Source organism: Azolla caroliniana, unplaced genomic scaffold (genome assembly GCF_043228905.1).
Source record: "Azolla caroliniana isolate FFs.n. ecotype wild unplaced genomic scaffold, voAzoCaro1.0.p SCAF_14, whole genome shotgun sequence".
Lineage (NCBI taxonomy): Eukaryota > Viridiplantae > Streptophyta > Polypodiopsida > Salviniales > Salviniaceae > Azolla > Azolla caroliniana.
In genome coordinates, this window is record NW_028230449.1 from 15,234,467 (window position 1) to 15,306,555 (window position 72,089).

General features: G+C 39.5%; 5 protein-coding genes across 7 annotated transcripts; 2 read left to right on the forward strand and 3 right to left on the reverse strand.

Moving 5' to 3' along the window:
- The first annotated feature begins 10,784 nt into the window (after window positions 1–10,784).
- Window positions 10,785–15,265, forward strand: LOC147855565 (uncharacterized). 3 transcript variants are annotated; one of them, XM_087330203.1, is made up of 5 exons: window positions 10,785–12,935; window positions 13,070–13,383; window positions 13,514–13,551; window positions 13,904–13,997; window positions 14,099–14,235. In XM_087330203.1, exons 1-4 carry the CDS (start codon window positions 11,320–11,322, stop codon window positions 13,994–13,996), a joined length of 2,061 nt encoding a protein of 686 aa, XP_087186329.1. In that variant the 5' UTR covers window positions 10,785–11,319; the 3' UTR covers window position 13,997; window positions 14,099–14,235. The 3 variants fall into 3 exon arrangements, with proteins under 3 accessions (XP_087186329.1, XP_087186330.1, XP_087186328.1); XM_087330202.1 differs by lacking the exon at window positions 13,904–13,997 and adding an exon at window positions 14,864–15,265 and having other exon boundaries at window positions 10,788–12,935; window positions 14,099–14,763; XM_087330204.1 differs by lacking the exon at window positions 13,904–13,997 and having other exon boundaries at window positions 13,514–13,583; window positions 14,099–14,241.
- A 1,297-nt stretch (window positions 15,266–16,562) lies between these two features.
- Window positions 16,563–20,156, reverse strand: LOC147855566 (uncharacterized). Its single transcript, XM_087330424.1, has 4 exons — window positions 19,979–20,156; window positions 18,824–19,196; window positions 18,234–18,350; window positions 16,563–18,098 (listed from the first exon to the last, which is right to left on the reverse strand). Exons 2-4 carry the CDS (start codon window positions 19,166–19,168, stop codon window positions 16,905–16,907), a joined length of 1,656 nt encoding a protein of 551 aa, XP_087186550.1. The 5' UTR covers window positions 19,169–19,196; window positions 19,979–20,156; the 3' UTR covers window positions 16,563–16,904.
- Window positions 20,157–24,680: 4,524 nt separating this feature from the next.
- On the forward strand, window positions 24,681–26,656 carry LOC147855567 (uncharacterized). The gene is made up of 3 exons (XM_087330783.1): window positions 24,681–24,812; window positions 25,465–25,553; window positions 26,240–26,656. The coding sequence occupies exons 1-3, from the start codon at window positions 24,777–24,779 to the stop codon at window positions 26,385–26,387; spliced, it is 273 nt and encodes a 90-aa protein (XP_087186909.1). The 5' UTR covers window positions 24,681–24,776; the 3' UTR covers window positions 26,388–26,656.
- A 1,002-nt stretch (window positions 26,657–27,658) lies between these two features.
- Window positions 27,659–30,315, reverse strand: LOC147855568 (pentatricopeptide repeat-containing protein At5g27110-like). Its single transcript, XM_087330801.1, has one exon. It carries the CDS (start codon window positions 29,849–29,851, stop codon window positions 27,878–27,880), a length of 1,974 nt encoding a protein of 657 aa, XP_087186927.1. The 5' UTR covers window positions 29,852–30,315; the 3' UTR covers window positions 27,659–27,877.
- A 1,542-nt stretch (window positions 30,316–31,857) lies between these two features.
- On the reverse strand, window positions 31,858–36,180 carry LOC147855569 (U-box domain-containing protein 13-like). Its single transcript, XM_087330260.1, has 4 exons — window positions 35,851–36,180; window positions 33,928–34,044; window positions 33,402–33,836; window positions 31,858–33,325 (listed from the first exon to the last, which is right to left on the reverse strand). Exons 1-4 carry the CDS (start codon window positions 36,151–36,153, stop codon window positions 32,246–32,248), a joined length of 1,935 nt encoding a protein of 644 aa, XP_087186386.1. The 5' UTR covers window positions 36,154–36,180; the 3' UTR covers window positions 31,858–32,245.
- Window positions 36,181–72,089: the final 35,909 nt, after the last annotated feature.

Below are 72,089 nucleotides of genomic sequence, written 5' to 3' on the forward strand. Positions count from 1 at the left end.
ACTTCTCACTACGGAGAGCGCTCCCCATTTGAGTATTCATTGTCGATGAATCTTTCTTTCTTCTTTTCCTTCTCTCTCGAACACGAGCTATGTAATCACACTACGATAGTGATGAGCCGGTTGAACGTCGGCGTACAACACAACACGCGCAGATGGGCTAGATCAAGCTACCAAACTACTCTGATACCATGTAAAGAATCGGATATGATTCTTGTGCAGCAGAAGAGATGTGTGTTATGTGTATGTGTGAGAGGAACGAGAGAAGAGAATAGAAAATACAAGATGGATTAGATAGAATGGAAAATATAATACTCAAGTAGAAGGTGTATATTCAAAAGGAGAATATTAGATACAAAAATGTAGCATTACAAGGAGTCACAACCGACCCTCTATGAAGTAGGAGGAGAGTGCTTTATATAAGGTCGCCCTCTCTCTTCATTAACTCACTACAATGTCCACTCTCTCTCTAGAACCTTGAGGAATGTGAAGACTCATTAGTAATGGGGAATATGGAACTCATTAGTTATGTGTCATATAATATGATTCTATGACACATAGTTAATGTGTAGAGAGTGGTGTGACTCTTGACCTTTGAGTGATCATAGATTCTCAAAGGGTGTGTTCACACGTTGCATTAGTTTGAGCTTGATTCTCAACAGATACATTATACATAATCACATGCCATACATACAACACAAGCAACACAATACAATATTCCATACATACAATGCATATATACAATAAATTATGCAATTAATACAGTATGATACAATACAATGCAATGCAATACATGTAGCTTGACATCAGGTCAACATTCTTGTAATAACTGTTCATAACTAATGAAAGGATATATTCCGGGAAAAACATATACATATAATACATATTTAAGGACATGTATAAAACATACACACCCATATAGGGAGAGAGGGAGGGAGGGAGGGAGACCTTTTGGACGCAAACGCCGAGACAGAGACTCACTCAGGCACACACAGACGGAGCAATGTCATCGCGATGTGTGCTTAAAAATATGAGGAGGATCTATGGAGGAAGAAACAGTGATTCCTTCTTCATGTCCGTTGCTAGGAGTATAGGAAACTTCCTGGAATGATTCGCATCCTACCCGGCCAAACAAAGCTCACTGTCTCGGTTACAAGAAAAAATAGGGTTATGTCGTCTACTGCGTTCGTGTAGGACAGGACATAAGAGGGATGTCTCCAAAGGTATTGTTTAAGGAAAACCGAAGAACCAAGGTGTTACACAATTGAAATTCCAAAGTAGTTTGCACTCTGTTGTGGAGGAGAGAGTGTCGAGTACCTGATTGGCTAAGTATAAAGAAATAGGAGAAAATACTACAATAATTATGTTACATGCATAGGGCAGGATTTGAACCCTATACCTCCATGTTAACGATTTTAAGCCTTACCATTGTACTAGCATATTATGAGTTTTAATGTTATACTAAACTTTATCCCATGTAAATATTCTAGATAAGCATGATAGAAAAAGTTATTCATGCATACACACTCGAGTTAAATGAAAAGATGTGATAGAAAGCTAATCATGCACATGTAGTGTGCATGAAAACTAAAGTTAGAAAATGCATGATGTTTGCATGTGGTAAACTTAGACTCTTCCATCACTATATAAGGAAAAGAGAAAGATGTATATTGTTGTTGATTTTTATAAGGGTTGATTAATATATTATATTCGTGGGATTCACGAATTTGCCATCTATTTCTCTCTTGCAATCTAAATTCATATTCTTTCCTAAACATTAATTAATACACTATACTCGTGGGATTCACGAGTTTCATATCTTTCTTTCTTATAATCTATTCATATTCATAACTAAACTCGTCTCAAACTCTTTCTCCTCCTTCTTTCTTTCATAAGGGTTGATCCAAGCTTAAGGGATCCAAATGCAATAGGTCATGTCTTCACCTAAGAGACGAAAGGGAAGCTACAAGTTGGGAGGGAGGATTTCCTCCTCCCTGAAGAGGAGCGAATGTTCCGTGGAATGCTTGAAAGACATGGGAAGGCTTTCGCATTTTTCCCTCAAGAGATCGGATGTGCCGACCCAAAGATTATAGAGCCTATGGTGATATTTACGGTGCCTCATGTACCTTGGAACCTCAAGCCGATACTAGTTCCGAGAGCACACCTACCGAAGCTAATCGAGCTCTTAAAGAAGAAGGTGAATATGGGGATTCTGGAACCATCTAATGCTCCTTATTCTAATAGGTGGTTCACGGTGCCGAAGAAGAATGGATCATTGCGATTCATCCAAGATCTTCAACCTGTCAACAAGGTGACAATTCGAAATGCTTGAATCAGTCCGAGTGTGGATAAATTTGCCGAAACGTTTGCGGGCCGGTCCATCTACTCCATTGGCGATCTCTACTCTGGATACAATCAATTCCAATTGGCGATTGACAGTCGTGATATTACAACCATGAGGACTCCAATCGGGCTTGTGCGGATGTGTATCTTACCTCAAGGTGCAACGAACTCGGTGGCTCATATGGTGAATGCCATGAACAAGGTCTTGAAGGATTGCATCCCAAGCATCACGATGCCATTCTTGGATGATATTCCGATAAAAGGATGTTCAGATGAGGAGAAGGATGAATCGAAAGATAAGGAAGGGTGTAGAAAGTTCGTCGCGGATCACATGAAAGATTGCGAGAAGGTGCTCCAAAGGCTCGAAGATGCGAATTTGACATTTTCGGGAGAAAAATCCGCATTCAAGCAACCGGAGATCTTGGTGGTAGGTCACTTGTGTGGAGCATATGGCCAGAAGCCTTCGCCATCCAAGGTGAACGCGATCCAAGACATGAAAGAAGAATGCGTAACCCAAACGGAGGTTCGAAGATTCCTTGGAGCATGCACATTTTATTATATCTGGATTCCACATTACGCTCATGTCGCCGAGCCATTATATGGATTGCTAAAGAAAAGAATGAAGTTTGAATGGCGAGACGAGCATACAAACGCGATGCGAAGATTGAAGAAACTACTTCTTGAAGCTCCAGCACTAAGGAAGGCTGACTATATCGAAGGAAAGCCGATTTATGTGACTATAGATACAAGCCCAACCGGAATCGGGTGGGTCATCAACCAAGAAGGAGAAGATAATGCACGTTATGCCATCTAGTTCGGAGCAAAGGTTCTTAGCGAACGACAACAAAGTTACGCCCAAGTCAAGCGAGAACTTTGGGGTATTGTGTCTGTAGTGAAGATGGACAAAGACTACCTAATCGGGTTGGAAGTGATAATTGAGACAAATTGTCTCCCAATCCTCGGGATGATCTCAGGATGTGCGACACCAGATCTAGCTATGCTAAGGTGGATCGTCTATATCAAGTCTTTAAACCCAGAGATCCGCCACATTGCAGGAAAGAAGAACGGCATGGCTAACATGTTGTCGAGGGCAACATTTGAGAATGAAAGTGAAATGGTTTTGGAAGATGAAGACGTCACCCTCGACTTCTTCAAGATGGCCCGACTATCGGCGGAAGACAAGGACACGCTAACCCTCCACGCCTTCAACGAGGAAGAGTACGAAGGAGAGTGGTTACTAATCGGCAGATCCTTAAGAACAATGACGGTGGATGCTTCGTTGACAAAAGAGGAGCCTCTACGAATCCGAAAGAAAGCTTACCAATACTTCCTGAAGGGAGGATTCCTTTGGCGACACCCAAAAAGAAGGACAGGAATGCCACATCGGGTGGTGATGAAGAAAGAAGAGCGAGTGACGTTGATGACCGAATTCCACGAGAGTCCTTGGGCGGGTCATAGAGGAACATGGGCGACGTTCAAAAAGTTGAAGGAAAAGTACTAGTGGCCAAGCCTGTACAAAGATGTACTCCATTTCGTGTCCACATGCGAAATTTGTCAAGTACATTCGAACATACGTCATCGTGATGAGTTACAGCCGACATACCCGCTTACCATACACTTCAAATGGATGGTGGATCTGGTCTTAATGCCAATGGGAGTGGGACAAATGAAGTAAGAAGATCGAAGAAGGAGATTGGGTATTGGTCTACGATAACAACCTTGACAATCAACATAGGACAACAAGGAAGTTCGCAAGAAGATGGTTCGAACCATATGTGGTGACAAGTGCCAACGACAATGCCACATACCACCTTGCGGAGCTAGACAGATCAAGGTTGCTTGTGCCCATTGCGGGAAAAAGAGTAAAGATTTTCAAGAAAAGACAAGATGAGGATCCTGACCTCGACCACCTCGACGATGAAGATAGTAGGACTGAACCTACAAACTTGAGTTATGTGAACGAGGACATGGAGGAATCTAATTGATCACCGTAGCCGAAATCTCACACTCTCTCCTCTTGGCATGTACCGGAGGACGTGCGGTTTGGTGGGGGTGAATGTCAAGAAGATTTTCGGCAATAATGTGTAAATTGTGAGGAACATACAAAATCGAGTGTGGTTCTTCTCACAAGATATGAAACAATAATAGTGAAGATATTACTCTAAATAAGTTTAATATCTTGGTACGAAAAGATGGAGATCTTCAAGAGCTTTCAAATGCACTTTACTACACAAGAAACAGATAACTAAGTGTCAAGTTATGTGGGTATAAAGATTGCGAAGAAGAAGAGAAAAACAAAATTGTGAGATATCCCACATAGACAGGACAAATAAGGATCCCATAGTATATAGGCAGACCAATATCTCTTTACAAATACATATATATATGTGTTTGGAGCATAGAAAGGTTTAGTTGTATTACTTGACAAATGGATGCAGCCAAATTCATTGGTTTTGGACGAATTCGGATCTGTCCGTCGGTCCGGTGATTGGACGGCGACGAAACCAGTGATCGGACGGTGACGGAACTAGAACCGGAACCGGATGAGGATCGGACATCTATAGAACCGGATGGCGATTGGACATCTATAGAATTGGTGTCGTAGTGTATTCCACACACTACGTGAAAACCATAAAATAATATATCCGAATTTAGATACATATAAATAAATAAATAATATATCAAAAGAATTTATCGCGTGCATAGGGTAGGATTCGAACCATGCACCTCCACGTAGATAAACCCCAACTTTACCATTGTAATAACTTATCTTTAGTGTTATAAATATAGATTTAATACGTATAAGACCTTTATTTACACATACCTTTATTAAAAGGTAAAAATCATGTATTCTTTAGAGTGTGAATATTTTATTTACACGTGACATTAAAAGTGACTCATGCACATCTAGCGTGCACGAGCCCTATATTTAGGAAATGACAAAACATCACATGCACATTTAGTGTGCATGGGCACTTTAGGTGAAAAAGCATGAAGCCATGCTTAGCCTCTTCCATCTTTATATAAGGAGGAGAAAAATATGTATATGGTTGTTGATTAATATACAAGGTTGGATCAATCTAATATATTCGTGGGATTCACGAATTTTGCCATCTAATTGCTCTTATAATCTAAATATTGTTTTAATTACACTAAACTCGTGGGATTCACGAGATTGCTATCTTATTTCTCTTTCCACTATTCATATCTAGCCTTAAGTTGTATTCCTCTTCCTCCTAGTCAAAAACCTCGGCGGTTCCCACCCGACTCACACAAAAATCCGGAGCCGAAGGGCACGACACCGGATCGGGATGCAGACTAGACGGAACCGGCTCGGGTTGCGGACTAGAAGGAACCAGATGGCATGCATACTAGACGAATGTGGATTGGATGGCATGCGGACCGGGCCAGATCAAACGAATGGGACCGGACCGGACCGGTAGATTTATCGCGACGCACGATGTCTTGAAGTTTTCCGGTGTGAAACGAACAAAAACGTCTAGTTCTTTGGAGGTCAAGTGAAGGTGTAATATGCACTTAAACATTTGTAAAAACAAGACTAAAAAGCCTAGTAAAAAGAAAATTTTGTATACAAAGGGGTACAAATAAGAATGTGAACCTTGAACCTCCAAGTTAAAAGTCAATTGGCTTACCACTAAGTCAAGTCATATCTTCAAAAGTTTTACTTTGGTCATTTTACATCTATAAATTCTCATACATGAGAGCTTCGATGATGACATGGCAAGCATGCATTATGTGCATGTCTTGCACCCTCATATGCACCATATGCATGGGAGCATCTATAAAAGAGTGGAGGAATCAAGCAAGAGAAACTAATGAAAATTTTGGGAAAAATAAGAAACTTGTTATCCTATTGTTGATGTATCTTGTCTCTCAAATCTAAAGTTAAGCGTTTAATCTTTATCTCAATCTCTCTCTTTCTCCATATCAATCTCTCTCAATCTATCTTAAATACTTTCTCGCTAAAGCTAGTACAAACTTCAAATCCTTCTGGTCTAGAACCCCGGCGGTTCCACCTCACGATCCGCACATAGTGACGTATTTTCATGACAACATGAATGGTAAGTACTTCCCTTTGGGGGTAGCCAGTGTGGTTAAGCACCCTTTATATTATTTTCTTTAGTCTCTTACTACATTTTCATCATTAGCGAGAAAATAGTAGATGATTGTTAGCCAAAAGGATGTATTGAATCTAAGATTAATTTTGTTGAGAATTTTAGTTCGACTATGTGATTTACAAGAGAATCAATTTGTCAGAACTAAACTTGTATGATAATTGAAAATCGTCTATGTTACGAGAATTGATCAATCCCCCTCACTTTTATCCACAATCAATGATTGTATAGTTTCATAGAGACTCAAAATTTTGCCTTTGTTGGTGATGCAGACAATTTATGTTCACTTGATTTTGAACCATGAAGTGTCATGATCATCTACCTTATTCTCCTATACATTTTTTAATATGTGGGCCATATTGTTGGCTTTGTGGTGTCTGTTTTGTTGGATGAAGGACATTTGAGGGTTATGTCATAAAGTGATCTCTCTCCTTATCACGTATCTAGCTACATATTGCTTACACACATAATATAATGCCCTCGTTCCTTTTAATAACACAAGATAGTCCATACAACATCATGGTTGTAAACCCTCTTTGTACAATCATGATATATATATATATGACATCATGGTTGTAACTAGCAATTGGCAACGATTCGGTTTGAACCAAACCAAACCACGAAATCGTAGCTTAACAGTTAAAATAGTTGGGTTTGGTTCAAGTTTTTGTAAACGGTTTGGTTCAGTTTGGGGGTTTAACGGTTGGATTTGAGCCTTCATCGGTTTTCGGTTTAAACAATTTGATAATTTTCTTAAATTTTGTTTTGAACATTTTAAGCCTAATTTTGATATTTTAAGAAAAATCTTTAATTTTGAAAATTTGGAAATCTTGGAATTTTTTAAATTAAAATGTGAAATTTTGAATTTTGACCTAACTTGAAAACCAAAATTGAACCATGAAATTGCGGTTTTAAAGGTTGGAAAGTCTCTAAAACTGTTTGGTTTGAGATTGAATTTTTTGTAACGGTTCAGTTAAAACGATTTTGTGGTTCAGTTCGGTTTGGTTCAAATTAAGTTTCAAATTTTTTTAATGGTTTGAGTTTGATACTCTCGAATCGAACGGTTGCCGATTGCTAGTTGTAACTTTCTTGTGATGATACGCTAAGGTCTTCATTGTGTTCTTCGACCACAAACATACGAAAAATTTAATGAAAGGAAGCTTCCTTGATTTTTATTAATTTTTGCCTTGCTCTTTCCACATCCACAAAATATATGGCATGACACTAAAGCAAAGCACTATGCTTTCTTGTTCTGCGGCCATGTGATATCTATCCTAGAACATCATGTTTGTAGCTTTTGACCCCATACATATGTTTCCTTTATTGGTTGAAAAATAAGCATTTCATCCACCCCAAACCACAACACTGCAATCATCCTGTGTGGTAGAGCATAGGGCCTATGTGACTCATGGTTGTAATTTCTTGTCACATAGACTAGGCTTTGCCCTTTTATAATTCACGAGACATAATATGATGTATTCCATGGTTGCTTATTTCACATTCCCAAGAGAGTTAATATCGTTCAATAATTCCTCCCTTGCCCCCCCTCATTCTATTTATATAATTGAGAGAGAAGCCAAGTTTGATCTTACGGTGGGCTCGGCCCCCTCCCATAGATAATATTTGGATTCCAATCTCCTTAGAACATATTAATAATCTATCTTTATCTAGTTAACATCTTAACATTAATGCCATATAATTTAGACAATCCAATCTTGACCCTTTTGATCCGCTCGACCTATCTCTCTCTCTCTCTCTCTCTCTCTCTCTCTCTCTCTCTCTCTCTCTCTCTCTCTCTCTCTCTCTCTCTCTCTCTCTCTCGTTGTATGAGATCCAATCGTTTTACCTTTTTTTCCAACGTGTCATGTTCCCATGGGAGTTGGGACCTTCATGCCATTGAACGAACTTATGTGGGTACTCATTGCGAGCTTTCGAATGACTTTGTGTCGTGCAGAGCAGTCACAAAAGCGTCACAAAAGCTTATTCGTGTGGCTTGTTCTTTTCTTGTCCACGATATATTACACACACACACACATGTAAGCACATATTGTTCGTGGTTGTAATGTGTCGTGTGAGGGAGGTGCAATGTGGTGTGACCTTTCTCTCTCTCTTTTTTGGTCTCGTAGGCCATATTTGATTGTTGGAGGCTAATAATTAAATCTATCTATCTATCAATCTATTTATCTGTATCTCTTCATGTTGATGGTTGGTGTGCATCCATTAGAAGGAATGGTTCAATAACAAGAGCATTATCTCCTCACGGGGCCTAATGGGTCAAAATTTGAATCTCAATAACATAACATAAAATAACATGTTACATAACATAAACATAGCATAAACATAACATAACATAACATAACATAACATAACATAACATAACATAACATAACATAACATAACATAACATAACATAACATAACATAACATAACATAACATAACATAACATAACATAACATAACATAACATAACATAACATAACATAACATAACATAACATAACATAACATAACATAACATAACATAACATAACATACGATCATACGAATAACCAACCAACCAACCATACATATAAAGTGCATTCTAAATCCAAATTAGTATTATATTAGTTATATACAAATAAAGTGAGGTGTAAAAAAACAAAACAGAAGATATAAATTAGTATGTCCGAAATTATTTGGGCCCAAAATAAAGTCGAGAAAAAGGAAATAGAAAAGAAAAGCAATTATATAAATAAAAAGAAAAACAATTCAAATCGAGAAAAAAGAAAATATAAAAGAAAAAGAATTATGGTAGCAAGATAAATAAGAGGCAAAAAAAAATCGGAAGAAAATAGGCCGGGAGAGAGATAATAATAAATTATAACAATATGTTAATCCGTAGAAAATGATTATTTTATTTTATTTGGATGTGAAAATCCTAAATAACAGTTAGAAATAATAATAATAAGTCTAATAACGAATTGTCCGAAAATAGTTATTTTGTTTCTTTGACATACGGAAAAATCCTAATAATAGAATAATGGAAATAATAATAATAATGGAAAAAACTCGAGAAACGAACACGAATTTCGGAAAAAATGATTATGTTTTTTTCGCCCGGAAATCCCAATTTCCGGGAAAATGGGTACATTATTTTTGTGCGAAAATCGTTATAATAAGAAAAATGGAACAATTTTTTTGGCAAAATCATTATTTTCTGCGCGCAAAAATCCTAATGGAAATAAAAATAATAAAACAAATTTGCAAATAAATGGTTTCTATCTTTCCTTTTTTTATATTTATTTTGCTGAATATTAATTAATTAATTACATAGTCGAATCATTTTTGTTTTCTAATTTCTTTTATTTTCTCGCCCTAATAATGAGAATAAATGCAAATAAAAATAATAAGACAAAATTTGGAAAACAATGCTTTTATTTTTATTTTTAGTTTTATTTGGGTGCGAAAAAGCTGAATGTTAATTAATTAATTAGTGGAATCATTTTTGTTTCTTGTAAGTTGTATCTAATTAATTAATTATTTTTTTGGGGAGTACTTTTTTATTTTTCCATGTCTCCTTCTTTCACTTTTTTTTCTCTGTCTTTTCTTGTTTCTTTCATCCGTCTGCTTCTCTGTGTATTTCTGTCTGCGAATCGCTTGTTTTTTAGGGTTTCCGCTCAACCAAAGAAGCACTCGCTCAGCCAAGAAGAAGGAAACGAAAAAGGATTGAGGAAGAAGAACGTCGATTCTTTCATCCGTCTGCGTCTCTGTGTATTTCTGTCTGCAAATCGCTTGTTTTTTAGGGTTTCCGCTCAACCAAAGAAGCACTTGCTCAGCGAAGAAGAACCAAACGAAGGAGGAAGGAGGATTGAGGAAGAAGAACGTCGAGTCTTTCATCCGTCTGCTTCTCTGTGTATTTCTGTCTGCAAATCGCTCGTTTTTAGGGTTTCCGCTCAACCAAAGAAACACTTGCTCAACGAAGAAGAACCAAACGAAGGAGGAAGGAGGAAGAAGAACGTCGAGGCTGCGCCGGATCCTGTCCGTGCATCTCTCTCAGCTTTGCCTATTGTTAGGGTTTGGGGAAACAATAGAAACACTAGTACTGCAAAGAAATCTCTCAGCTTTGCCTATTATTAGGGTTTAGGGAAACAACAGAAACACTAGTACTGCAAAGAAGAAGAAAGTCGAAGCTGCTGCTCCTGTCTGTGTTATGCATATCACCGTTTATCAGTGTCTGGGAAAACGAAAGAGACATTAGTGCAGAGAAGGAAGGTTATTATAATTTTTGTTTTTGGAAAAAGAAAAACGTACACGCAGAAGGAGAGAGAAGGTTTTTCAGAAAAGAATCTCTTACACAGCGAAGAAGATTTAAGGATTTGGATTTCGTAGAAACATTTCAATTTTCTTTCTGTATACTTCGAATCTGCAGAGATATATGGAGAAGAAGAAGACAGAAGGCAGAAGCTTCCGAATGTCTTCGTTTCTTCCTTGCAATTAGAAGACGTAAAGGAAGCTATGGTATATTATTCACCTTCTTCGTCCTGTTTGGATGAGAGTTTTCATCTATGAAGAAAATGTCAGGAAAAGGAAGTCCAGAATCAGCTAAAGCTTCAAAAGCTTTTTAGCTCTTTTGTTCCAAATGATTCTTTGTTCTTGTATCCTTTTCTTCTCCCTCTTCAAGATGCTGCTCCGAAACAATGCAAACTCTGGAAAAAAAGAACACAAATATGAGAAAATGACGGGAAAAGGAGTTTCAGACTCTGTTAAAGATTCCCGATTCCTTGTATATTAGTTTCTTCCTAAATATACCATTGGATTGATAATGGAGAGAACATGAGAGGACCGCTCCCTCTGAAGAAAAGAGGATGACAGAAAAACAAGATTCAGACACTGTTAGAACTTCTTCTGCTTCCATGGATGGCCATCGCCTCTCTGCAGGTCCTCATGTAAGTGCCAAACCTTCTAAAGTCCCTCCGCATAGAAAAGTTCTTCAATCTTCATGGATACAAAGGTTAAAGCCATTTGCTACCTCTGACCAGAAAGAAGATGTATCTATAATCTCTCCAGGTCATGTATGGACTCATTTTAGCAAGGATTTCAGTAGTTCTAACAAGCGTCCAGGCAGATCCTTAATCCATCATAGAAGCTCTACACTCTTCCTTCCAGATGAATCTCGAGTTCAGACAAAACCTGTAAGGGATGAAGAAATTCACTCTTCTGGAGATCATTCTAGAAGTCATATTTTTCCATTTTCTCTTTCAGATGAACTCTTGGACAAATCTTTACGCCATGGAAGCTCAAATTCATCTTGGCCTTCAGATGGACGTCTGTCTGAGAGTACAAAGCCGTTGAGAAATGAAGAAGCTGGCTCTCTTAGAGAAACTCTTGGTGATTGTATTATTCCATTTGTTCCTTCAGAAGAAACACTCTCTCGTCGAGGTAGTTCCAGAAATCGTGTAATGCCATTTGTTCCTTCAGAAGGGAATACATCCCAAAGTAGTGATATTAGCTTGAGGACATGGAACATTTTCTCAGGTCGCCGAAATACTTATAACAAGAGGCCCTCTAGCTTCACAGAAGATATTGTTCCTAGCTCTCAGAATAGAGAAGACCAAAGTGTAGAAAAGCTCAAGGAACCATGTGAAAGATCAGATGCAAGGATTTGCGTAACTGAAGTTTCTTCCTCTCTTCCTTCTCCCCAGCAAGTTACACATGATATGAACAAGAGCTCATGGGCTGTTGAAGGACGAAACTTTGGGTTCCTAAAACCACCTCTACACCCAAAAAGCTTTAGCAAGAGTGTGATGACTCTGAAGAGTGTCTCTATACAGTTTGGGGAGAATGTCTTACTTTCTGCCACAGCACGGGAAGAGGTTCATGCTGGTAATGTAGTTCAAGACAATGAAGAGAAACAACAGTTTTTTCTGGATGAGCCTACTCCACATGCTGAAAATGTACCACCTCCAGAATCAGCATCTTGGAAACATTTGAAAACATCGATCCCACAACCTCAGGAATTCCTTTTCCGGAAGCCACAGCACCTGGAAGGTCGCTCAAAAAATTCCTTCCTAGAGAATACCTCTAGACCATTATCTATTGTTGCTAATGTGGTGAACAATAAGCCAAACAAAATTGCTCATGAGAAGGAAAAACGTGGGTCAAAAGCGAACTTTGGATTTCTTCTGTTTCCTCAGAAGTTGACCTCAAGAAACTATGGTTGCTCAGATGATAACAATACTCCCAGGGATACAGAAAATAGCAATGCTGTCAAAATTGATGCTTCTAATCAATTACAAAATGATCCAGAAACATATACTGTAAATGATAGCAATGTTGCTGGATCTGCAAACCAAAATTCAGGTGGACCAGTTAATGGGAGTAACAGCAATCTAATTCAGCCAAATATGAATCTTTACAGTTATGAAGTAGTAGCTGCCTCGACACCATCCATAGACAAACCTTCTTTGGAAGATCAATCAAGGTTTTAATCTCTAATTTCTGTTTCATCATTCGTACTAGGGTTGTTTTCTTCTTGTAGTTACCTTGCTGTTTAATTTTTGAATCTTATAGTAGGCTAATATTATTGCTGCTTTCCCTTAATATGTAAAATTATAGGTCTTCCTTCCCAAAAGTCAAGGCTGATGACTATTGGAGTGACTGGATGGAAATTTGGGAGAAATCAGCAACACCTGTTAAGCATGACAAGACGATCTCACCAACAGAAAGTTTGTGGCAGGATTATATTCTACAAGAGTATCACAAATCACCTGATAATATCAATACAGAACAGAAGCTGAAAGAATTCTCAACTTCAATTGAGCACACGCATGGAAAGGAATCAAGTAGTTTTCTCCGACAAAGACACATAATGCCCATAAAAGAGTGCAGGATTCCCTGTTCTCCAGAAAAAAGAGGTCATTTATACGAAGGTATTGGTTCAGCTTTCTACATTTATTAGTCCCAGATCATGCTGTCCCTGTAGAATGATTAAGATTTTATCATAAAGTGTTGTATGAATGACAAACAATGCTTAGTATTTGTTTTTTTATGATTTTCCAGGAGCAAGTGGAAGCGGGGCAGTTAAGAATAGGGACCTTGTAAGATTTGCCAGTTGGCGTTTGCTTTTCTTGTACAGTGCTTTCTTCTTCTTTCTGTAAAACATCAAGCCATGCTATGATTTGAATGCACAATATAATCGTGATTCTTATTGCTGTAACATAGTTTGTCTGGTAAAAACCAAGTGTGAAGGAAATAATTACAAAAGGCACTCTTTCACAGTGAAGTCATTAATTTCTAGCTTTAGTTTCATCGTCGCAGATGATTACATTTGTTATTGACTTAGTTATTAGGGTCTCCATACATCAGTTACACATTTTTTTATTTCTCTTATTTTGATTGCAATAGAAAGTACTGGTGGGGGCATGATGTCTTTTGTTTTGTGTCTTATAGTTGCGATTTGTGAGTTTCGAAAGAGATTTATATATGATGAATCTGCCCAAAACTCATAATATACTGCCACTAGGGGTCGACCTGCTTATTTAATGTATGGTTCGATATGCATGTTGAAGTATTTTAAATTAAAATGAGTTCATGGTGTATGCCAGTTTCATGTTCTAAGATTATCAGGGTTGACCATCTTTGCAGAACTTGATGCAAAGATTTCAATTTGATGATACATCTAATATCCAGCAATTATGCACCATCAAGGAATCATCAAGGCATTCTGGTGGACAAGCATGGATTCAACGATGGTGCTCTTCCACGAGCATACATGAAGCATCAGACAAGATCACATCATTCATTCCCAAAGATAATAGAAACGTACGCTCAAATTGGTGCAGCTCAGTTGAGGAATCGGGCCATAAAACAAAGCAAAATATGAACACTTCTTGTACCAAGTTAAAAGGTTTTGCAAGTATAAATAAACACATAGAAATTCCACCATCACATTCTAGCTCAACTTCAAGAAGCCAAGCTCCTCGGGTGCTAGTTCCAGCTTACACAAGCCACATTTCAGATTTAGGTAATTTTGTGAGATCTCAAGCTGGTCAAGCTATGGCCATGGTTGGCAATACTGGTCGCAAGGCATCCTTGATGCAAAGTAGTGGTTCTTTGTGTGTTTGGACCTGTGATAGTACTACTCCCGAGATGATTGAGAATGATAATGATTTTCCTGAAGACAAGTTTCACTTGGATATGGAAGATTTTTGATGCCCTCGAGTAAAAACATTACATTTTCTGGTGAGGTACCCAAAGCTTAGTTTGGCACAGCTCTTTAATAGGCAAGACATTTTGCCAAGACTAAGCAGGTATCTCTGGCTTAATATTCGTGGCTCTGGATTTGGATAATTTTTATGAAGACATTGGTAAATAAGCATGTTATAATTTTTCTTTCTTTTTCTGCTACAGGAAGGCAAACAGTTGGAATCATATCTTCAGGAAAGAGGATGTGTGAAAATTGATTCTCTTATGGAGAAGGGTCTTTACAAAACGAAAGTGAAGAACAGATTCAATAAAGTGGGGTTTGTAAAGATCAGAAAAACGTAGGTTTATGATGATGTATATTAAGAAAGTTATTAGAAATTCAATTGGATTGAGTGTATATATTCAATTAGCAGGATAAAGTTTCCTGTTAAAAGTCTACACTGATAGACATTTCTCACGACCTAAAAGTCTACTGTGAATGACATCTGTCATGTCTGTATGGGAGTCTATACTGATTGACATTTCTCATGACTGAAATTGGACTTTTTGGATCTGGAGCCTTGGCTCTTACAATTATAAATAACAACCAAGCATTGATGGAGGTAATTGGTTTTAAACATTTGACACGATAATCGGAAGACAAATCAAGTTCTCTGTTGACCGTATTCATGTGAAATTGTTTTCTGTCATGTAAATACTTGTGAGAGAGATGTCATGTAAAAGGCAACCTTGTACGCCATATAAAATGGATGATTCCATAAAAGGAGTTACTTTGAAGTGATCAGTGATTCAACTATTTATGCTTTAAACCAATGAGAATGTATACATAGGAATCAATGGTATCTGTCACTTTGCTTGAAGGTTTATTTCTTTTGGCTCACTTTGGATGAACTTATAAAAATATGACAGGCCCCATCATCTGTGACTTCGGCACATTTTGTGTTATTTTTATTTGCTTGAAGGTTTCTTTCTTTTGGCTGACTTTGGATCATTTGAAATGATGACCCCATCATCCGCATATAATGAGTTGTCTTGTACACCCTGCAAATAGAAATTGCTGTTGGCATGTGAAATGATATTTGATGGCTTTCTCCCCTCCCCAGTGTAGAGTAGACAAGTCCATGTACCTAATTGCAACCATCTATAAATAGTAACTGTAGATGGGTATAGGAAAGGACAATTTATCTACAGTAAAATACCAAATGCTATGCCAAAATGTTATCGTTTTCAAGATGGTTACTATTAAAAAAACTATATATCTGGGTTACAAGGATTGAATCGTGGAGCCACATAAATGCCACCAAAGCATAGTACTACCTAACTTAATCCTATAAATATGCTTCATTGCTGTCTATGATATAAATGATAGACATGAGCAAATTTTGAATAACCCCAAAATAGTGGAGATACTTTTCCATCAGCAATGTAAAAAGCTCCCTCTTCAAAGTGCTTAACAAGATAGGATTGGTCCCATCGCACTCATGATAGGCCTTCACATGAAATGCAATTGAACTTTTATCTTTCTATTTAAAAACCGACAATTGAATAAAAAGTCCTTCAGATATAATATGTGAAATATAGCAAATTACTCATAGAAGACAGTATTGTATGTCACCATATGAGCATAGGTACAGGGCTTTTCCATTTACAAGGTTTGGCCAAAGCAAAGGCATATAATTCAGATGTCCGTTATATGTTTAACTCTACATCATTTTCAGGTTCACAAACCAGCCTCATGCTAATCAAATAAGTAAACAGAAGTTGACGATACTCTAGTCAGAAATAGCATTATAAAATATAGTAAGTCAAAAGTGTAAATACAAATGGATTGCTAAGAAAAATCAAAACAAGTTTCTACCAAAGCTGGACCATCTGAACGTGAAATGTAGAAGGATGTCATCAGTGAAAGAAAAAGGTTGACATTTACATTTCGTGAATGGATGCCTCGAGACAAAAAAAAGTGAATGATGATGTTTTTCAGAATTTTGTTCACAAAACATCACCATCAAATGATAGGAAAGGACAATGTTCACTAAAAACCATTCTCAGGTGCCCAAATGTTAGCATTGGATACCCACCTCATAGAACATGGTTCTAGTTTCTCAACCAATTTTCATAGCATATACCTTTGAGAAGAGCCATGATGCATGAAGTAAACATCAAATTTGAGATCTTTTAAATTAACTGATCCTCTAAAGAAGATATTGATCTCTTGGCATTCCAATTTACTCCTCCATGTAGAACCTTACCATCGCACACCCATATATCGTCTGGATTGTGGCAACAATTCATCCTGATAAGATGAAGCATAGGTTGGAGCAATTCCACCATGAACAAGACTTGCATTACTTATTGGAAGACTATAATCATCAGCATAAATCTCATCAAGACCACGTCTTCCACTTCGAGTATCAATTCGATCTCTACCATTGTATGCTGAAGCAAGCTCAGGGAGTCTTCTATCCTCCCTTACTTGTGAGATTTGCAATCTCTGCCTGTAGATAGAATCCATTTCTTGTGCTGATGATCCTACTATATGGTCTCGTGAAAATGCAGGGTATAACTCATCTCTAGTTCTATAATCAACAGAGTCTATTTTTGGCACTTCTAGAAGGAATCGTGGACCTGAAGCAAGTTCAGAAATTGTAGCACTCAATCGACCATGCCGGGAAACATCTAGTTGCGGTCTATCTTGCCCAGTCAAGTAAAGATCTGATTCATAACTAGGCATTCGGTTTCTTCCCAGTGAGAGGAGCTCCTCTGTTCTCCTGTCGATCATCATACCACTACTAGGGATATTATAAGGATCATCACACTTTGAACGTGAACCATCAGAAGGATGAGCAAGCTCATACTTCGTACTGTGTGAAGGATAGCGCTGAATTTGCTCATCAGCAACATAAAGACCACTTGAGGCATAAATAGAGTCATACTTTGTTCTGGTAGGACGATAACGATGGGCTACCTCATCAGCTCTATATATATCATTTGATTCATATCGGGATTCGTACTTGTCTCTACTATAATCAGCTGTGCTATAACGTTTATCACTCCCTTCCATGAATCTTGACTCTGAGTATGTTGCTGGGACATCAATATGATCTCTCATAGAGGCTCCTGAACCTGTATATATTGATGGAGAATCAAGACGATCTCGCATGGATACTCCTGAGTTGACATATTTTGATGGAGCGTCATGATAGTCTCTTATAGACACTCCTGAACCTGTATATTTTGATCTGTTATCATGATGAATACTCATAGATATTGCTGAATTTTCATATTTTGATGAGGGATTGTGATGTTCTATCATAGCCACTCTTGAACCTTCATATTTTGGTGGAGCATCAAGAGGATCTCTGATAGATATCCTTGAACGTGGTGGACTTCCTAGAGGTCCCCTTGGTAAAGGTCTAAATAGCCTCACAAGGCGGTTAACCTGGTTTAGAAGAAGCAAAAACGTATTGCTCAGAAATCCATTAGGTCAAAATTTTCTGATTTCCATCTTATATATGGATAGTACTAACAATATAAGATCTGAAGATATGCTTAATTTCACCATTCTCATTCACACCTGCTCAGCATTTAATTCCATCTTGAATTTCCTCTTGTCTAGGTAGTTTTCTTTGATGGCAGCATTAAAGACATCTTCAGGTAAAGGTAGACAATCTTTTTGTATAGCAAATCGCACCTGTACATTGTTCATCCATCATATTATATATCATTCCACCAACATGCAATGGCCCAGCAATCTCTAATGGAATTTCTACCTCGCTCAATTTCGGCAAAAATAGACTTAATGCATTGCATACGGCCCAAATTATAGAGTATAATTATCTATGTTGTGTGTTTACAGAAATTTTGATCTATATTGGTCAATCCATAATATTATATAGCATAGCAGTACTTATCCTAAATGTTCTACAAATGACATTCATAACTCGCTGATTTCCAGCCAGCTATGGTTTAAAATTTGCACATAACCTATTTTGTATAACTTCATTTGTTCTACATCCTGTCGATAACCACAATAGCGTGCTACATTGTATTGATTACAACAATAGTGTTCTACAATAGTCAGCTATCACAGTATATAGCATAGCAATAGTGATCATAAGGATGAACATGAGGAAAAACACGGCAAACATCTAGAAAAAATGGTACCTGCCATGGAAAAGCCCCTCCAAAAGCATCCCGCTGCCATTGATACGCACCTCGAGAAGCTGCAGTATATATACCATAGAGCAACCTTAGATCACTATCAAAGAGAAACAGTCTCATCCCTTTCTTGACTTGTTCTACACGGTTTTTCTTCCCTTCTGGAAGACCAAATATTCTATATTTGAAACAATCCATTTTAGTTGAGCTACTACACATGAAAATAAGGCCTGCATAGCTTGGTGTTGAACTTGAATCAATTGTCTTCGAATTCCCCCCCTTAGAATTGGGATCTTTTCTGCTCTGATCTTCCCTTCTTGGTCTGTTTCCTATGTTTCCTTTCCTTACCATGGTGATAGAGTACTTACAAAATTGCTATCTGAAGATCAGGAACGAAAAAATGTGAGTTTCTTGATACTAAACTGAAATCCATACAAATGTTGCAGAAAGATGAAATAATACAGATCCGAAACATGTGAGAAAAACAAAAGCTTGAAAACATCAAACTTTTGAGAACGAGGCTACTCGATTAGAAAATTCAGCAGAATTTCAAAACAGTGTAACTTGTTATTCAAGTTGCAAAAAACTAGCTAATCAGACGAGAAAACTCAACAGGATTTCCAAATGCTGAATTGTCATTTTAGGATTGCAAAGAAATTCAAAAGAGGAAGGAAAACACGAGAAAAAATCAGCGAAGATTGGGAAAGAACAGAAAATTAACAAAAGTTCAAAAAATCCTGCTATGACTTCTCGAACTGAGAAGAAGCTGGTGCCACAAATCAGGAAAAAAAAAAACAAATGTAAAGAAAAGAAAACTTCGAAAATATTTCTAAACCCCAGACTTGGCGTCACAAAATTGAGGGCGAACTATAAAAATGCAATCGAAACAGAGAAAAGCAGAGAGATAGGCGTGAGAGAAAAGACAAATCCTTGCATCAGAGAGGGAGAGAGAGAAGAACACAGACAGAGAGAGTCAAGAGGTGCAATATTCATAACAGATCAAAATCCCCTTCGCAGGTAAGAAACAAGAACTTCAACAAGATTTTCGCAAACCCTAACTTGACTTCTCAAATTGAGATCATCACAGACAAAAGCATACATACATATATATATACATATATATATATATATATACAGAAAGACAGAGACAGAGACAGATACCTTGAGAGGAAGAGAGGAAGGAAGAGTTTTAAACTGGCATGGTAGATACAAACAAAAATATGAAACCCTAGCAGAGGCAGACGAAGATGGAGGAGGAGGAGATGAAAGAAGTTCGTTCCAAGATGAGATCTTTTTTTATTCTCCTCTGTTTCTCTCTCTCTCTCTCTCTCTCTGTTTCTCTGTGTGTGTCTTCTGTGAATCACCTCGAGTTTTCACGAAATTACAAAACTACCCCTTCTTCTGTGAATCACCTCGAGCTTTCACGAAATTACAAAACTACCCCTTCTTCTGTGAATCACCTCAAGGTTTCACGAAATTACAAAACTACCCCTTCTTCTGTGAATCACCTCGAATTTTCACGAAATTACAAAACTACCCCTCCTCTCTCTCTCGCTCAAATTAATTTCTTGTTGTTGGGTGCCCCCCCCCCAGAGAGTGGTAAGGTATAAGCTCATGGATTTTGACATAACTCGAGAACCCGAAAACTCGGTTTTAACGGTTTAAAGGTTTGAAAATCTCTAAAAAAAAACTCTTTGGTTTGAGCTTGATTTTATTTTATTTTTTGTAACAGTTCAGTTTACGCGATTTTGGTTAAAGCAGTTTTGTAGTTCGGTTCGGTTCGGTTTGGTTCAGTTTAAGTTTGAATTTTTTTTGAACGGTTTAAGAGTTTGACACTCTCAATCGGAACGGAACCAAATCAAATTGTTGTCGATTGTTAAGAAGGATGCAGGTGATATAGAAGAAGTCGATGGTAGGACACATAGGAATTGCATCCCGGAGACCCATCCCGACTTTAGAATGATTCAAGATGGGTGTTCTTCCTAATATATATAGCTAACTACCTTGATCCCTAGGTCAAACCAACATGGGATGAAGAACCATAGGATGAGGATAAAGGAAATGGGGAGTGTAAGAATGTAAATTAACTTCAAGCAAATTAAAAGGGAAAATAACATAAGAAAGGGTGTTAGACCACCCCTTCCTACAGGAAGGCAAGAGACAGATCCAAGTCTCTTGTCAATGTTCCATACCACCAAATCCCAAAATTGGATCGTACCTTCAGTTTGAAGAAAACGAAAGAACGCGCATATGAAGCTATAGCTTTGCCACCCTATCCATGTCTCTATAAAATAATAATAAAGATGGTCCCCTTCATGAAGGTACTAAGGGAGAATATAAAGAGAGAAGTCTAGATGCCAATAAAGAGTTCACTGAAACAAAGGATCTCGAGGAAATATGGGTTGGGCCCCTCAACGAGTGTCACAAATACTCAAAGTTTAAGCCTCGATTTTCTTTTCAAGTAGGTAATTCATGAGAAGAAATCAAGGGCCCCAACATAAGGATACAATATGAGAAGGGACCAAACTCAATCAAATGTTATGATGGGCTTTGTCATGGACTTAGGCAAGAGTCGACATGTGACTCGTAAAGAAGTAAAGCTCAATGTGAAATTAAGGCACGTGGAGGGCAGGAAAAAATATGAACTGAAAACAAATGAAATACTCAAGCATTTTTTAAAATGACCCCATCGATTGAAAAGGTGTGGGAGGCATCTACATAATATTTGATAATTTACACTTAGGAAAGGTGGTGAACAAAACCACGTGAAACACTCTAGCCATGAAAGATAGGTGAAAAGTATTTGGTGGATTTGGTTGTCTACATGGGTAGTGGTAAAGAAGGGTTTTGGTGAACTTGGAAGGTTAAAGAGAAATTATATTTGGATATGAATGAAGGGGAAGTGGACGTTGTAGAGAAGAAGGCATGTGTCACAATAATAACGTCACTCATGCCATCTTTGACACATGCTAGTACATGTGCTAGTTTGGTGGAGGTGGATGTGATGTAGCATACTAACATATGCAAAGAGCGAAAAGTGTTAAAATGTCAAGTTTTAAATAGGTCAAGATTTTGGTCGAAGTTAAACCCAAAAGAAAATATGACAAGATGAAAATTAAGGTAGCATCACTACATTTCTCAAATGATGACAATTATCTATTGGAAAATATGGTAAAGGGTTTGAAACTCGCTAGATGCAAAGAGTCAAAATAGATTTTCCATATTGCATAGGCAATAACAATCAATTGAGCATTAAATATGATCATGTTGATGAGCATTTTTGTTTGCATCAGATGCCCATGCGGGGATAGAGGCCCATGTGCCTATGCTCAAATGCAGAACCACTATTTTTATCCGGCAACAAAAACTATATAACGAGCGGTTTGCTAGTTTTTTGGATTGAGTGGCCACACTAATGCATGATCAACAAATGGCATGCTTGCATGAATGCCAAGTAGCGATCATACGTAAACATGGGGTGACAAGCATGTTGTATCCAACCATACTATATAACAAGTGCACTAGTCATTTATAGACCATTCTAGTTCAACACCAATCTTTAGTGTATTTTTGTAATCTTTTTCTTCTTTTCAATATACTTACACTCTTAATACCCTCCTCTTTCTTTATTCTCTTCTTCAGTTTGATCTTGTACTCAGATAATGTCCCTAGGATAATGTTTTTCCTTAATGGAATTCTAGATTCATACGATCATTGGATAGTGTTGGATAAAGATCAATGAGTTTTCAAATATATTATTGAGATTGTACTTTAATACATGTGCACCTCAATGATCATTCAATAGGAAACCCTGAATATCAATAATGAATCTAGTCAAAAGACTTAGCACATTCTCTTTTCATTTCTGTGCTATAAGGAAAGAGGCATACAAAGGATAATTGAAGTCAACTTTAGCAAAAAACAATAACCTCTATATTTCAAGAGAAAAAGAGGCATACAAAAAAGACAATTGTGAAGAAAAGATGCATATAGAGGATAGTTGTTAGCTTGAGGAGAAAACAAGAGTCGTCGTATTTCAAGAGCAAAAAGACAAAAGTTCTAACATGAAAGGTCGGGTCGTTCCCTTGATATAATTAAGTTTCAAAACTCAACATTGAAGTAACTCTATGTTTATTTTCCCAAACAATTGGTTAAATAGAATGATCTTCAATGCATTACTTTGTTCAATGTTGTCGCCATGTTATTGGGGTTTCACTTTTGAGTGTTGAAGCTTTATGGATTGGGTTTCTAGTACGATTTGAGCATAGGAAATGGATTTGTATTTGATGACCTCCATGCAATACCACAACAAGTGCGTAGGATAAAATTAAAACCTTTTTTGGTAGTTTCTACGACTAATTAGCTCTATGTGCACTTCTGATGGGACAAGTTGCTTGTTATGTCACTTGGTCTTACAAGTGTGCGGTACTAAAAAGCTCATGAGAACAACGTGCATAGTTGATTAGTCTCCTCTATTCAGCTGCTACCCTTCGTCTCAACATTGAAGACAATGTGAGCTAAGTCATATCGAAGCAACGGTGGAGATGGCAGACAAAGCGATGGGCTCCAACATGTATCGATGCGTGTGTTTTTCCCCTGCCCATTTGGAGTAGAATATGGGTTTCATAGTTTGTCACAACGTATGCAATATAACGTGTGAAACACGAGTTGCTGGATCTTGACGAAAATGGGTCTCAACCACAACCGAGATTCACGCACAAGTTGAAAATCAGAATATCGTGCACACACGCAGAGACAAAACGACACGATATGTTAATGTGGAACACCCACAACTGGGAAAAACCACGAGAGTTCGCCACACTCCGAACAATTCACTATATGAAGAGGAAATACAATGAGACTCGTAGGCAACAACCTCGAGTTCGTTTTCTTTGTCTGCAGGAGGTTACAACTGAGATGCTTCTCTCTCTCTCTCTCTCTCTCTCTCTCTCTCTCTCTCTCTCTCTCTCTCTCTCTCTCTCTCTATTCGTTACGACAACTGCAATAGTAATGCGACACACATATATTGTTTTGTCCTTGTTATATTTATACTAATATAAATTTAGGGATATTTACAAATATAGCTTCTAGCAGGTGCATTAGAGCATATTTACAGATATGTCCCTTTTCGGATTCATCTTTGGATCCAGCTAGATGCCATCCAAATCTGGTCCGGCTTCGGATCCGTCGAATCTGTCCCTCATTGATCTTCATCCGGTTCTCTCCTTTGGATCAATCTGATTTGACTTGTGCTCTCCTCCCAGAGGGACCTTGTTTCCCAACAGATCTCAACCTCCCTCCTCCCCTTCCTCCTCGGAGCCACAATACATCAACATTCACATAAGAGGATTTCATTGACACATCATGATGTAACGAATGTTGCAAAGGCGAACCCCAATCTTACGGAAACGTTTTCCCCACCCTTCAATGAGCAAAACCACCATATATTATGCATGCACACACACACACACACACACACACACACCTTGACAAAAGGAGCTCTCTGCTTTTGGACATGTCATTGGGATCTTCGTACTCGGGTTAATGCCATATATGTATGTTCAAGGAACCCTTAACTAGAAAGAAGGTATGAAGGAGTGTGCGGCGTGGCCGGCTTTCCTGCCCGAGATGTGAATTGCGGTGTCAAGTCCGGTTCGGGTCGATGGTTGGTGTTTTGTCCGCCTACCAACCAATCACCTCCCTCATCCCCCACCAAACCAAACCATGCCGAGCGGAACCGAACCGAACCGAACCGAACCGACCGTCCCCGATTATGTCCTCCTCCTCCGGCACTAATATATACATATTTCTTGAGACACACAGAGAGAGCCAACAAAAACAGGAGAAACTTCCTACCTCTCTCTCTGTGTTCCTCTCCTCCCTCGACGAATCTCCTTCCCTTCTCTCTCGGGGAGCCTGATACGCGCCACAACCACAGCCCCTACCTCTCCGTGCCACCATGTCTCCCTCCGGCAGCAGATGGATCCGACCCGAGGTATGTGCTCTTTTCTCCTACGGTTTCTGCTTCCTTCTTGCTTGTTTAGCTAGGGTTTCCGTTTCCGAGTTCTGCCTCCTCATTTCTCCCTATCTTGTGCCTGTTCCCGTTCCCGTTTCTGCTCCGGTTTTTCTCTTCCTTCTCTTTCCGATCTTCTCTTTGCTTCTCATGTGGAGGAGTAACATCCTTCTTTTCTTGTTTAAGCTCCGTTCTCCTGTCGATCTTGGGAGTTTTGTTTTACCAGGGCAAACACAACAGAAGAAGCATAGTAAATTTGTTTTGTAATGAAATACAATAGCAAAAAAAATAGGAAAGTTTACCTGTCTGGCTGATTTGTATAAAGATACAGCTATTTTGCTGATTGTGCTATATGTTACCATGTTTAGTAAAGATCACGGTTCGTTTGTCTCAATGTTTCGTGATGTCCTCTTATCTGCATGGATGGACATATCTCTTATAAAGTATGTCCTTTGAAACTCTCTACGTCGTATTTATCTCACGAACCGAATGATAGAAAAAGCTAGCAGTTAGCTAGTTAACCAATAAGGAGTTTCTTACTAGAGATCAAAACAATGATAATTAGTTGCCTGGGCCAGGCACATCTAGTATTCTGTGTAAACATACCTACTATTCACCTCTTATTGTTTTGTAGGCATATCCTCTCTTTGTAGCCATAGGTGCAGCGATTGGCTTGTGTGGATTTGCAATGGCTCGGAATCTCATGGCTAATCCTGATGTCAGGTATGCGTCTGTAGTGATTCAGAAAAAACATACAGAGATGATTTTTTCAATCTAAAGGTTCAAGTAATACTTGTATAGTGTCTCTTTATGACTCCACAAATTGTATAAATCCCATCTTCGTGATGATCAAGCTCTAACTTCTCTTTAATATGCCAAGAGATGATTGTATCTGTATGAACGTATAACATTGTATGCATTTAGGCGTCTTTGAGGATTCTAGAATCCCTATACATAGTGTTTCAAATACATTAAGAGGTGATCACATCTGCCAAAGTTTAATAAGATATGCATTTATGTTTCTGAAGTGCTGTATAAAGTGTTTATTCTTTAATCCTTATCCTTAACAAGGATTAGACTTTCAAACTGCAACGAGAAGTAAACTCTTACCTTGTAACGTTGAATTCTTATCATTATGTTTACACAGGATTAAATTCTCATTGCAGTGTTTAAACCTTATTGTTATGTTTAGCTAGGACTGCAGTAGTCTTATCATTATGTTTACATAGGATTAAATTCTCATTGCAGTGTTTAAACCTTATTGTTATGTTTATCTAGGACTGCAATAGTCTTATCATTATGTGTATCTAGGATTAATCTCTACAAAGTGTTCAAATGGTATACATATTTATATACAAGAATTAAGCTTTTACAAACTTCTAAAAAGTCTGATCTGTTGTTTCACCTAGGATTAATAAGACAGACCGCGGTGCTGGTTACTTGGAGAACTTTAAGGAAGGAGAGCTTTATCATCAACACTCCTTGAGAAAGTATGTAACAGGACGTCCTCCTCAGATCTTTGCTGGACTTAACAAGGACTTCAGCTCTGCCAAGTGATAACATGATCCATTCAGAAAATATTTATGATTCAAAATTGGCAACTATTATCTCCTGGTCATTTAACGATTTTCCTAAACTTCAAATAATCGGAGTAGGGATTTATTCCAATTGAATAAAAAAAGGTTGTTCACCTTTGAAAGACTGTATGATTAGTGTTCTGAATTTCGATGGCTATTCAACATATTTGAAAACACTATATGATTACTGATCTTAATTGAAAAACACTATATGATTAGTGAACTTAATTTCAACGGCTATTACACATCCTTGAAAAACTTTATGATCATGATCAGTTGCTCTAGCTCTGTGAGCCTTTCATGTCTTTGGTGTTGTGGTTAGATAAATGCATAGTTTTTGTTTCTTAATGTTAAAAACAGCTATGTTCTGTTTGTAATTTGCAACAAAGTATTGATGAGTTTTTGATTATTCATAAATAAGATGGAATAGCAAGTTTGTAATTTTATACTATTTATTTTTTTGCATGGAAGAAGAGATGGGTGTAGGATGTAGGATCAGAGATCCGTATGTATGACATTAAGATTCTGAGACATATTGCGTATGTTCAAACAGTGTTACATGGGATGAAACTTGCATATGTGTGTGTGATCCCAATAATACACGGAAGGTATAGTTTTTTTAGGTAAGCATATTCACAATATTTTTAGGCGAGTTTATTCAGAATATTCTCCTTTAGAGGTAAGAAATTGTTGATAAAATATCAATTCTTGAGAAGTGTTGCGTGCCTCCATCTATTGGTGAAAACTTGGAACTGCCCAAGTTCTTCTGTCCTCGAGTGGCTTTTTGACCAAATGCAATAATTTTCAATATCAACCATTACCACATGCAAACCAGGAAGCCAAGAACCACTGTGATGGAAGAGATTTGTGCACCTTTCATCAAGTATTCAGGCCATTGATTCTAGCTTAATGTGCTATCAAAACAAGAGCTTTGTTTTTGGATGCTTTTGCCTACTGGTAAATGGAAATCTTTTTGTTGGATTAAGTGTATCCACACATTTAGGGCTGTGGCACAATCAGTTGGTACCATTGCTACTTCAATCTGAGAATAAATTCTTGCAGTTTTTAACACAGATTTATCTGCTAATTGAATTCAACTTGACATAGTCTCTAGTAAATTTGCTCCCAACTCTTTCAAATTGTTCCCAAGTAGGGACTTTTAATCAATTGGAGTAACAATATTACGTAAAAATCCATAACTGCTGTTTTTATAAGGGCTGTAAGTGCAGCAATGAAAATCCAAACCACATCAAAGAATCACTTATATCACTTGGTCACTTAAAATAATTTTCAGTATCCTCATGTAAGCCTAGTTTCCCTAGCCTAACATCTCATCATTTTGACATGCACCTAAGTAGAGAGTTTTCATCCATTGGAGTAACCAAACAATGTGTAGGATTCATAAATGCTGTTTTTATAAGGGTTGCATGTGCAGCAATCAAAATCCAAACCACATCAAAGAATCATCACTTATATCATTTGGCAACTTAAAGAATTTTCGGTATCCTCATGGAAGCCAGAACCAGTGTAGATATTGGCCATACAAGCATAAGCTGCAGTGTTATTAGTATCTAATTGGATTGCTTGAACAAAAGCCAGTTTCCCTAGCCTAACATCCCACCATTTCTGGCATGCACCTAACAAAGCACCCATTATTGGTGGATAATGATCCGATGATGGTAGTTTCTTGATAATTACAACTGCTTTCTCCAGCTGCCCCGATCGACCATAAAGATCAACCATACAAGTGTGGTGTTCTAAGCTTTGCATAACACCATAGCTCATGCTCATATTAACATACACCATCTCACCTTCATCAACTAGACCTGAATGACTGCATGCATTAAGCACACAAACAAGAGAGAATGCATTAGGGGAGAATCCCTCTTCTTGCATCTCTTGGAAACAGTTTAGTGCTTGCTCACCTAGGCCTTGGTCAGCATACCCCGATATTAATGAAGACCAGGAGACTACATCTCGAACACAAAGCTCATCATGAACTTGTTGCGCTTTTGAGATCATGCCACATCTAGCGTACATATCCACCAATGCGGTGCCAAGGATTCCATCTTTCTCTAGCAATCCCTTTCTAATGATCTCATTGTGAATTATTCCACCCTTGTGAATATCTCCCATAGAGCCACATGCCTTCAAGATACATGTGAAAGTTATAGCATTAGGAGTGATGCCCGCCTTAACGATTTGCTGAAAACAATGGAGTGCTTCCTCATCCTGCCCTTGTTGAGTGTAACCTGAGATCAATGCATTCCATGACACTATATTCTGACTAGGAAGGTCAAGAAGAACTCTATGTGCTTTCTCTGAAGCACCACATTTGGCATACATATCCACCAATGAATTTCCGACCTCAATATCTTTCTCAAGTAATCCTTTACTCACAACCTCATCGTGAATAACCATTCCTTTCTCGAATGCACGAGTGCTTCCACATGCCTTCAAGATGCAAGTGAATGTGATGGCATTCGGAGAGAGACCCTCCCTTTTCATTTGTTCAAAGCTCTTCAGTGCTTCCTCACATTGCCCTTGTTGAGCATAACCACATATTAATGCATTCCATGATATGACATTCCGAACAAGAAGCTTTTCAAAGACTTCCCGAGCTCTTGCAAGAGCGCCACATTTCACGTACATGTCCACAATAGCTGTACCGAGAACGACATCTTTCTCGAGCATAAAACCATTTCGGATGATCTCATCATGGATTTGCTTTCCCTTCTCCAATTCTCCTAATGTCCCGCAAGCTTTCACGATGCTGATAAATGTGACATTATCTGGAGAAATATGCTCCTTCTGCATTTTCTCAAAGCATTTCAATGCACTCTCACCCTGCCCTTGTTGGGCATATCTTGATATCAATGTATTCCACGAGATCACATCTCGGATGATAAGGTCTTCAAGGACTTTCTCTGCTTTCTCAAGCTTACCACATCTAGCGTACATATCCACCAAAATGGTTCCGAGGACAACATCTTTCTGAAGAAGACCCATGTCAAGAACTTCTCGATGAATCTCTTCACCTTTCTTTATTGATCCAATCATGCTACATGCTTTCAAAATGCTACCAAATGTGAATGCATCAGGAGAAATACCTTCATCTTGCATCATTTCAAAGCATTTCAATGCATCTTTTCCGTAGCCATGTTGAGTATAAGCAGAAATCAATGCATTCCAAGCTTTCACATTCCGAACAGGAAGCTCTTCAAGCACTTTCTTTGCTTGATCAAGAGCACCACATCTAGCATACATAGCTATTAAAGTGCTCCCAAGGATTGGGTTTCTTCTGAGAAGGCCCAACTTGAGAAGATTTCCATGGATTATAGTGCCTTTAGGAAGGTCTTTATGGATGGTACAGGCCTTGAGTGACGCCACAACAGCACTGTAGTCTGTGTTCGTGTTTGCCATGGCTAATGTTTTGCTTGCCATTCCAATCCTTGTCTTTGTTCATGTCTAATGTAGTCTTTATCCATCACAATTCTTCTTGGTGCAATGTCTAATCTCTAAACTCTTCCTGGCACAGAACTTAAGTGACGCCAAAATAGCACTGCAGCCTGTATGAGTATGTGGCATGGAAAATGTTTTGCTTGCCAATCCTATCATTCTCTGTGTTCATGTTCTAATGGGGTTATCGTCACTATTCTACTTGGAGTAATGCTAATAACCTGTAAACAATTTCTCAAACACAAAAACAATAACCCTAGACCTTTAAACTCTTTCGGAATCGTCGAACCTAAACCCTAAATGGCAACAACTTTGTGGAACGATGAAACTAAAAAATCAAAATTATGATCCTTAAACACCAAAGCCTTTCTGAAACACAGAACCTCAACCCTAAATCCATTTAAAACAGAGAACCCCAAACTGGAAACCTGAAACCGCCAGATCCTAAACCCAAACCCAACCCTATATACTTCCTGCACACAGAACCCAAACCCTAAACCCTATACATTTTCTGTTCTTCAAATCAAGATGACAGGTAAAAATTAAATGCCAGGCGGATTTCTAATTTTCCCGGGACAGTTAAAGAATATATCCGGCAACCCAACAGAAGTTACGATGATTATTGAGAGTGAATGTTTTCTTGATAGTAGAAATCGAGGACTTGGGCATCGACAAAGAGGCAATTGAATGGTACGAAATGTTGTGTGTAATTAGTTAACAATTCGATTGGAAAATACGAACAAAGAAGTAGTATGATTCATTCTATTCGATTGGAATGGGGGTCCAGGGACAAGCATAATTGCAATATGTCCCCTCTTAAGTCTAACAATTCGATTGGAAAATACGAACAAAGAAGTAGTATGATTCATTCTATTCGGATTGGGATGGGGGTCCGGGGACAAGCATAATTGCAATATGTCCCCTCTTAAGTCTACATTCCTACGGCTTCATGTTTGGCGCTTTCGTAGGGTACATCCAACACGCAAAAGATAGCAGGAAGAACAAACCAAAAGTCCATTAGGAAAAGAGGGAGGAGAGAGCATGACACTCATTTGAGTCATCATATTCCTCTTCTTATTACTATGGCAAAAACCTACAATAAAGCTCAGAAAAAACTTGCATAAAATAGAATAGAGTTATTGCAATAGAGTACTAAATGCTAGTAAAAAAAGAAAGAAAGACAGATATATGGATATTTATATGCCAAGCATTCATTACTACGGAAAAGAGCCCATTGGAAATCAGCTTGAAAACGAGTAAAAACAACGACTTTCCCCCATGGCAAATCATGACCTATGTACACCATAGGATTCAAATAACTAACTACTCCATATGACAAGTGGCTACTGAAAATAATTCAGACCATAAACTACTCAATATAAATGACATGTGTATAACGAGTACCTACCGAGGATGTCATAAAGATTTGCCACTATGACACGCACTTTATTAAGATCAATATTTGCAAGGGCGTTGACATCTATTATAAACGATGACTAGATGGATGGGCCCATCAATCTTCTATTAAATTTCCATGAATTTGCTATACTTCATCATAATTGCCTATAACCTCATCCATCAAAAGGAAGCTAGGTCAATCACTAAACAGAAAGATGTCACCAACACTGGCTGCGAGCAACTTGCATAGTTGATTTATTACAAGTCATATCCACTTGCCTTATATTCACTTCTCTAGCGCCCACTTGCATATGGATTCGACACTGTCACACAACTCTAAATCAATCCTTCATGAGTCAGACATTGTCTTTTTGGTGCTTCTTACAACCTGGATTCCACTACTCTTCGAACAACTCACAGATTTTGTCAGTAAACCCCTTCTAGCTATAGCTATTGCCATTGCTATTGCCCACTATGTTTGCCTTTGTCCTCACTATTGACCAGATTCATCAGATTTAAAAATCTCCAGTTATACTTGAAAATAAAAAAACCATCTTTATCTCCAAACAAGAAAGAGAGAGTCAAGTCCAAAGTAGCAAAATAAATCCTTTCTCAATAAAGCATAACACCCACCACACACCCTATTTATGCATTTAAAAAATGCCATTTGCTCAGACCTTAGTTGGCCTCGAGCCTCAGACTGCTACCATGCATCTTGACATGAGTAGCAAATAATGTTAAAATGTGTTACTATACAAATCATGTGCTTCCATCAATTGGTTCCTTTTGAAGCATTCTTTGAATGCAAGATCATAACACTACATAAATATTATAAGAATGTGACTATAGACTCTTAATGAAATACCCGCCACATTGCTTCAGCTTTCTGAAGAAGGTAATTTGTTGCCTTCTAGAGAGAGCTCCTGGTAACGAATGAGCTCAGATCTCTCCACAAGAAAAGACAATAATATTGTGTCTATCTTATTGCGCACTAGTATTTGCTTCTTGCTTGTTGAACTGCTCAAGAAGGCTAGTTGCCTTTCGACGAGCTCTTGCTGTACCAGAGTGAGAAAGCTCCATGATGGGTTCCTCTACACCAAGTTCTAATGCTGTTATCAAATGGGTTGGATTGGTATGGCTCAATGCTAGAAGAACTGCTGCCGCATTCTCTTTATTCCGAGGTGAACTACTCTTTATTAAATCCACCAACGCTGGTACCGCACGAGCATTCCCAATGGCTACTCTGCCTTCCTGATGGGTTGCTAGGATTGCAAGGATAGCTAATGCTTCATCCACCATTCCTGCATTAGAATCCACTAACAATGCCATTAATGGTTCAACAACCCCGGCTCTTATAGCTCTTGGTTTGTTCCCTTGGTAAATAGATAAATTAAACAACGCAGTGGCAGCATCTTTTCTTCCTCTTGGATTTCCATCTCGAAGCAAGTCCACTAGAGCAGGTATAGCACCAGAGACGGCCCCTATGGTTACCTTGTTTTCGTCTACCACAGAGAGACTAAAGAGAGTTGCAGCCGCATTTTCCCTTGCTTCCATACTTCCATGTCTCAAAACCTCAACAATTGGAACAATGGCACCACTTTGCACAATAGCCCCTTTGTTAGCTTCATGAATGGATAAATTCAGAAGAGCTGTGACTGCATGCTCTTGTGTTCGGGAATCTTCGGTAGAAAGGAGAATCACTAGATGTGGGATAGCACCAGCTTCAGCAATACACACTCTATTCTCATTATTCTGTTTAGCAAGCGATCTTAATTCTCCTGCTGCTGCCCTCTGCAAATCTATCTGTCCACTACACAGATGTTGAATTAAGACATATATAGCATTCCTTTCTTTTGAAGATACCTCAGCCCGATTATGGTTCCCAGACCCGCTAAAACAAGACCTTTTGGGAACTTCAATCCCATTTGCTTCACACCATTGTGCAATGAGACTACGAAGCACGTAGTTTGGTGTTAAGGCTGTATGTGCAAGGACTTGTCTCGTCTTCGGACAAGTCTTATGGCCTTCCAACCATCTTTGAATGCTTGCCTTCTCATATGTCTGCGGGAAAATATGGATTGTCAGAAATGGAGACGCAAGATCAAACAATGCAAGATAAAAGACCCGGATGACAAACCTGTCCAGTAGCAACAATGACTGGATCTTTCATCAGTTCTAGAGTGATAGGACATCGGAAATCGTTTGGCACAACAGGTGAACCAGGTTTTTCAGGGCAAGCTAAAGCAAGTGCCTCCAGATCCAGAGCTTCTGCTTCTGTATTTGGCAGTTCAACAAGCATTCTCAACTTTTTTAGTAAGACAGACATTTGCTCTAGGTTGTCATCCACTTCGGAACCTCTCTCTTTGATCATACGTTGTAATGCTCGAGCTTCAGCTTTAAGCTCAGGAAGTGTTTTTAGCTGAAGTTTTTCAGCAACCCTTTGCAATGCAGCTGCATCAGAAATCTTCTCATCCCTTTTAGACAGCACTAGCATCACATCCATTAGGAGTTCTACATCTTGACTATCTGCCCTTGCTTTCGCTCGTTTGATTTGAGTATGCACAAGTTCAATCTACAAACAAACGAAATAACGTGAGACATTTCTTTAGAGCCACGCATGGCTGTCAGATCTTTTATGGATCTTTAGAATGAAATCAAGTTACCTGCTCTCTAACTTCGTCAGAGACTGTCAGAACATCCCAAGGCATAATATTGAAGGCTTTGTCCATATCTTCAGCAACAGCATGGAATTTGCTCACAATAGCTTCATTCTCCAGTACCTAATCATAACAAAAGGTGTCACAAGGAGTAGAATTAAGTCATGGAAAGTGTTTTAAGAGCAGTCCATATTTTTCTTGAAGCAAGAAAGGTGTTCTTCTGGTTCTAATAATTACTATATTAATTTGGGGAAAATTAGAACGGTTAATCTGAGAGTGCTGTTGAAGTAATGAAGTAATGTTGAAGTAATGTTGAAGTGCGGTTAATCTGAGAGCGCTGAATATGTTGAAGTAATGTAAGCATGTCTGTGTTTAGACTCTGAAGACTGGGTCAAAGGGAGACCAGCGCTCAGTTTCCAGAAGAGCAACATGGCCATCAACCATTAGGCATCCAACATCAAACTAAAAAATATGCTAAACATGCTTTTGTCAGTAGAATTTTTATTTCCTATCACCCTAGGGTGTTTTCATAGGGAGGTCATCAACACCCTATAATGACATACATATGTCTAAATTTTACACTTCAAAACAGGTGACCATGGTGTATATATTAGTAGTGTTGTTCAAATATGGAGCATATCTGGGGCTTTATCTTCAAATGTTTGCAAAAATCCTGGTTCACTGCTACCACACGGTACGGAGAATGGTGCAACTCTCTGTAGCACTGTTTTATAAACTGCAATCCTTGTGCATATTTCTCAGGATTATTGCATTGATTTCAAGAGCATGATGCATCTCAGGCCAAATTCCGAAACATTACAAGTAACCACAGTGCATATATCCCTTCAAATCCATGAGAATGGTAAAAAAAACTCGAGGTTAGTGGTCGGAAAATATTGAAAGGACACAGTGAATATATCTCAGGAATTAGTCTTCATCAACATGTGTACCATGACCTAGCATATGAAACAATAATGAGCTGATATACATGTGCCAAGATGCTTGGGGTTTCAGTTAACTTATTGAGGGCATGGTGCTTCCATGGCAGACCTGGCGATATTGATCCTAGAGGGCAGGCTGTGATGATTAATAACTGACGAACAGTCCCTCTGAGATTTGCAACTATGTCCTTGTTTCTAATTCCTTGCGATCTGTAACATCCTAAGCTTTAATATTCAAACAATGGGATATGATGATGCCAACATGGCATATCTCAAGCTTAGGGTCTTCTGAGATCGGTAGCTCAATGGTATTTCATCACTGATGTGATTGTACAAAATTTACCTATCATGTATGAGAGTATGCTGTAGGATGGCATTTCTTGGCATCACAATTCAGAAATATGTTTGCAGCTATGGCTTATAACAGAGTTAATGATCATATCTTGGAGACAGTACAGACTATAAGCCAATGACAGAATCCCTTCGACATAAGCACAATCTCTTATTTCAATATAAAACCTGAAATATGCGAGCATTTCCATGGTATCTCCCTGAGAGATGCACCATATGTAGGGTTTCTGTTTAGATATTGTAAGAAGGGAAGGTATCTAGAGGATCTAGAGTTCAAATGAGAGTTCAGGGTGTCTCTCTCAAAGATTAAGACTTGAATACAGGTCGCGTATGTCCAGAAATGTGAGGGCAGGGAGGTCTCTCTCAAGGGTTAAGGTTTGAACTCAAGTCATATCTGCGCTATTTGAGATGGAGCGAGAGATGGTTACAGAACAAAATGGGATTTTTTACACGAAAGAAAGGAACGATAAATCTTTCAATGAGAAAGAAAGAAAACATGAGGATACACAAAGAAAATTGATTCTGTAAATATGGAAACTAAGGAAAGCTTGATTCTTATAAAACGGGTAGAGAAAGGAGAAACAAGACGAGTATTTTGGACAGAAGAATGTAGAAAATATGACTTGAGAATCCTTACCAGGTAAATCTTGCTTCCATCGCGACACAGCCTGAGAAGCTTCTTGGCAGACTGAAACGAATTGTTAAGCAGATCGAAAGCCTCTGGTAAAGGAGAAGAAGACTGATGCGATTCTTTGACTTCTTCGAAGAATGGGAGCATGAGCTTGACACGGCGAACCAGATTCAGACACTCTCGCCTGTGGCTGAGCCGGAAGTCAGAGATGAGGGCTATGGCGTTTGCTGATTCGAAAAGGGAGTCGAGGGAGGAGGAGGAGGAGGAGGAGGAGGAGGGGATGATGATGATGCGAGATTCGCCATCCATGGCGATCGGAGAGACAGACAGACAGACACAGATAAGTTAGAGAAGAAGAGAGAGAATGTAGAAGGACGGGAAAGAAGACGAAGGAAGAAGAAGGGGAAAATGGTTTTGAAGACGATGAATTCTGAATATGACAAAGAAAGGAGGGGAGGGGAGGTGGAGACTTAGGGTTAGGGTTAGGGTTAGGGAAAAGACAGAGCGGAGGTTATGTCGAGTATTCGTAACGCCTATGCAAGGCAAGGATGGAGAGAGAGAGAGACAGAGAGACAGAGAGAGACAGAGCTTTGGCGATGGCGATGGCGATGGCAGACAAACAGAGAGAGAAAGAGAGAGAGAGAGAGAGAGAGAGAGACTGTGTGTGTGTGTTTGAGAGTGAGGCGAAGAAGAAGAAGAAAGAACGAATGAAGGAAGGAGGAGAAGAGGGTAATTAACTTTTTTTATTTTTTTATTTTTTATTTTTTTATTTTTTTTTATTTTTTTATTTTTTTATTTTTTTATTTTTTTATTTTTATTTTTATTTGTTTGTTTATTTGTTTGTTTATTTGTTTGTTTGTTTGTTTATCTATTTATTTATTTGTTTGTTTGTTTATTTGTTTGTTTGTTTATTTGTTTATTTGTTTGTTTGTTTATCTATTTATTTATTTGTTTGTTTATTTATTTGTTTATTTGTTTATTTGTTTATTTGTTTATTTGTTTATTTGTTTATTTGTTTATTTGTTTATTTGTTTATTTATTTGTTTATTTATTTATTTGTTTATTTATTTATTTGTTTATTTATTTATTTATTTGTTTATTTATTTGTTTTATTTATTTATTTATTTGTTTGTTTATTTGTTTGTTTGTTTATTTGTTTATTTATTTGTTTATTTATTTATTTATTTGTTTGTTTATTTGTTTATTTGTTTATTTATTTATTTATTTATCTACTTAACTACTTATTTCCATTTTTTGTTTATCGACTTCTCTTCTTTTTTTTGCTGTTTTGTTTTTTATTTATTTACTATTTATCTATTTAATTATTTATTTTATTTATCTGTTTGTCCCTTTGTCTGTTTTTATTGTCTCTCTTTTTCTTTTTCTTTTTCTTTTTCTTTTTCTTTTTCTTTTTCTTTTTCTTTTTCTTTTTCTTTTTCTTTTTCTTCTTCTTCTTCTTTTCTTCTTCGTCTTTTCTTTTTTCTTTTTCTTGTTCTTGTTCTTTTTGCTCTCTTTCTCTTCTTTCTTTTAAAAAAATCAAATTAACAAAAAAAAGGAAGTAGAAAGAAATAGGAAGAAATTCATTTGTGAAGAAAAAAAGCCATTTCATTCCATTTTCCTGTGTCTTCAGTGTGTGTGTGTGTTGTGTGTGTGTCTTGTGTCTTCCTCTTATGTCTCTTTTGTGTGTGTGTGTGTGTGTGTATGTATGTGTGTGTCTTGTGTGTGTTGTTTTCTGTATTGGGCACGTATTCGCTTCCCTGCACACCCGCAGCGACCCGCTCCGCATATACATATCGAATCCCACGCGTTTTCTTTTTTCGCTTCATCGGGCCATCAATTCGATTTCTCTTCCCTCCTTGCGTCTCATTTTTCATTCGATGCGATCCTCAGGCGGCCCATCCTATCGCGTTTTTTTTACTCGCCTTGCATGTTTGTCATCTTTGTGTGGTCTATGCACCTATCTTCATTAACGAAACAAGGGGGTCGAGGGTAGGATTGCCCACCCAATAGCCCAACAATTTGTTGTGTCCCTTCCTTGATGTTTGTGCTCGAATAGCACGTAGCAGGTAAATCAACTATTGATTCTTCATGCCCTTATTTGTTGTGTTCTTAGTTATCCTTTTGGATTTTTACAACTCATCTGTTCTTTTGGAAGGCGTTCCAATCCGTTGGTAGAAGAGTGAGAGGGTGGGTTAGTGCATTGGAACCCAATGCCACAATAGCCAAGGGGGTTCCCGGACAAAGATTGCAAAGGAGTCAGAAAGGTAGTAAAATTGTGTGAATACCACAATTTTAGGTTCTGTTGCATTGATGTGATATGCGAGGTCGACAGTGACCCGACTACCATCCCCTCAACTCTAGCCAAGAGACTTTTGTAATTAGACTATTGAGGATAACCTACATATGGCAAACTAAGGGACGACCTTGGAACATGATAAACTGGAATAAATAAACTACATGCACGCACATTGCCCTAATTCAGAGGTTGAGAATTGATGAGTGTCCCACAATATGATGTGAAGCATTTTTGGCCATTTGACAATAATCTCCTACCATCAATTATCACATGCGCCAACCTCACATGAACTTCTTTGAGTCACATACACACAAAACTTCGACCACTTATCCATGTATATATGGTCCCTATTGGGTGTAGGAGTGCTTCTGTTGTTGCACTCCTTGTTTCATGAGGCACTTCAATGCATGCATTCAATCCGTGCACTTCATACATAACATATACTTGTGTTCCAATCAAGTTTTACACATCAACACAATACAAAATCGCCAAATTGTAATTAACAACGCAATGTAGTCTTCAGTCATGTTTTTTATGTGTTTAATTATTATTTGTATGTTAATTATCAATCTTGGCAGTTGGCCACCATGCACATGGTATTAAGTATGTTAGTTATCAAATTCTCTCTCTATGAATGTCTCACTTAGTGGGTTCCACTTCCCATAACGGGTTTCGTGAAATTATACTCAACTTTTCCTCATTCATATTTTCTTGTCACTCATTGCCACCCCTAATCTGAGTGATCGATCATTGTGAGATTGTCACATTGGGATGGATGAGTTTGAGCACCACATTGGTGCCTCTACATATGACCATGTACGTGATGATGTGGGAAAATGAACCCATAAAAAACGTGGGCTAGTGAACAAAGAAAAAGGGAGAAGAAACACATAAATATCGTCATCCAAGGCACACAAAAGAAGGACCTCGAGATGCAATCTCCCTCTCTATTGTCTAGAATATACTTATTTGGTGTAATGCCTTGAGTGTGCAAATCAAGACCACAAGATCAAAATCTCTCGCCATTTGAGTTTGGAGGGCTTTATGAAACTAAGCAAAATGTGAGTAGTTTCTTCCTCAATTGGCAATTTCTATAATTATAAAAATTACACTTGCAAACAACAAAGAGTGATGTTACAAAGCATATCAAGAATGCACAGACAACATTAAACAATCCATGAGCACCAAGTTGTTGCACAGTCTATGGACGAGGTCCACTCCTATGTTGAGCTTGAAGAGGTCATACCTTCTTCCATTGCAAAGGAAATGTTATGATCATGAAATGCATGATTGATGATGATGGCATTATGCTTACATGCCATGGTGTATGTAATGTGCACATGATTAATTCATTATGGACAATGAAGGTAAATGCTTACAAATATGTATTCCTTCAAACATGCAATAACATGGACATAATCATTGTGAATGACATCTCTCGTTGGAGTCCCACATTAACTTTACATGTGGAAGGCATGATGGAGATACCATTGTCGTCAATTACTTCGTTGCTTCCCAAGAATCCATGCTTCATAGTCAAATCTTTATTGTTCATCTCTGGCTCCCATAAATTTGAACTGTCATTCACTATCATTGAACTTTCACACAATGTAGTGCGCACTTTGTCTAATGCTTAAAAAAATGGCATGTACATGTATTTCAATGGGATGTATAGATATTGAAAAATAGTTGCAAATGCAACGGAGAAATTAAAACATGTGTTAGGGATAATTGGGTCTTCACACATTCAAACATCTTCAAGAATTTTAGGTAAGAGAACACATGAATATTTACACGGCATACTGTATTCAATGCTTAATAATGAATTTGTAAAACACATTGTGAAAGCATGTGTGAGAGCTGATAATAGCATGCATAGTATGAACCATACGTGCCATACTTACATTCACATTTGAGTATGTTTCGATCGTTCATGTATGGTAACCACCGTCGAAGTATGGTAAATACCATACTTTTGTATTCATTATTTACTACAAGGTAAAAAAGTGAGGAAAAAAAAAATGTCAAGAAAAAAACATAAGTATTTTTCATAACATACATATTCATTTGCAAACGTATGAAAACGAATGTTTGAGCAGAAGAACGTGAAACGTGAATATTACATTCTATTAGCATGTACCAAGAAAAATGCCATGAGCATGACAACATGTAGGACAAAGGTCAAGAGGAGACCATTGAAATCATGTGGTGGGTTTAGTCAAAATGTGCAAAGCTTTCTACATTCAAAAAGGGAGGCAGAGAAAATGTTTTATCTATGTCAAGAAAGTGCAAAAGAAATGTTAGGAAGATGATTAGTTTCAGACCAAGGTCAAGAGATGACATTGAACTCTCATAATGAGTTTTGTCAAAATGTGCAAAGCTTTCTACTTTGAAAATGAGGCATAGAAAAATGATTGATCCCTATGAACTCTCGACATGCAATTCCTCTTTCTTGATGGTCAAAGCTATTAGTAAAATGCATAAAAAAAATATGTCAACGTGGAAGTTTGGGAAATCTTGAAGGCCAAATGAAATTGGAAATTCAAGATGGAATTGAATTGAACACATACACATATTTGTTGGATGTTTAACCTCACTCTTGAAAACAACATCCATCATGAATGAACAAGAATTTCGGATAAAACCAATAAACAAGTGTGTGGATGTAGGCAATTATCACACCGTCAAGGTTTATTCCATATTAGCCAAAGGAGTCTTAGGATGCGCTCTGGAAATGAAGCAAATCATACGAGTAGAGCTCAACCACAAATTGGTTTCTTCTAGCCAAATAGATTTTTGGAGAGCACGCAATACCATAGAACGCCTCCTCACACTACACTAATACATGCCTAACAGAAGGAAGTAAAATATTGGCCAACAAAGACATCTCAAGGATTTCACAATCATTATGGAGAGATTAGGTTACCATCCACATATCTATTTGTAGTATGTAACTGGCAAAATACTCTAATAATACCTAAATGCCTCTAATTCATTACAATCACGTACCATTTGAAATTTGGTCTAGAACTTTTGTCTACCTTGGGCTTGAGGTTTTACCAGTTAAAAGTTGCACAAACATGTAGTCATGAGTATTTCGTGGACACGGAGAATGAGGAAGGCATATTGTGCATTTGAGAATATGTGCAACCAAGAGATTTCAATCATATTTCAACACTCAAGAAGTATGCCTTTCATCCAAGATTGGCCTTACATATCTTTCTACATGCATGAAATCGAATTTTCTATGGGTAATGAATGTTGAAGTCACATTAGCTTTTTGAGGATTGCATCGGCTACAAAAAACCCTTCTTTCTCTAAAGGACACCTTGGATATCCTTGTGACCATTTTAAACTCAAACATCCACACCCTAGTGGCAAATGGCTACTTCATTTCTATCTATCTACATATAATCAAGTTAAATTTTCAAATAAACCCTCGGTATTATGGAAAACACCCTCATAGTTTGTGAATTTATTCACTCACTCTTGCCGTAACATTGAAAAGGTAAAGTACTTTTATCTTTTAAAATATAGCTAATAAAATTATTATATGTGTGCCATCATGATTATGCATCAATGTTTAGGCATTAATCCAATATGCATCACACTATCATACATGACTTCGTTTGCTAGTTATCGTCCTATTTTGGTTAATTATCATTTTTGTAAAGAGTATTACTTGTGTTCTTTTGTAACCATAATCCTAGTTCAGTTATCTATTGGGCCAATTTTAACATGATCATTGTGGACAAAATGGTCTCAATAACCACGTCGATCATGCTCATAAACTCAATTCCACTTGTTCTTATTACACTATACCATGTTGATCCACATAACACAAGCTCATCGTGTTAATCCAATATTGGTATTTAACAATTAATCAATTTTAGTGTTATAGTTATGGTGTTCAATGATTAGTCACGATAATTATTAGCGAATAAATAGATTTTGCAAATAAATAGTGTCGATCTAACATGTACATTATACTAAATTCTAACTTGTTTTTTCCAAAAAACAAAATGCCTTCCATCAGTTATAAACTTTTACACCTTAGAATGTTATATACAAATCACAGAAGGGACTTGATAGTTCCATTATGTGGAGGCCCATTGACTCTAGAAAGGAAGAGGATGACCATTGTTGGATGAAGGCTAATCATATTGGTTGTTTAGTGTGGCTATAGTGTCACCCCATATCTCCAACAATACCGTCATTTGGCGCATGGTTTGATTGGAGAAGACATGTCTACAACTCTATTTCCAGAGAGTCCATAGTGTTTTTGGGTTGACAAATTCCAACACGACTTGAGCTTTGGCATTGATGGGAGTTGAGTGAATATTGTTGGTGGTGGAAAACTAGATCTCTTGTGCCTTTATCACCAATGCCATCCTCTTTTGATGTTCGTATATGTTAATTGGGGCTTGCCATGATAACCAACATACATTCCCCCACTTGAATGTTCCTTACACCTGACATAATTGCCATAGGCAACCAACCCCCCACCATATTCAATGCATCTCTGGGCAATCCCACAAACGTGTCAGATTGATTCTAGTGCATTGGGGCATGCTACACATTTAGGAGAGCTAAGGATCCCACGTTGCCACGCTCCAACTGGCAATGACCTATGTATATTAGTCATTGAAACGTGATAATTCGCCTACGTGTTGTTGTTTCCATAATTGTTGCCAAATTTTGGCAATAGTTGTAAGGGAAACATGATATGCATGTCATATCTTTGTAGCAACCGACGCGTCTCTGGTCAATCCCACGGATGCGTCAGATTGATTCTATTGCATTGGGGCATGCTACACATTTAGGAGAGCTAATGATCCCACGTTGCCACGCTCCAATCGATGGTGACCTATGTATTAATAGTCATTGAAACGTGATAAATTCCCTATGTGTTGTTGTTTCCATAATTGCTGCCAAATTTTGGCAATAGTTGTAAGGGAAACATGATATGTGTGTCATATCTTCGCAGCAACCGGTTCTCTATTGATTTGAGCAGTTAGGATGTGGAGACCCAATCTGGTTGTCAATTAGAAGAAGGGGATGAAGTTGTTTCCTTGGCCCACATAAGGATCACGTCACGTCCATTGCAAAGGGTCCCAATTGACCTTACATAGCTATGTGTTTCCATGAGTGCCATTCTGGTTGTACTTTGATCGAATCAAGATCTACGATCCACTTATGACCTTTATACGTGAGCACTCGAATTGCCATGTTCGTTGTTGTTGGTTCCTCATTGTCTCGTAGCTCGTGGACTTGGATCATGTAGTCAATGTTTGCGTTAATAACTTTTTCAACTACATTTAAAAGATAAACTACATGCCTATTTACAAGTTCTTCGTTTCAAACAAGGGTGGATTTGAAATTTATATTGCCCCTACCAACAAGGGTACATTTGAAATTGCGCCCCAATTCAAGGGCCATATATAGGTGTTCTTCCTCAGTCGGGAAACTAGCAAGAACATGCCAACAATCAAAGATGGGTATAGTTCAATGATATGGTTACACTATCCGCCCTTAAAGGGGCTCACTCAACATGTGAGAGAGCCAGAGCAGATCTCATCCTATAAAATTCCCTCACCACCATATTTCTCCAAGTTACTCCTTTGTCATAATGATAGAGATATTCCCCTTCATGATGCCTCTTATGCGATTAACTATGTGCATCTAAAATAACACTTTGTTTTTTCACAAAGTCTCCATATAGTTTATTTGGACACTTCCTAACATAATGTTGCAAATATAGGAATAGTCTAAATATCCACATCAAATTACATCTACAATTCCTTGTCGAAGTAACTTAGTGATATGTTGTCAAAATCCTTGTGCATGCATATATTGCTCTATGTGCATGATTAAATCTTGGAAATTAATACATAGAATGGATTATTAACAAATAAAGCTCCTCGATTTACCAAAGAATTGCTAGGAATGATTCATTATTATATTTAATGAATAATACTCAAAATTTATTGTTGGAAGCATAACTTCATAGAGATAGATAGATAGATAAATTATATTATTGTCTTTGGAGGTCAAATATGACCTATGAGACTAAAAATATTACATTTCACGTTATACGTGTGAGAGTGAGTAGTGACTCTCATAATACTCCTCAAAATTTATTGTTGGAAGCATAACTTCATAGAGATAGATAGATAGATAAATTATATTACCGTCTTTGGAGGTCAAATATGACCTATGAGACTAAAAATATTATATTTCACGTGATACGTGTGAGAGTGAGTAGTGACTCACGATGTTCAAGAACTTTACCAATGAATGTTGCAATCAAGAGTGCACATTGTGGTTGTGAGAGAAATTCGTGCAAGGATTGGGCTTGGTCGAAGAGATGTAAAAAAACATGGTCGAATATGATCAAAGGCAGAGCATTGTATCAAAGTGTGATACTCAGACTCGTGAACTTGTTTAGGGCAAAGTGTGCATAACCGACCACTCTCATCACTTGTGCCCCAACACCCTGTCTCACATCGCAATGCATGTGAGTTAAGTCACATGGAAGCAATGGTTCGAATGGCAGATAACGGGATGGGCTCTAGCATGTATCGATGTGTACGGTTTCCCCGTTCCGCAAAGAATATGGTTTTGTAGTTAGGTGCAACATGTGTAGTATAATGTGTGAAGCGAGAGCCTCCACATTTGTCCCATGTCATGATACATTAGAGAGAGAGAGAGAGCTCAGTTGGTAAGGTTGCCCAATGGAGACCAGGTGGTCATGGGTTCAACCCCTACATTCCACAGTCACGACATCTAATGAAATAGAGATATATATGAAGTATATAATAGAGAGGTGAGGAAATTGGGTTCTAGTGGTAAGCTAATTACGAGAGAGAGAGTGTGTGTGTGTGTGGAAAAATTGGACTTGATGTGGCATCTAGTGAAATAGAGATATATATGAAGTATATAATGGAGAGGTGAGGAATTTGGGTTTCGAACCCAAGACACAATGCTTTTAGTGTTATCGACTTACCACTAGGGTAAGCTAATTGCGAAGAGAGAGAGAGAGAGAGAGAGAGAGAGAGAGATTGTGTGTGTGTGTGTGTGTGTGTGTGTGTGTGTTATCATTAGGGGATAATGAGGAAAATTTGGACTTGATGTGTTGGCATGTGCTTGTATTAGTTTGTTTCAGTCTTCTTGATGCTTTTCCCATGCATGATTAAGTGTTTATTTCTAAATCTTGTTGTGAAAGCAAGGTTCATGTTTATATAATATAGGTTCTAGACATGTATATTTTTGACGGTTATGATACTGAGAATAGATTTCAATAAAAGTTGCACTTGATGTCCTCTTTGCAAGATCCGAGAAAATATTGAATTATAAGTGAGTCAAAGAAGACTAAGGGTATGTCTCAATTGGTTGAATGTTACTTTCCCAAGGCATGCGCTTTGATCGTGATATTATCAATTTTTTAATGTGTAATTCTAGGCCACTTTTAGATATGGATGCAAATGTATCGCGACTTGGGCACAAGCTCCTAAAGGTATGACCGTGCCCAGATCAATGGAACATGTGTTTCTTTTCTTATTTGTTTCCCTTCTCTTCTACGTATCCATACATTATTGAATCATACTCTATTTTTCTTTGATCTTTCTATTCTATATCATTTGTGTATTGCCAATATGTTGTTTAGGCTAATCATAGCATTCCCATTGGTTCATTAATATTTTATCCAAATTCTAGTTAAACTCTTTTAATCATGTGCATGGATTATATGCATTGAATAATCACAAGTTAATCAAAACATTCACATTTACTAAAAAAGGATGTACATTCAACCTCGTGATCATTGGTTGGTTCTTGCTATTCCAACCCAAGAACAATATCAACATTACCATGACATAATTAGCAAGCACACCATCATTTCACTATATCTTGTAGTCACCATTATGCCACCACATTTTCTCGGAATATAATTATAACTTATTAGATCATTTACCTAGATTGTATTCCCACCATTTTATCTTTTTTGGGTGTGGTGAAGCTACCACTTATATGTAAGCTTATGAGAATATAAGTGAATTTGTGATTGCATTGTTTTTACTCATATTCAAAGCCTCAAATCTATTATTTTGATCGAAGCTTCAAATGTCAATATTTTGTGGATTGTCAACTTAATCCAACAATCTAGCCTCATATTTGCATGTCAATGTCTCAGTACTATGGATGATCAAGAGCATGTGTCTTAGTGTATGGGTTGTTTTTGTGGTAGTGATCACGACATCAATTTTGAATCAATCTCAAGGCTATGATGATATATTTGGTAATCATTGTGTGGATTGACATCATCATGTCTCAATCTCAAACCTACGTTTGCATATATTGGTGTGCTTGCTCAAATATAGATTCACTCCTAGTGTCGTACCTCTACTCACATATTTGTGGTGTGAAATATACCCACAAATAGCTACGTCACCTCCAACAACTCAAGAGCAAATATGTTTGAATGCGATGTTTTAACTACAAACATCAACCACGAATTATGGGATGCAATTCACACATAAAGGCTAAAAGAGCACCATAGTAGGATGATAATTTATGTAATGACAAAACAATTCATTCAATATCTTGAATGAATTAAAATAACAATTGCTCTAAATCTATAAAGACGAGCATGTATCTGATCTCTCACATACATTGCCAAAGTTTAGACATCAAGACAAACCGATTGACGTAATCCCAAGTAGTCAATTAGCTCATAGATTGCCATAGAGCGCACACAATTTGAATTTATAAGAGATTTAAAAGGAAACAAGCCAAATCTTTGAATAAGGATTTAATGAGGTCTAATAGCTTGAGTTCAACATTCTTGTGGAGGAGGAAGATGATTTATGCACACATACACTTAATAAGACAACCATGAAGAACAAAATATCTTGTTCCAATGCTATATGTTTTATTGACAAATCTATAACACAATTTGGACACTTGGAATTCTTGCTTATAACTTTTGAACTAACAATACATTAGTTACATTTTGTCGGCTTTTGTAAATAGCCCTTATTTGACAATATTACGGTGCATAACAAGTTGTGATGAGGATGCAAAGAATCCAAATATGGTTTTAAATTCATCAAAAGGAAATGGATTGTTTGCAAATGTGGAGTACCATTGTGAAATAGAATATCTTTGAGACTAAATCCTATCAAAAGTTGATATATAAGGTGAACCTAAAATACATAAATATAGTTAAGGATTAATTGAAACCTTGGTTTGTGGCTACTAAAATGTGCTATGTGTGCACACGAGCTCCTTTAATGATTGAGAAAGCAATTGGTGTCTCAAATATACAAAGAAAGCTCAACATCTATTTGACCATGGTTGTACACATTTGAATTGGGTTCCTTATCTATCCATCTAGTAAGGTGATTATGGAATCTCAAATATCATCATCAAGGTGGAGTTTATGAATGTGTTATGGTATTAAAATTTATATTTGTGAGTTTGGCAATTTTAAAAGAATTCTACTGTAATACTTACATACTCTAGAATAATTGAAATCTAAACTCTGTACTCCACATGTCTACTTTCATTCATTTCCTTAGAGCATCTCAAATTGTATACAAAGTCTTTGTAGCGACTATTTTTATGATGAGATGGGTATGCTCAATGTCATATTCTGCTTCATTGTGTAAGCAAATGCTTTTTTAACTTTAGCTTGTCATACATTAAAGCGGGATGAACGTATGTAACTTGATGAAGCAAAGGACACGCTTGAGAATTTTGATTCGTAGATCACATGGCATGTTTGCTTGGCATCCACTTGACATACCATGTGGTTATCCCTTTGTCGAGTACCACATACTTGTCTTTTTATATATAATTTTGTCCCATGCCTCTATATTCTAGTATCGTTTTTGGATTTGACTTGTTCTGAAATAAATAGCACATTGATCCTTTGCTGAAAAGCAACGACAACTTGAAGGACCTATGTGATGTTATCATATCAATTAATATAAAAAGACACAATACCAACTCCAGTGTGTGTATTCGATATCCCTTGTACCTTTGTGTTCCATTTCCTTATTGCTTTAACAACTTTCTCCATTCCGTAAAGTTATTGACAACACATGTTAGCTCTTATTTATCCTAGGTGAAGAGTCTATTGAGCACACTAGTCTCTAATACGAACACATTTCAATTGATTTGGCTCCATAAATCTTATAGTTTATGCGAAATATAAAATAATTGACGAGTTCCATCTTGATAAGATTGCATGTTTGCCATAATCTATGTTTTAAAAATACATATGTACGTTGGGAACTAATCTAAATTGCACACTTGTGCACTATATATGTATTTCCAATGTTTCTATGGTTTTAAAGTAGAAAATTGTGCTGGACTTTTATTAATACTTTAAACGTACATTTTATGCATCATTGTTCCTATCTTAATGCTCATTTTCTCCAAAAGAAAAAACTTTGGAGGGTTTTTGGAAGAAAAAAAAAGAAAAAACTTTGGAGGTTCATTTAATGATTGAATGAATGGCTTCATCATTTCATAACAATTGCTTAATCATGTAAAGATTTCAATGAGCAAATTTAATCGAATAGCTCATATACGTCGTAAACTTAACGTACTATTACCAACTACCAATCCAATTGAATGTAGACCATATTTAGAAATCTTGAATATTCCACCTTCTTATAAGTTAGATTCTTAAAATGAAATATTATTAAGTCATGTATGACATTTAATGATTGAATGAATGGCTTCATCATTTCATAACATTTGCTTAATCATGTAAAGATTTCAATGACCAAAGTTAATTGAATACTCATATACTTCGTAAACTTAACTTACTATTAACAACTACAATCCAATTGAATGTGGACCATGTTTAGAAATCATGAATATTCCACCTTCTTATAATTTAGATTCTTAAAATGAAATATTATTAAGTCATGTATCCCATACTTTGCATGTGCGAAAGATGTATACTTCGCTACTATTTATTCAATTGTAACTGTAAATAAGTGCATCCATAACATCAACAATATAAAACATCATCACAATGTATGGCTCAAGGGAATCGTAACAACCATTCACAACAATGTGATGAGTAGAACACAATTTAATTAATTGAGCATAATGGACACTCCACCAAGGTACTTAAGAATACCTCACTAGATTGCATGCAGGTATGGAATATCTATCATGGAGATTGATATAGGTAATCAAGTTTGCATCTTATAAAAATCTTGGTAATATCCTTTACCAAGGAGCATCATAAATTTGACTTGATTGAATTGTGTTTTACAGCTAATGCATGATTATTGTTCCAATCAAAAGGTATGTAAGTGGCACGTGTATATTACAATTTTTATGACTCATGCAAAGTTTAAAAACAGAACATCAAACTAAGCTTACTCCATTATTGAAGCAGTAAAAAATTAATTTTAAATTAGTGAAGACATGTTTGAAAACATTAGGTGCAAATTTCACGATATAATCTTATCTAATCTTTTAAATTCGATGTGCAATACATGCTTAGGGAACAATACCCCTGCTTAACTTGCCCCCATACCATGAATAAGTTCTCAATGTCCATCTACCATTGTCATGAGCACAAGAATTGTGAACTAAAAAATCACTCTTAATATGCTCATGCTTTTCATAAAATAACTTATGATTAGAAAGAAAAATGTTTTACTTTGATAAGATTAGTAATATGGTCTATGCTAGACCGACTAATACACAAAATTGACACATCAAACACATTGTGTAAGTTATATTGTGTATGAAATGTGTATGTAAGTTGAACTTTTATATATGAGATATACATGTATGAAGACATGCTTACATGATATAGTGGAGTTAACATTGACATATAAATACTTTCTTAAGCCAACTACAAGTATGATTTGCTAGTCTTCTTATGCACAATGCGACATCAAAGTTCTAGCCCTAATCCTCTCTCTTTTTTCATCTCCTTTCATCTCCTTTCTTATGCACAAAAAAACATTTATGGTGCAGATCATCATGTCGCACAAGCACTCTTAAAACATGAACAAAAGAAACCAAACGACATTGGGAATACACCCTCCTATGATTTTACCAAAACATCCAAGACACTTGACTAAGAGGAAGCAACAATCATTATGGTGAACGTATGTGGTGTTGGTATATGTTACATTTAATTTACACACACATGTATAATCTAGTGTCAAAATTGTGTAGGATCTCTAAGTAAGTCCTTTTCAACCATGGATATAGTTCATAATACCATGTTGACAATCAATTTTTTTTTTTTTGAATGATTGCATTGTTTATATTCACTATGACATTACAATTCAACTATGTTTCTAGAGGTGGAATAATCCTTAGGTTCAAATAAATATAGTTCTTGATGCCAAAATCTAAGCATGTAGGCACGTATAACAAAAATGTATCATTGATACAAATGCTTAAAGCTAGGGTGTGATATAACTTTATAAGTTGTGAGTAGCATTGTAATAATCATACTAGATTCGAGCTTCAAGGATAATGCAATTATATCCTCTTTATCTAGTCATTGTCATTATCTTAGTATTGGTTATAATTGATTATGATGTAAGCATACTCATCATGTTCCTAATAAAACCATTAGGGTTTCTCTCTCTAGGTAGGTTGTGTTTAAAAGTCTAAGGCTCTCTATAATGGAGAAAGCAACATTAAACTTGTATAAAAACTTGCTAAAACGGGGATATAATAGCTAATACCACCAAGGTGTTAGAAACAACAAAACAATTTCAAAGCAACTACTTTTAGTTGTCACATTAACTCTACACCACATCTAGATTAGTTACTATTATTAACTATTACTGTTTTCCTTTTATTAGTAACTGTATTTTTAAACACATCCAACGTTCCCTCCACTTTCTATATTATATAAAGAGGAAACCAGGAACGTTAGAGTGTGGTATTTTTATGCTCTAGCTGATGTAGCAATTAACTCTTGTAGTTGTATTCCAACTTGTTATCCCACCTTATTATCTATTACATAACAGTTTCAATTCTCCTCATTTCTGTTCATGTATCTCTCATTTCCTTACATGGTATCAGAGCGTGAGTAGTATGAAGCTTGAAAATATATCCCCTGCTCCATACTCTACTTCTAAAGAAAAAAAGAAAACAGAAAGAAAGAGAAAACGAGACAACAACCTTAGCATTATGGCAAGCTCCACTTAATCAAGAAAATACTTGGTAGATAAACTTAACGTAAAGAACTACAAAATTTGGAAACCAAGGATGGAGCTACTACTTGACTTGGAGGAGTTACTTGAAGTCACCACGGGAACTTATCAAGCACCAAAAAGCACACGATCAGAAGCATGGAAAGAATGGAAAAACAAAGATAAACGGGCAAAACTTGAAATACTGCTACATGTAGAAGATAGGCAGGCTGATGCCATTCGAAAACTCACAACTGCGGCAGAAATGTGGTCCAAATTAAAACAGATGTTTGAACCACAAGATGGTACAACTAGAATCCATACTCTTGCTACCTTGTTTCACATGTGTGTTTTGTAGGAAGAAGAAGATGTTCTTACCTTCTTGGATACTTGGGAGACATATCTCGAAGAAGCCACCACTGCCGGAAATGAAATCTCAGAAGAAATGAAGATTGGGCACTTATTGAGTAAACTTCCAAAATCTTGGAATACTTTTATCACTATGAATAGCCAGGGTAAATCCTTATCTGATCTAATTACAAAAGTTCGTCATGAAAATCTACGACGACAACTTAAAAATTCTACTCCATCAATGGCAATGACTGCTACAGTCAACAAACCACAAAAATTGTCATATAACAATCGCTACAAGTCTAGATCTGACAATTACAAATACACTGAAGTCTCTAATTCGATAAAGGGAAATGAATCACAAAGAACTTCATCAAAACAACTTGGTGGAGGCTTCAAACTAGTCTACAGATATTGCAAAAGAGAAGGGCACACCGAGAGGGTATGTCGATTCAAGCAATTTGTGGAAAATAAGAAACAACCACAAGCCAATAATGTCATTTTAGAGGATAAATCTGATGATAAATCAGAATGCTATTCAGAATCAAGAGGTGATTATGATGACATGCCAGAAGAAGGAAACATTATTCAAGCATACCACGTCACTACAGAAGAATTGAAAACAGATTATGACACATGGTACCTGGATATTGGTGCCACACACCATCTCACATACCGAAGAGATTGGCTAGAAGATTATCAAGTTCTCTCCAATCAGTTGTAGGTAATCTTTGGTGATAAAGGAAAGAAATCTGCAATCGGTAAAGGTACAATTAAAATCAAACTTTCAAACGATCACCAAATTACTGTTCATAATGTGTAGTATGTGCCTGGATTGGCAAAACATATGTTATCAATTGGACAAGCTACAATATAGATGGACTTACAATTCAGTTTTGCAGAGATAAAGCAATTCTACAATTTCAGGATGGTAGTTCATTCATTCAGATGGTCTGTCCTAAAGAACAACATCTGTATCCAGTCCATAATCAATCAGCATATGCATTAGTTGTACCCGTGCAAACAAAGAAACAATTAGTGCACTCAGCTACATATTTATGGCATTGTCGTTTTGGTCACATGAATTTTTTAGCACTTCAACAATGTCAACAACTAAAAAGAATGAAAGGACTACCAGAAAAAGGCTTCAAAGCTATTTCTATATGTGAAAGCTGCTTGTTCGGAAAGATGTCCCATCAGCCATTTGCCAAAAGCAAGACTGTTACAGAATTCCCACTTCAACTTGTTCATACAGACTTGTGTGGGCCATTTCCTGTATCGTCTCTCTCTAGAGCAAGGTATTTCATTTCATTTATTGATAATACTACCAGATTCATAGTAGTCAGCTTCTTAAAACAGAAAAGTGAGGCATTTGCAGCATTCTGTAAATACAAACAGCTTGCAGAAAATCAAACATCAAGAACAATTAAAAAGGTGAGAAGTGATAATGGTGGAGAATATGTATCCCAAGAATAGGAGATTTTTTTTGACAACAATGGAATAACTCATCAAAAAATAGTACCCTACACTCCACAGCAGAATGGCATTGCTGAAAGAAAGAACAGGACGTTGTTAAATGCTGCCCGTAGTTTGCTCAAAACGGGACAAATGAAACAACGGTTTTGGGAAGATGCAATCTCCACAACCTGCTATATGCAAAATAGGACTCCTCACACTGCATTACAAGGCCAAATTCCATTTACATTATGGTATGGTGACATACCTAATGTTTCCCATCTCAAAATTTTTGGTGCAGTAGCCTATGCATCTGTAAATCCACATCACAGATCAAAGCAGATCAAAGCAGATCAAAGCTGGATGATAGATGCTTCAGAGGACGGTTCATTGGGTATGGGGAGCAAAATGGTCTCAAAGCATACAAAATATTCAACCCGCAAACAAGTAAAACAGTTTACAGTAGGTCAGTAAAAATTGATGAGTTATTCCTTTTATAGAGAAATGGAGAGACTATAACTAGTGAAGATGGAGAAGATCCCGCATGTCTACCACACTTGGTGGAAACAGAACACAATAGTATTTACCCAAATGACTCGTCTCAGATTACATCTCCTGATGATGCAACAAAAGATTCTCCATCACAGATGCACATGGAATCCCAGCATCAAGGGACAACCATCGAGAACTCAAGCCCTTGTGTTCCATGTCCCAACAACCCTGTTGCATGCTCTCAGCCTGATGTGTTAAATATAATAACCTCATCATCTCCATTAATGGCGGAGAGACAATCTCATAGGTACCACAGAATAGATGAGAGTAGAAATACTTATCGTCGCGGCTGATCTCGACCGCTACTTTCTGTAGCTGTCGCAATGGTGCCACTGCCTAGATGCTTGAAGGAAAACACACACAAAAATGATAGAATGACAGAATCAGAGAGTAGAGCAAAAAAGGGGAAAGCTAACCCTATGCAAGAACTCTACGAAACTACAACTACCATCAACGAGTATTTTGAATCTGTCATCGACTTTGATATTTCAACCTTTGCCACGTATGTCGAAGATGCAAGCTTCGATTTTGCTCCTATTCTAACTTTGAAACAGGTTCTCCGAAGCAATGAAAAGGAAAGATGGCTACAAGTGGTACAAATCGAGGCAGATGCACTCTACAAAAACAAGACATGGAGCCTTGTTCCAAAACCATCAAAATCAAACATTATTAGCTGTAAGTGGTTATTTACAAAAAAATTTGATGCTCAAGGCAATTCTGTTCGCTTCAAAGCTCGATTGGTAGCTAGAGGATTTACTCAAATTCCGGGGGTTGACTATCATGCGACTTTCTCTCCCACACTTAAACTCACTTCTCTCCATCTCATATTTGCCATTACTGCATATTTAAATTTAGAACTCCATCATGTTGACATTGAGACAACTTTCCTACATGGAGATTTGAAGGAGGATATCTATATGGAGCAGCCCCCAATACTTCAAGATAGTGCACATCCTGATTATGTATGCCAATTGCATAAACCTCTCTATGGCTTGAAGCAATTGCCGCGTCAATGGTATGCCAAACTCCATAACTTTCTCCTTCACAAGGGTTTTATGCAACTGCAATCAGAACCAACATTGTACATCCGCAAGCAGGATTCCAATTTCCTCTTATTAGGAGTTTATGTGGATGACTTACCAATTGCTGGTACCTCCCGACATGACATTCTTCAATTTGTCAAGGAGTTACAAACTTCCTTTCCCACCAAACACCTTGGAGAACTTGAATACTTTCTTGGTCTAGAAGTCAAGCGCAATCACGGTACGGGAATCCTCTCCATCTCCCAAAATAAATTAGTTGATGGTATTCTTCAAAAGTTTGATAGGATGGATTGCTCCTCCGTTGCTACTCCACTCACTATTCCTTGCCATCTATCTAGCTCTGACTCCCCCTCTACTCCTGAAGAAGTTGCTTTTATGAAAAATATACCATATCGCCAAATTCTTGGTAGTTTGCGGTACTTAGTGAGCTGCACTTGCCCTGATCTATCATCCTCCACAGGTTTTCTATCACGTTTTATGGAGCATCCAGGCTCCTGTCATTGGGAAGCCTTGAAATGTGTCCTCTGATACTTAAAATACACATGTGATATGACCCTCTCTTACAAAGCCTTGCCCGCGTTCTCTAAAGGTGGAATGGTGGCTCCACTACATGGCTGGACAGATGCAGACTGGGGTGGTGACAAAGATACCTCACGATCTACATCCAGATATCTTTTCACATTCAGTGGTGGTGCCATCACTTGGAAGACAAAGAAACAATCTACGGTGGCATTGTACTCCACAGAGGCTGAGTATATTGTTGCCACCTTGGTCGCTAAAGAGGGGCTTTGGCTAAAATCCATTTTTGATGAACTCAACATTATCCACATTAATGAGTTCCAGCTTTGGTGTGATAATAAGTCATGTATTAAGATAGCATAGAATCCAAAGATCATTGAACAAAACAAGCACATTCGGGCCCGCTATCATTTTTTCTGTGAATTATTTGAGGATGGTACCATTCGCCTTGACTATATTCCAACCCTCCACATGTGGGCGGATTTCTTGACCAAACTAGTGCCTGCTATCAAACATTGGTCTTGTTGCCAACATGTTGGCCTCAAATGCGGTGCTAGAGTTACGGGAGGGTGTTAGAAACAACAAAACAGTTTCAAAGCAACTACTTTTAGTTGTCACATTAACTCTACACCACATCTAGATTAGTTACTATTATTAACTATTACTGTTTTCCTTTTATTAGTAACTGTATTTTTAAACACATCCAACGATCCCTCCACTTTCTCTATTATATAAAGAGGAAACCAGGAACGTTAGAGTGTGGTATTTTTATGCTCTAGCTGCTATAACAATTAACTCTTGTAGTTGTATTCCAGCTTGTTATCCCACCTTATTATCTATTACATAGCAGTTTCAATTCTCCTCATTTCTATTCATGTATCTCTCATTTCCTTACATAAGGCACATAGGACACACCATATGCAAGGACTAAGGTAGGTTTGTTATACAACCGCGAATCATGCATGCGTATGGGGAACTTAAGTGTCAATACTTAGTCTTCTAGTAATAGATTATGAAACAAAGTTGCATGTTTGCACATTAGGAATAAAATTATGGCATGGGGGAATGGCTATATATTGAATGGTTAGGTGGAGAGTTAGAGGTACATATGGAGGTTGTGATAAAGTCATTTTATCAAAGAAAGTGTTGAACATTATCCTCGGTGATCATTGTGGAGAAGAAATACATCATAATACAAATGTTGCATCTCATATTGATACACATAAAAAAATTATATTAGGATGGCCGTGACATCATAATGTTTCCAGGCCTATGTTCATAAGAGGGATACTTTTGATGTGATGTGCCAAGAAAAAAATCCATGTTCCTGTCATGAAGACATGCATTTTGGCTTACAAGGATTCAAACCCACAACTTCTTGGTCTATGTGTTAAACCTTTAACCATTATAATAATATATATGATATGTAATTATACTAATTATATTATTAATTATTACAATATATCTAGAGTATTCTAGGACATTCTAGATTATTTCATGATTATCTTAAATATTATAAATGCCTACAATATTCTAGAACATTCTAAAATACTCCATAAGGACCTATAAATAGGCGTCCATATATAATTACATTCATCACAACTCATTCAGTTCAACACCAATCTTTAACCCCTTAAACTACTTTTGTAACCCTTATTCTCTTATAATATAAGCTCATTTCCATTTTCAATCATCTAATCTACGTAATACTTTCGCATCCATGAGCAGGTCGGAAAATGATCTTGTCTTAAAAAGGTCTAGTCTAATTATGTTACTTAATAGTGATGTTGACGATCTTAACATCAGTGTGCTATCTACGGTGATTGGTGTTAGTAGAAAAACTCTGTACAATACAATGAACCAGATAATTTCAAGTGATGAAGGAACTAGTCTGCTAAAGCTAACAACAAGATGTAAGCCAATGACACCCATAACATTAGAAATCAAGGATATAATAACCATATTTTGGACTAATGAGAGTAAGGTTTCACCCAATAAGAAGGATTTATGTAGGAAATGTTGTCGTGAAGATTTTCGGCAACAGTGTGAAAATTGTGTGCAACGAACGAAATCGAAAAGGTGCAATGTGCACGCGTGAAAGGGGTGAAAGCCACATGCATATGCTAGCATGTTGTAAATAGGACTAAAATGAGAATCGTAAAAGGAAAGGTAGATGTAAAATTAAACATGTGCACGTGTGATGTGCGCTCAATTGTAAATATAAAAATAAGACTAAAGCCTAGTAACATTTAAGTGCATACATAGGGGTGAAAGCAAGGTTTGAACCTTGCACCTCCAAGCTAGGAGACAAATTAACTTACCACTAAAGCCACTATTGAGTGCTTTAGAATTTGTATATTTTCTTTTCATATTCAGTATTTTGCAGGAAGCAAACATATAGAAACTGTGGGCACAAAACCATGGTTTTAGCCCGTGTTTTTTGCATGGAGAGACCTATAAAAGCCTATAGTTGGGCTTGTGTAAGGGGGGGCAAGTGATGTAAGTAAAAAAGAAACTTTTAATCAAAGATATGAGTTATCCTAATGGTGATGTATCTTGTCTCGTAAAACTAAAGTCAAGGGTTCAATCTCTCTCTCAATCTCTCTCTCTCTCTCTCTCTCTCTCTTCATCATCCATCTATCTTCAATACTTTCTCGCTTACATTGCTAAAAATATCGAATCCTTCCAGTCTAGGACCCCGACGGTCCCGCTTCATTTCGCGAACACGCGAGGATTTCCTCAACAACGTTGTTGTGAAGATTTTCGACTACGGTGTGAAACTAAGATGGGATGGGCAAGTCGGTGGTGTGCAACACGTGCACATGTACAATGTAAAATGGTGTATAGAATAAAGAGGGGAGGATTTATCCCACATTATAACGTCCCTCCCTCCTTGGGCTATAAAAGGAAGGGAGGGTCCCTTGTAAAGGGGTTGCCCATTTTGAGTTAGGAGGGTATACCACTTAGGTCGAAGGTGTGTTTGTTCTTCTTCTTCTTACTTTAGAATTTCTTGAGGTCTTCTTCTTCGTGCTTTTTTAGGGTTTAGTCCGGTGAAGAGCTCGTATGTCCTGCGGGGTTTGCTTCTGCTCGGTCTCCTGTGCAAGACCCCGCTCGGCGCGACGGGCCTGAGAGCTCCCCGATCGGCGGCTTGGCAACAGACTGTTGTTGTAACCTAACCTACCTTAGTCCGGCTCGAAGCCGGAGTTGTATCTTATTGTTGTACATATATAATGAAGCTCTGTGCATTTGTGTCTGTGTCTACGTCTTCAGAGTTTCTTCTTTCCTTTTCTATACATAAGTAGCGTGCGTTGAGTCGGTGTTGCACGTATTCTCTCTCTCTCCCCCCCCCCCCCCCCCCCCTCTCGTGTTCGATAGCCTCCGGTATGCTTCCGGAATCGTTCCGGTTTGCGCCATAGCCGGTGCAGCCGGGACCGGAGAGGGTCGGTCTCCCAACAACCATCTCTTCCTGGTCCTTGACCCCGGTGGTCCCGCCCGATCCAACACGTGCACACGGAATACCGCGACGACATGTTGGAAGGAGTCAATACGAGGAACATCCCATTCATATTCTTGATGTACCTCAGATATTTACATTTATCTCAACTTTTGTTTTGATTTTTAAGCTTAGTTAGTTAGCTAATTAGCTATCTCAAAATATGATCATAGGTAAATAGTGATTGACAATAGCTAACTTAGCTATTATCAACTAATTAGCTACCACAATAACTAATTAGCTATCTCAGAATATGACCATAGCTAATTAGCTACCTCAGAATATGACCATAGCTAATTAACTACCACAATAGCTAATTAGCTATCTCAGAATATGACCATAGCTAACTAGCTACTGGTAATAGCTAAATAGTGTTTGACAATAGCTAACTAACTATTGGTAATAGCTAAATAGCGTTTGACGATAGCTAAATTAGATATTATTAGCTAATTAGCTACCACAATAGTTAATTAGCTATCTCAGAATATGACCATAGCTAATTAGCTACCACAATAGCTAATTAGCTACCTCAAAATATGACCACACACACACACACACACACACACACACACACACAAGTCACGATAGTTTGAACCGAATATCTTTTTTCTTCCTCTCCCAAGAACCACAGAATATTCTAGAGCCTTTAGTATATTCTAGAAATATTCTATGGTGTATTCTAGACGGGTATATTCTAGAGATATTCAATCTCAGAACTTGTATAAATACTTATAACCTCCTTGGTTCCTTTCAAGGGATTCAACACCACTCATTGACACATTAATATGTTGGAATTGCGGTCCCGTCGGATGGGATCTGGGAACCGGATCGGATGGATCCAAAAGGTATATGGTGGAAACCGGATCTTGGGACATATCTATAAATATGTTTCTGATTTGCCTATCATGGATATATTTGTAAATAGTCCTAAAGTCATATAAGTATAAATATGACTTAGGGCAACCACTATGAAAGTTGTTGTTGTATGTTGTTGTTGAACATGTATATAGAGACAGAGAGTGAGTGCGTGAGATACAGAAAGCTTATCTGTTGTAACCGCCGGTTGGCGAAGATATAGGGCTCGAGGTCGTTGCCTCTGAGTCTCGCATTGTATCCTCTCCTTGTAGTGATAGTTGGAGTCAATGGGCTCCCGTGGTTTTTCCCTATTAGGGTTTTCCACATAAACATCTTGTGTCCTCTTTGTCGTCTGTGTAAGTGTTTTAATTTCCATTTCTGTTTTGTTCTTCCATTGAGTTTAAGACTCGGTTTTTGCCGATCGTTATTCCACACAAACTAGTATTAGAGCGAATGACAGATGGAAGAATCATTTGGAAGCATGTTCAAGCTCACCGGCTCCAACTATCCAATGTGGAAGTCGAAGATGAGGGACATGCTTGTGGTCAAAGATCTCTGGCTGCCAGTACAGTTCGGGGACAAGAAACCGGATAAGATCGATGTCATGACGTGGGAGGTGATGCATATGAAGACGACGCCATACATTAGATGCTTCATCGACATGAGCCAGTACAACAACTTTAATGAAGAAAGTAAGGCACATGTGCTTTGGGAGAAAATCGATACCATACTGGACAACAAGAACGTTGTAAATTGGGTTTTGGTATTCCAGAAGTTAGTGAGACTCCGGTACCAAAAGAGATCTAGCATGGCGGAGCACATGAATGCATTCTAGGGTCTCATAAATCAAACAATCTCGTTGGAAGTACCTCTAGCCGACGAGGTACTTGCGTTGCTCTTGCTTGGTTCCCTCCCGGATAGTTGGGAGACGCTAGTTGTCACTTTGGGCAACGCCGGGCCAGAAGGAAAACAGTTGTCCCTAGCAAGGATAAAATCAAGCTTGCTAGATGAAGAAGCTCGCCGGAAGGACCGAGAGTTCGGAATCGATCCAAAGGCCTTGGTCACAGAAGATGACCAGAACCGGGGAAGAGGCCGGAATCAATGTCCCCAAAACCGGGACAAATCAGGGACGAGGTCAGAGTCGAGGAGGAAGCCCACTTGCTTTTATTGCGGAAAGCTGGGGCACTTCTAGAAGAATTTCTGACACTTCCGGAAAGCCAAAGGGGGAGCCGACATTTCGGAACAGAAGAAGATTTCGGAAAGGAGAGGAACGTCGATGATCATGACAAGCGAAGAAGAATTGTTGCTAATTACCGAGGAGAGTGAGCTGCATCTTGTCAGCAATGAGACGACATAGGTGGTCGACTCTAGAGCGTCGTTCCACCTGACGCCCGACCGGAAGTGCTTCTCATCGTACAGAGCCGAAGATCAGGGTTTTGTTAGGATGGGAAATGAAGGTGCATGCCGAATTGTCGGCATAGGAGATGTGTGGTTAACAACATCAACCGGGTGCAAGTTGCTGCTGAAGGATGTCCGACACGTTCCAGAGGTTCGATTGAACCTGATATTGGTCGGTTAGCTAGATGATGAAGGCTATGCGAGTACCATCTGGAATGGAGTCATGAAATTTAACAAAGGAAGCTTGATCGTGGCCCGAGCTCGGAAGATCAACACATTGTACCTGATGCATGCCTAGATATGTCGGGAAGAAGTGAATGTGGCATTTGACACTGCTGATGAGTTGTGGCACAAGAGATTGTGTCTTATGAGCCATACGGGGATGTAGAGACTTGCTGAGGAAAACCTCATTCTGGAGATGAAGGACGTGCATCTTGAGAAGTGCACCGATTGCCTGACCATCAAGCAAAACCAAACCTCCTTTCGAACAAGACCACCGATGAGACGGAATGCACCACTAGAGTTGGTGCATACTGATGTGTGTCAAGTGGACACGAAGTCACATGCTGGATAGCAACACTTCGTGACATTCATAGACGACCATAGCTGGAAGCTGTGGGTTTCACCGTTGAAGACGGAGGACCAAGTATTTTCTGTCTTCAAGGACTTTCACGTGAGACTGGAAAGGGAAACCGGCTGGAAGCTAAAGGCAATTCGAGCAGACAATGGAGGAGAATACCAGGGGCAGTTTGAGGAGTATTATTTGTCAAAGGGAATTCGGCTTGAATTCATTGTGTTGAAGATGTTGGGAGACAGGTCCCTCCGGATGGGAAGGGAGAAGAACAGTGCCGACGGCCGAAACGGTATGAGGAGTACTCGGCTACGGAGAGTCGGATGATACAGACCCGGTGTGAACCGGATGAGGAGTACCCGGCTACGGAGAGCCGGATGATACAGACCCGGTGTGAACCGGATGAGGAGTACTCGGCTATGGAGAGCCGGATGGTGCAGGCCCGGTATGAACCGGATGAGGAGTACTCGGCTACGGAGAGCCGGATGGTGCAGGCCCGGTATGAACCGGAGGAAGAGACATATTCGTAAATATGTTTCTGAGAGCCCATTGTGGCTATATTTGTAAATAGCCGAAAAGTCATATTAGTATAAATATGACTTAGGGCAAACTAATATTGGGTGGTTGGTTGTTATTCTTCCTTGTTGGTGCAAGAAGAAGATAGAGTGCGTAACTGTACAGAGAGAGAGAGAGAGAGAGACGAGGTCGTTGCCTCTGTTGTAACCGCCGCCTGTGGCGAAGATTTGTGAGCATGAGGTCGGTGCCTCAGTGAACTCACTGTTTTTGTACATTCATACATAGTGATAGTTTGCAGCCTGTGGGCTGCCGTGGTTTTTCCCCTAGCTTGGGGTTTTCCACGTAAACCTCCTGTGTACCTCTTCTCTCCTTTTGTGTCGCGTGTTTTTTTTTTGGGTTTCCTGTTTTCTGTGTAAGTAAAGAATCTCGGTTGTGGCCGAGCGTGGGACATAAGGAACGTTGGGTTCCCGTCAAGTGGTATCAGAGCGAAATCGACACAGAAAATGGACGAATCGTTTGGCAGCATATTCAAGCTCACCGGCTCCAACTATTCAGTGTGGAAGTCGAAGATGAGGGACATGCTCGTTGTTAAAGACCTCTGGCTGCCGGTTCAGTTCGGGGACAAGAGACCGGACAAAATCGACGCCGCGATATGGGAGGTGATGCACATGAAGACAACGGCGTACATACGGTGCTTCATCGACATGAGCCTGTACAACAACTTCAATGAAGAGAGCAAGGCTCATGAGCTCTGGGAGAAGATCGACATAATGTTTCAAAACAAAAATGCTGTTAATCAGGTTTCGGTATTCCGGAAGCTAGTAAGACTCCGGTACCAAGATGGCTCCAGCATGGCGGAGCATATGAATGCCTTCCAGGGGCTGATACACCAGGCAACGTCATTGGAAGTACCCCTTGCCGACGAGGTACTAGCGCTACTCCTGCTCGGTTCCCTCCCGGATAGCTGGGAGACGTTGGTTGTCACTTTGGGCAACGCCGGGCCGGAAGGAAAACGGTTATCCCTAGCAAGAGTAAAGTCGAGCTTGCTAGATGAGGAGGCGCGTCGGAAAGACAAAGATACGAGCTCCGACTCCAAAGCGCTCCTTACCGAATCGGAACGCGGAAGACATAGAAACCGTAGTCCCCAGAACCGGGACAAGTCGGGGACACGGTCAAAGTCAAGGGGGAGGCCTACTTGCTTCTATTGCGGCAAGCCGGGACACTTCCGAAAGAACTGTCGGCATTTCCGTAAAGACAAGGAAACCGACGGTACCGATTCGAAGCAAACCCCGGACCGGAACGGTAAAGACCGAAACGGTAAAGACCGAAACGGTGAAGACCGGAGGGGGCCGGACTGGAAGGGAACGACGACAATCGCGGCAAGTGAAGAAGAGTTGATGCTCATCACCGAGGAGAGTGAGATAAACCTTGCCGGCGACGAGATGACCTGGGTGGTAGACTCCGGAGCGTCGTTCCACCTTACCCCGGACCGGAAATGCTTCTCATCCTACTCAGCCGGTGATCACGGTTGTGTCCGGATGGGGAATGAAGGAACATGCCGAATTGTCGGCATAGGAGACGTGTGGCTGACAACACCAACCGGATGCAAGTTGCTGCTGAAGGATGTCAGACACGTTCCAGAGGTTCGTCTGAACCTAATATCAGCCGGTCGGCTAGATGATGAAGCCTACACGGGTAGCATCCGGAACGGTGTCATGAAGTTCAGCAAAGGGAGCCTGATTGTGGCTCGGGCCCGAAAGGTCAACACACTGTACCTGATGAATGCCCGGTTATGCCCGGAAGAAGTGAACGTGGCATCCGACACTGCCCGTGAGATCTGGCACAAAAGGCTGTGTCACATGAGCGAGAAGGGGATGAAGAGGCTTGCAGACGACAACCTCATTCCAGTGAAGAACGTGCACTTAGAGAAGTGCACGGATTGTCTGGCCGGTAAGCAGAACCGGACCTCCTTCCGACCAAGGCCACCGATGAGACGTAATGCACCACTGGAGTTGGTGCATACGGATGTGTGTCAAGTAGACACGAAGTCACATGCCGGAGCGCAGTACTTCGTGACGTTCATAGATGACCACAGCCGGAAGCTGTGGGCCACACCACTGAAGACGAAGGATCAGGTGCTATCCGTCTTCAAAGAGCTCCACGCGAGAGTGGAAAGAGAAACCGGCCGGAAGTTGAAGGCGGTTCGAGCAGACAACGGAGGAGAATACCGGGGGCAGTTCAAGGAGTACTGCCGCTCGAAGGGAATCCGACTCGAATTTACCGTGCCGAAGACGCCGGAACTAAACGGACTGGCCGAGAGGATGAACCGGACCATAATGGAGAGGGTCCGGAGTATGCTAGCGCATGCAAAACTACCCAAGAAGTTTTGGGCTGAGGCATTGTTGACGGCGACATATGTGATAAACAGATCACCCTCAGTACCCTTGGACGGAGACACGCCACAGAGAGTATGGACCGGTAAGGAAGTGTCCTACGGGCATCTGAGGGTGTTCGGGTGTCTCGCATACGTGCATGTTGCAAAGGACCAGAGAGGAAAGTTAGATCCAAAGACCTGGCCATGCATATTCCTCGGTTACGGTGACGATGAGTTCGGCTACCGAGTGTGGGACCCGGTCGACAAGAAGGTATTCTGGAGTCGAGATATTATCTTCATGGAGGACAAGACGCTCGTCGACTGGGAGTCGGAGAAGAAGATAATGAACTCCGAGTCGACCGGTAAGGATAGACTCTACGATGAGCAGACCCAACCGGAAAGAGACCGGTTAGCACTCGAGGAACCAGCCGGTTACGGTGAGGATACCGAACTGGCAGAAGAAGAAGTAGAGGAAGCTGAGACCGGAACCGGCCAAGACCCCGAATCGGATTCGGATGAAGAGCAAATGGAGGAGCCGGTTACCGAAGCCCGAAGACGTAGATATCCTCTCAGAGAGAGAAGGGCGCCCCGGAGATTTCCGGATGCAGAGCATGTTCTGCTGACCGATGAGGGGGAGCCGGAAAGCTTCGAAGAAGCGAAGGAAGACACCCACAACCGAAAATAGTTAAGTGCCATGCAGGACGAGATGGATTCCCTGCATGAGAACCATACGTACGAATTGGTGGAGTTGCTGAAAGGAAAGCGGGCACTCCGAAACAAATGGGTGTACAAGTTGAAACCGGGAGATGCCGGCAACCCCCCGAGATACAAAGCCAGGATCGTGGTGAAGGGGTTCCAACAGAAGAAGGGTGTGGACTTCAACGAGATATTTGCCCTGGTAGTAAAGATGACCTCCATCTAGACGGTGTTGAGTATAGCCGCAAGCATGGACCTCGAGGTAGAGCAGCTGGACGTGAAGACGACATTCCTTCACGGCGACCTCGAAAAGGAGATCTACATGCAGCAACCGGAAGGATTTGTGGAGAAAAGGAAGGAGCACCTGGTATGCCGGTTGAAGAAGAGCCTATACGGACTGAAGTAGGCTCCCCGGCAATGGTACCGGAAGTTCGACTCCTTCATGACCGATCAAGGGTACCACAAAACGCAGGCCGATCACTGCGTGTTTGTGAAGAAGTTCAAAGGAGGGGACTTCCTAATACTCCTCCTATACGTGGATGACATGTTGATCGTCGGACGTGACCAAGTCAAAATACGGATGTTGAAGAAGGCTCTAAACTGGACCTTCTCAATGAAAGACTTGGGTCCGGCAAGACAGATGTTGGGGATGCACATCATTCGGGACCGGTTAAAGAAGCAACTATGGCTGTCACAGGAGAAGTATGTGACAAAGGTGCTTCACCGGTTCAACATGTCAGAAGCGAAACCGGTCGGATCGACACTTCCGGCAAACTGCAGGCTATCCGGCAAGCAAAGCCCGAAGACGAAAGCAGAGAAGGCGGATATGATGAAGATTCCATATGCCTCTGCCGTCGGGAGCTTGATGTACGCTATGGTGTGTACCCGACCGGATATAGGATACGCAGTCGGAGTGGTGAGCCGTTTCATGAGTAATCCCGGCAAGGAGCACTGGAACGCAGTCAAATGGATACTCCGGTACTTGAAGGGCACTTCAAATATGTGTCTCCGATTCGGCTCCGGAAAACCTCAACTGGACGGTTTCACCGATTCGGACATGTCGGCTGATGTGGATACCAGCCGGTCTACATCCGGGTATGTAATGACATATGCAGGGGGAGCTGTTTCATGGCAGTCGAGGCTGCAGAAGACGGTTGCATTGTCAACCACGGAGGCGGAGTACATGGCAGCTGTGGAAGCCGGCAAGGAAATCTTATGGATGAAGGACTTCATCGGTGAGCTCGATATACGACAAGAGGAATACCGACTCTATTGCGATAGTCAAAGTGCCATCCACCTTGCTAAGAATGCGGCCTACCATTCCCGGACGAAGCATATCCAGCGGAGGTATCACTGGATCCGGGAAAGAGTAGATGACCAGGAGTTCGCACTGACGAAGATCCACACGGCCGAGAACGGGTCAGATATGCTGACCAAAGTGTTGACACCCGACAAGCTGGATGCATGCCGTAAGAGAATCGGACTGGTAAGACACCCCATGCCGGAGTGAAGGGGGAGTTTGTTGGGAGACAGGTCCCTCCGGATGGGAAGGGAGAAGAACAGTGCCGACGGCCGAAATGGTATGAGGAGTACCCGGCTACGGAGAGCCGGATGATACAGACCTGGTGTGAACCGGATGAGGAGTACCCGGCTACGGAGAGCCGGATGATACAGACCCGGTGTGAACCGGATGAGGAGTACTCGGCTACGGAGAGCCGGATGGTGCAGGCCCGGTATGAACCGGATGAGGAGTACCCGGCTACGGAGAGCCGGATGGTGCAGGCCCGGTATGAACCGGAGGAAGAGACATATTCGTAAATATGTTTCTGAGAGCCCATTGTGGCTATATTTGTAAATAGCCGAAAAGTCATATTAGTATAAATATGACTTAGGGCAAACTAATATTGGGTGGTTGGTTGTTATTCTTCCTTGTTGGTGCAAGAAGAAGATAGAGTGCGTAACTGTACAGAGAGAGAGAGAGAGAGACGAGGTCGTTGCCTCTGTTGTAACCGCCGCCTGTGGCGAAGATTTGTGAGCATGAGGTCGGTGCCTCAGTGAACTCACTGTTTTTGTACATTCATACATAGTGATAGTTTGCAGCCTGTGGGCTGCCGTGGTTTTTCCCCTAGCTTGGGGTTTTCCACGTAAACCTCCTGTGTACCTCTTCTCTCCTTTTGTGTCACGTGTTTTTTTTTTGGGTTTCCTATTTTCTGTGTAAGTAAAGAATCTCGGTTGTGGCCGAGCGTGGGACATAAGGAACGTTGGGTTCCCGTCAGAAGACATCGTAACTGAATGGGCTGGCCGAGAGAATGAATAGGACTGTGATGGAGAGAGTCCGGAGCATGCTAGCACATGCAAAGTTACCCAAGACGTTTTGGGCTGAGGCGTTGATGACAGTGACCTATGTGATAAACAGATCACCCTCAGCACCCTTGGAAGGAGACACACCATAGAGAGTATGGACTGGTAAAGACATGTCTTACCGGCATCTGAAGGTGTTTTGTTGTCTCGCTTACGTGCATGTTGCAAAGGACAAGAGAGTGAGATTGGATCCGAAGTCCCGGCCATGCATATTCCTTGGATACGACAACGATGAGTTCGGATACCGAGTGTGGGACTTGGTCGACCAGAAGGTGTTCCGGAGTCGAAACATAGTCTTCATAGAAGAGAAGACTATTGCCGACTGGGAGTTGAAGAAGAAGATAGAGGACAACGGGTCAACTGGCAGAGATTGGTCGGAAGATACAAGGACCCATCCGGCTGAAAAATGGATGACATTCGAAGAACCAACTGTCACGAACAAGTATAATAGAGCAAAGCAAAGACAAGACTGGAACACAAGAGAGAGGAAAAGAACAAGAACTGAACTTATAGAATCTGTAACTGTTGTTGTTCACCTTGATTAGAATCAAGGTGCACCTAAGTATTTATACAAGAAGGTAGGGCTATGTAAGCCAACTAGAAATAGAGTATGCATGAGGATGCATGCAATAGAGAATGCATGAGAATGTGTGCAAGCTAGAAACTTCCAATGTTTAATCTACACTACATGAAGTTGGATTTAATATAAGGATGCATGTGTAGCTCAATTGGTAGGGTTCCTCAATAGAGACCATGATGTCTTGGGTTCAATCCCTACCTTCCTCTGTGGCATATGTCTATAACATTATCCTTCCTCTAAGGTCGTCGGCCTCCTAACACCCACGGCCGGTTTATGAGAGTATCGTTGATGAAAAGCGCGAATTGCCTCTGGCGCATTTTGTAAATGTGTAACTGGTTCCCATGTGGCATCCGAAAGAGGGTAACCTTTCCATAAGACCAAGTATTGAAATCTTCAGCGACGTAAGCGGGAGTCGGGAATACGGTGAACCTCGTACTCCTCACCTGTCAATATTCCAGGGCGGCGACGGCGGAGGTTGTTGTCCCGGAATGCGAGAAGGATGGTAGGGTTCGAGGAGAGAGACGTGGAAAACATTGTGAAGCCGAAATGTGGGGGGAAACACTAACCGGAAGGCGATTGCGTTAATGCGCTCGAGGATACGGAAGGGGCCTAGCTTTCTGTAGTTGAGCTTCGCGCAGGGACGAGTGGTTGTGATGTGGCAACGTAGAAGCCAAACCATGTTACCGACTGCGAAGGTCGGTCAGTGTGAGCTTTATATTGTTTGCCAACGGCACGGAGCTCGAGGGAGAGGTCACGATGGACATCCTGTAAGGTGTGGGCATGCCTCTCGGTCGATGGATTGACGGAAGTCTCCGAAATGGAAATGCTGAAACGAGGGTGGAAACCGTAGTTTGCAAAGAATGGGGAAACCTTATTTGAGGCATGGATACTATTAATGTAGGTAAATTCCGCCATGGCAAGGAACTCCACCCAATCATCTTATTGGTAGCTGACTATACACTAGAGGTATTGTTCGAGGATTTAGTTGACTCTTTCAGTTTGGCCATCAGTTTGAGGGTGGTGCGCGGTAGACAAGTTCACAGAAGTGTCGAATGTTTGTAGAAGTCGGCACCAAAAGTGGGAGATAAATTGAGGACCTCGATCAGAAGTGACATCCTTAGGGAAGCCATGTAATCAGACGACATTTTTCAGAAAAAGGTAAGTTGTCTCCTCCCCCGAAATGGTTTTTGAACATGGGACAAAGTGAGCCATCTTTGAAAACCGATCGATGACCACTAGCACCGTGTCATGGATGTTGGGTAAGGGCCGCCTTCGAATGCGGAACTTAAGCAAAACTCTTCTATATGATGATCATGAAGTGGTGTATGTAGACAGAAAGCTCAATGGCAGATGGAAACATTAGACAAGATGTTGCAGAGAACGCAAGAGAGAGTGAGAGAGGAAGGCACAACAAACTAGTTGTATATTAGGCAATAGAGCAAAAAGCAACAACAACAACTAGGTTACAAAGTCAGTTTATATAGTAACTAACTTAGGGCAACTGCCCTTCTTAGTATTTACATAAATAGTCTAAGCCTAGTGTGTACAAAAGGAGACAATGTGAATACGTCCATTAGACACCCGTATTCAACACTCCCTCGTAATGGGCGTATACATATTAAAATTATACTTGAAATGAGTATATATAATATAGATTGGTACAAGGCTTTGAGCAGCCGAAGTCTGGTGTCCTTAAGGGATGGCAATTGTTCAATTTAATCAAACCGATTCTCCATTACGCCCATGTGTTGTCTAAGAGATTGAAATCGATCTACCAAGATACACTTGGTCATTGCGTTCGCGATATTATCGGCTGTAGATATCTTCACAAGGCCAAATTTCCCTTAAATGACGCAATCCCGAATGAAGTGATATCGAACGTCGATGTGCTTGGAGGCGTTATGTTGAACCGGATTTTTCGACAAAGCGACAACACCCTGACTGTCGCTATAAATAATCGGAGTCGAACTGATTTTAGCTGCTCAAAATGTGTAGGCCAGCCGGCTGAGCCATAAGGCCTCTTTCGCCGCATCGGAAGCAGCTACATATTCGGCTTCGGTCATTAATGTGGTTGTGTATTCCTGAAGTTTGGATTTTCATGAGATGACCCCGTTTCTAGGTTTGAAACAATATCCGGTTGTTGATTTTCAGCTATCTATGCAGCCCGCGAAGTTAGAGTCGGTATACTTGACTACGCCTGAGCTATCGTTCGGTTTGAACAAAATACCAAGGTCTTTTGTGCCCGCCAGATATCTGAACACATGCTTAACTGCATTCCAATGCGATTGACCGGTGTTATGCATAAATCTACTGACGACTCCAACGACGTGAGCTATATCAGGCCGTGTCGCGACCATCGCGTACATGAGGGAGCCGACTGCCGGTGCATACGGTACCGACTTCATAATTTCCCCCTCTGGACCGGATGTCAGACAGTCTCGACAAGACAACCGAGAATTAATAGGGAGCGGGGTAGAGGTAGATTTCGCTGATTGCATGTTGAAGCGTTCGAGGACACGTCCAATGTAGTCGGATTGAGACAAAAACAATTGTTGTCGATTACGATTCCGACGTATCTTCATGCCAAGAATGTGGCATGCCGGACCGAGATCCTTCATGGCAAACTTCAACCATAGTTGTCGAACGAGTTCAGCTAGTTCACCTGCATGGCGTCTAGAAATTAGCATGTCATCCACGTAGATGATGAGAAAGATGGGCGATCCATCTCGAGTTGTTTTTGTGAAGAGACAGTGGTCCTCATCACTCTTTTAGAAGCCGATCGATTGGATGAAGTCATCGAACTTCTTATACCACTGTCGTGGCGCTTGTTTCAGGATGGAGAGACTCTTCCTGAGTCGGTAGACTAGATTTTCTTGGCCGGGTACCACAAAGCCTTTCGGTTGCTCCATATAAATTTCCTCCTCAAGATCACCATGGAGGAAAGCCATTTTGACATCTAGCTGAATCAACTCCAAGTTTTCGACTGCCACTACGCCGAGCATAAAGCGAAGGGCTGTCATTTTCACCACTGGTGAAAAGATTTTGTCGAAATTGACGCCGTGTTCTTGTCGAAAACCCTTGGCTACTAATCTGGCCTTGAACTTTGGGCTTGCCGAATCAGAGGTCTCCTTAATTCGATAGACCCACTTGCACGGAAGAGCACATCGATTGTTCAGGAGTTCGACCAAGTCCCAAGTGTTGTTCATACGAATAGAGTTCATTTCTGACTCCATTGCCAGATGCCAGGTGGCTGATTCGGCTGATGCCGAAGCTTCTTTGTATGACGTCGGATCTCCGACGTCCATGAAGAAGATACCAGGAGAGTATCTCTTTGGGGGTTGTGACAATCTCTCAGATCTTTGAGGTATGACTGGACTGGTCGCATCGGGTGTCGTGGTTGGATAATCCAAAGCTGAATCGTTCAACTGTGTCGAGTCAGAATTCTCAGAGTCGGTGTTAGGGGGTTCAGCTACCCGTGAAGCTGACCATGTGTTGTGCGCTAGACTTTCCTGAAGAGTTGGCATATCAGAAAAAATTACCCTTCGGACTTCGATCGGTTTTTCGACTGATTGATTCATAGCCGACTCATTGAACACTACGTTCGAACTTCGAACGATTTGTCTGTGTTCGGGGTTCCAGAGTCGGTATCCCATTTCACCATCTGATCCATAACCAAGGAAAATACATTTCCTGGACTGTGGTGCAAGTTTGCGGCGATCATCTTTCGGGATGAGGGCATATGCCTCACATCCGAAAATCCTCAGCTTATCGTAATTCGGCTTACTGCTGGTCCATAATTCTTGAGGTATACGAAGTCCTAGAGGCCTACTCGGCTACATAATGATTATGTGTACTGCGGTAAGTAGGGCCTCTGCCCAGAAGCCATCCAACAGTCCGGAGTGTTGGAGCATGGAAACTATCCTTTCTTGAATTGTCTGATTCATTCGTTTGGCAATTCCATTCTGCTCTGGACTATGTGGTGCCGTAAATTCGGCAAA

Coding starts and splice junctions, on each gene's coding strand:
- LOC147855566 (XM_087330424.1), bottom strand. CDS start 19,168: ATGGTAAGGAAAGGAAACATAGGAAACAGACCAAGAAGGGAAGATCAG. Junction 18,351..18,823: donor GAGGGGCTTTTCCATGGCAG/GTACCATTTTTT, acceptor AACAATGTACAG/GTGCGATTTGCTATACAAAA. Junction 18,099..18,233: donor TGGAATTAAATGCTGAGCAG/GTGTGAATGAGA, acceptor CTTCTAAACCAG/GTTAACCGCCTTGTGAGGCT.
- LOC147855567 (XM_087330783.1), top strand. CDS start 24,777: ATGTCTCCCTCCGGCAGCAGATGGATCCGACCCGAG. Junction 24,813..25,464: donor GCAGATGGATCCGACCCGAG/GTATGTGCTCTT, acceptor ATTGTTTTGTAG/GCATATCCTCTCTTTGTAGC. Junction 25,554..26,239: donor ATGGCTAATCCTGATGTCAG/GTATGCGTCTGT, acceptor TGTTTCACCTAG/GATTAATAAGACAGACCGCG.
- LOC147855568 (XM_087330801.1), bottom strand. CDS start 29,851: ATGGCAAGCAAAACATTAGCCATGGCAAACACGAACACAGACTACAGT.
- LOC147855569 (XM_087330260.1), bottom strand. CDS start 36,153: ATGGATGGCGAATCTCGCATCATCATCATCCCCTCCTCCTCCTCCTCC. Junction 34,045..35,850: donor ATGGAAGCAAGATTTACCTG/GTAAGGATTCTC, acceptor TGTTATGATTAG/GTACTGGAGAATGAAGCTAT. Junction 33,326..33,401: donor TCATTGTTGCTACTGGACAG/GTTTGTCATCCG, acceptor ATTTTCCCGCAG/ACATATGAGAAGGCAAGCAT.
- LOC147855565 (XM_087330202.1), top strand. CDS start 11,320: ATGACAGAAAAACAAGATTCAGACACTGTTAGAACTTCTTCTGCTTCC. Junction 12,936..13,069: donor TCTTTGGAAGATCAATCAAG/GTTTTAATCTCT, acceptor GTAAAATTATAG/GTCTTCCTTCCCAAAAGTCA. Junction 13,552..14,098: donor CAGTTAAGAATAGGGACCTT/GTAAGATTTGCC, acceptor CCATCTTTGCAG/AACTTGATGCAAAGATTTCA.